Source organism: Lathyrus oleraceus, chromosome 3 (assembly GCF_024323335.1).
Source record: "Lathyrus oleraceus cultivar Zhongwan6 chromosome 3, CAAS_Psat_ZW6_1.0, whole genome shotgun sequence".
NCBI lineage: Eukaryota > Viridiplantae > Streptophyta > Magnoliopsida > Fabales > Fabaceae > Lathyrus > Lathyrus oleraceus.
The window spans coordinates 8,591,758-8,663,846 of record NC_066581.1 but is presented as its reverse complement, the minus strand read 5'-3'; the positions used below and the strand labels follow the sequence as shown (position 1 = coordinate 8,663,846).

The following is a 72,089-nucleotide window of genomic DNA, read 5'->3' as shown; positions in this document are numbered from 1 at the left end:
ATAAGGAGATAGTATTTTATAGAAGTGTTTTTCGATGATTAATCAAATTTGAAGCAAATTTTCTCCTACGTATTTATATATATTTTTGCTACATCTCTCTCCCTTTATTTCAAGTGTTTTATTTTAGTTAATTGCAGTTTTTTTTTTAAATAACCAATTTTTTTTAAAAAAACTACGAAAATAATCATTTTTTAAAAAAAAATACCAAAATAATCAACTTTGATGAGGATGCGCCGGGGGAGTTGACACACCCCCAAAAAAAGTAAGAAAAGGCGCCAGATGCATTGGGCTTCATGAAGAGGCACCAATGTGTGTGGCGCATGCATGGCCCTCCAAGAGGAAGCGCCAGAGGCAATGGCGCCTGTGTGTGTTTGCGTGTAAGGCGCCAATTTTTGTGGCGCCTGTGTGTATGTGTGTGTGTCATGTGGGTGCCAATTCAACTAGCGCCTACGTGTTTTGTCCAATTCATCTTCGGTCTCTATAAATACCATCCCGTTGCATACAATTATTTTCACTCAAATTCATCTCCTAGTCTAGTTCAACCATCAATTTTAATTTTCTTTCTTTCAACAATGTCTGCATACATTCAGAAACAAAATGCTGATGTAATATTTTCTGCCGTTGCGGCTCCGATACAGGTTCGACTTTGGAACACAGATACGTTTGAACGTCTTAATCGGACGTTGTACAGTTGGTTAGAGGAAGAAATTGGAGAGGGTGAATGGATTAGAAGAATACAATGGCTTGTGTCCACGTTCAACCAAAACGGAGAAGTGCGCGAATGGGTGGATATTAAGACTGACCAAGACGCTCGTAGGATGATGCAGTACATGTTCAAAATTGTTTTGATGGTTGTAATCGCATAGTTTTTGTATTCTGGTTGTTTTAATTGTTTGTGTTATTTTTTATGAACAACTGTCTTTTCGTCACAGACGTCTACTATGAAGTAAAATTAATTTTCCATATATTGCAACAGAGGTATTTTGAAATAAATTTAAGTTTCCATATATAGCAATAGAGGTACATCTGAATTTATCTGGTTGTGCTCGTTCCAACACTAGGATAGTTATTACGATTGTGACCTGGTTGACGGCATGAACTACATAGTCTAACCATTTTGTTCGTCGTATCCATTTCGGTTTGAATCTGAGTGCTATTAGGGCGACCCTTTTTTTTCCTTCGCATAACTTAGTTGTGCCAGACGATGTCCCCTTTATATTATGGCCAATAATCCTCTTTTGCCACTACTGAAAAACTAATTTTATAAACATTTGAAAGGCTGGTGACTTTGTAAACTTCAGATAGCAAGTATGATGGATCCCTTCGAACCTTTGAGCATGCCGCAATGACATGGGAGCAGGGGGTACGAAAGGCTTGGAACCTTCCGCAGTCGCACCAACCTCTATCTAATTCGACTCTGTACTGTCCCATTGGCATGCCCTCATTGTGATCCATGGACTCGGCAACACTAAACCAACCTTTAGTTCGGTCATATACCGTAACCATGTGTGTGTTTGCTTTGGCAGCTTCATGTCTGATGAATTCCATTGAAGCATCACTGAACAACTATCCAGATTGCAACACGGAACTCCATTTTGAGCGTCTGGTTTCAAACAACGCCCCTAGCCTGAAATATGTAGCTTGCACCAAAGCAGTTATTGGTAGGTTACAAATTCCTTTGAAGACAGAGTTCATTGATTCCACAAGATTTGTTGTCATGTGGCCCCAACGTTGTCCGCTGTTGTATGCCCTAGTCCACTTCTCCAACGGAATACTATCGATCCACCGAACCGCATCTTCATTCGACAATCTTATTTCCTCGTGATAGTGTTTGAAAGAAGGTTTTGTTAATGCATAACCTGCATTGACAACCTTCTTACGCAATGTCTTATCTTTGATTTCCCACATGAAATTCTGAGCAATATGTCTAATACAAAACACATGCGTCGAATGAGGATTTTGCCAGCCATTGTCAATGTTATTATATGCACTGATGATTGAGGGGTGTCTATCAGAGATCAAACACAAGTTAGGCTGAGGTGCAACGTGCAATCGGAGATTTCTTAGGAAAAAACTCCATCCCTCAGCAGTCTCCCCTTCAACTAGGGCAAAGGCGATCGGAAAAATATTGTTGTTCCTATCTTGTGCCACTGCCATCAGTAACGTTCCTTTGTATTTTCCATACAACCATGTACCATCAATTTGTATAATTGGTTTACAGAAAGAAAAACCTATGATACACGGTTGATACACCCAAAATAGACGGTGAAATATTCTATTTCCAACAGCACACGTACCATTTGGTGTATATGCGGGCAATGTTTCCATCTTGAAAATTGTCCCGGGAGCATAGTGTTTTAGAGCCAACAGGTATTTTGGAAGTTGTTTGTAAGATTCCTCCCAATTTCCAAACACTTTTTCAACAGCTTTTGTTCTAGCTATCCATGCCTTCCTATATGATGGTGTGTACTCGTACTCTGCCCTAATATGCGAGATGATTGTACTCACCTTTAACGACGGATTATCGCCAATGACAGACAATATTTCATCGCATATTAGCTGAGAGCTTAATTTACGATGATCCTGCATTGGGTTTATCAGCATGCATGTGTGATCTGGACCCATTGATCCAATCTCCCAAGACTCGCTCCTCTTCCGATACGAAGCTGACAACTTAAAAAGGCAGTGCTCATTCGGACAATAAACTTTATACCTCGATGCGTCAGTTTTATCAACTCTGAAATCTGCTGATAGTTGCATGTGGAATTTTTTAATGGCTTTTACACATTCCTCTTTTGTGCGAAATGTGTTTCCTTGTTTCAGAGATCCTTGCATTTGCACGTAAAGATTGTACCATACATCCGCCGAAGGTTCATCTGAACCCAAATTTAACCTTGTCATGTGTTGAGGTGGGAAATATACATGACTTGATGGTATTGGCTCATCTTCCTCTTCAGCGTTCACCATCGAATCAACCATGATCTCAGGTTCCTCTTCTTCATCGTCTGGAACATTCACCTCAGCTTGTTCGTCATCAGTCTCACAAAACACTTGTGACTGATCAATGTACTGAGACTCTTGTTGTTGATGTGGTAATATATACAACTCTATATCATTGTAACCGGATTGTTCGTGACTGCCAAACATATGTTGAACATTATCATCATCTCGAATCTTCTTCTGATAAAATTTTACCTGATTTTCTGCAAAACAAACTGGATTTTTATAGATGATCTGATCCACATTATTGCACTGCAATTTCTTTTCTATTCTTTGTTTCAGATGTGAAAAATTTGATCGCCGATTTATTGTAAACCGAGTCACCTCTGTGTCTCGAAAACAAAAACCGAACAACTGATGATCAAATATTTCACCTTCGACATGTGCACTGATCATATAATATTGTGTGGAAGACATTGTGTTGAATGGAATTGAAACTGAATGCATTGCTAAGTTGTTCAACTGCACAGCATAAATAATTGGTCAATGCATTGATAACTTGGTAACTGTCTGTACAGACTTGACCATGCATGCAGTTGAAGGAATCCAGCACGCAGAGAAAAGATTGAAAAGAATACACAAGCGCCAGGGAATCAAAGAATCTCTGAGGTCTGAGCCCTAAGATTCCAACCTAGGCGCCCATTCCCTAGGCGCCATAAAGTAACTGAGGCGCCAAAGGCTTGGGCGCCCCTTCACAAAACAAGACAAAGGCGCCACTAGGAAGGGCGCCCCTTCCAATTGCCCTATACTAAGGCGCCAAGAGGAAGGACGCCTCTTCCTTGCATGTGAGAAATCACATGTAGGCGCCAAACTCAAGGGCTCCTCTTCCCTTGCATGTGATTTCTTCACATGCGCCAAGAAGATTCCTCACATGCTCTTCCATGCTGAATTTTGTCATTCTTGTCTCCTCTTGCCTTTCCATGCAACCAATCACACTCTTTTTAAGTTTCCAAACCTACTCACTCATTCATCTATAAATAGTCTCTCATATCAACAATATCAAATCATCTTCATCAATACTCAAGTATTTTCTTCTACCATATTTCTTTCATCTACCAAACTCAATCTTTGCAAATTCGAATCATGTCTTTGTTAACTATGGGCGATGAACACAGAGGCACAATCGAGAATATCTCGGCATTTGTATGTTATCTCTCTCTTTTAGTTACTATTTCTGGATTACTTCTAATACATATCTTCTTTGTGTTATACCTTTGTAATCTCTCTCTTTTTAGTTTCTATTTCTGGATTCCATCTAATACATATCTTCTTTGTGTTATACCTTCGTAATCTCTCTCTTTTTAGTTTCTATTTTAGGATTACTTCTTATAGATGTGTGTTTGTTGAGTATGTATTTCTTCTTCTAATTGTATTTTCTTATTTTTTTGTTATTAGGATCCGAAGCGGTTTAGATGTCGTGTACATGAATATGTACCCCACGATCCTTTAATAGAACCATATATTAGAGGATGTGGATTTGGAAATCTACTAAACATTATCTCGTACTCGGTGGACTACAAGTTCATTCTGGCTTTATTGGAGAGGTGGAGACCCGAGACCCACACATTTCACCTTCCGATTGGTGAGTGTACCATCACACTTGAGGACGTGTACATGTTGTTGGGTCTTCGTATAGATGGAAAGGCAGTGAATGGGCAAGTTAACCAAGACAACAATATATGCAATGAACTACTGGGTGCCTCTTTGTTAGACGACGAAACTGAGGGAGACACATCCGGTCAAGCAAGGGGGTAAGGTATAAATTTAAAATATCTTAAACAATATTATGCCAGTATAGTATTGTCCGACGATTCAACCGAGTATGAGAAAATAATAAAAGCTCGGTGTTATATTATGATTTTATTTGGTAACTTTTTGTTTCCAGAAAGTACAGGTAATTCTGTGAATATAATGTATTTACCTTTATTACGCAACATCAATAAGGTAAACACTTATAGTTGGGGTTCAGCTGTGTTGGCCCATCTATATAGTGCAATGTGTAGAACTGCAAAAAAACAAAATACTTGTACTTTTTTTTCATGTGCTTATTTGCTTCAAGCTTGGGGGTGGTCTAGGATGCCGTCGCTCGCCCCGATAAATGAGCGCCCATTCATGTTCCCCTTTGCAACCAAGTAAGTCTAGCACTTTACCATTCACCATTTAGTTAATTATATTTATTATTTAAATTAACAGTAAATAATATTTTTCACTTCTTTTTATTATCTTTGGTGGTCAGTAAGGGGAATGAACTACAATAGGTGTCCGAAACACGCTATTGTAGTCTATCGAAATCTATTGGACCACATTGGACATGATGATGTAATACTCCTACCAAACTATATTTTAATTTAAAAATACTTCTCAAATTATTTTCCATCTAACGATTTGGTATTTTTTCCAGTTTGTTTGGAGGCCATATCTGGGTCTGAATCATGATGTGAACCATGACGATGCTGCAGTTTGGACAGCGAAGACACCGATTATCCGATTCACTACAGTTGAAATGCACCAAAGTGACCGGGTCAAACTGTAATTCGGAATGCTACAACATATTCCAGAATCTCCCACGTGTTTGGGGAATTGGCATCAAAAAAGGGTCGATGCACAGTGGGATTATTCTGACTGGAGAGACTTTGCAAAAGACATGTGTCGTCAATGGAGGAATCGAAGACAATACGTCTTGAACGAACCAGTCATCCAAGGGGCAAGACCGACTCAACAATATATGGCATGGTTTAGGTTTGTAACAACTCAACAATTTGTATCTGAGCCGTGGTATTTGATGGATCCGCGCCAACTTGCTTCGTCATCGTATGCCCCACATCAATTCACCATCCAACACCAATGTGAACCCACCCAAACTCAACAACCAACCACACAACATCAACCGACCACATACACAAAACAACCACACACCCAACATCACAACCCGTTCATGCCAACCACCCAACAACGAACCATCCAACGTCGCAATCCATTCATACCACCCACCCAAACACAATACCAAGAACCAAACCCCGCAACCACAACCGTCTATAGCCCAGATGATTCATATGGGTCACGTCATCGTAGCCCCCACCAATTAACACCCAACCACTGTTTAACTATAGTACGCCCCAAGAACCATTGCTTCGTTTTCAAAACGACTCAATGGCCCAATTTGGGAAACTATACCATCCCTAATTCACCCAATCCCAACGCCCTAACTACGATGACATGAGCATCGAACTCCATTACCGAAGCGCCGTTGGCCAGAGCCCCTCCGGATATTGGGAGCAAATGATGACACATCTGTCAAATATCGCCAGAACTTCTACCGGACCTTCCAACCAGCCATCGCTCGATCAGGTTAGCACCCAAAGACCACAAACACCTCAAGAAAATCGTGGGAGACCCCGGAGACAACCTAACGCACCGGGATGTGGAACTGGAGGACGTTATAATCGGGCGGGTCATTAGGTTTTTGATCTTTCCAATGTAACCAATTATTACATATTTAATGAATTTATTTTATTTTCATTTTTATTTCTTATGTATTAAATAATAAATATTAAATATTAAAAACAAAAAATATTTTAAAAAAATAAATAACTAAAATAAAATAAAATAAAATAAAATAAAAATACTATGAGGGGGTGTATGCGCCAGATGTGGTGGCACATACACCCACCACACAAAGGCCACATAGGCGCCAGATGCATGGGCGCCTCCTCTTGGAGGGCCATACAGGCGCCACAAGCATTGGCGCCTCTTCATGAGGCCCAATGCATGTGCGCTAATGCATCTGGCGCCTCCTCTTAAAGGTGTGTGGATACGCCAATCCCCCCGGCGCATCCTCTCACCAAAGTTGGTTATTTTGGTATTTTTTTTGAAAAAATGGTTATTTTCGTATTTTTTTTGAAAAAGTTGGTTTAAGCCCTAGAGGCCAATACTTTTGGTACTTGTATCGAATTATTTGTTAATAATAAAATGTTTTTTCTTTATTATATTTGTCTAATAAAGTCCCTAGAATAGATAATCCATTTAATGTATCAAATGTGACTTAATCATGAGATCACATTAAACATAAGGACACTATTCTTAAAGCATCCATAGTCGAGCTTTATGGTGAAGTGGGATAATATTAAAGCATTAAGACTATTATGTATATAGACTGATGATCACATCTCATGGATCATGGATAAGGAGTTATCAAGTCTTAAACATAGGTATGAATATTAAGAGTAATATTTATACTGGATTGACCCGCTATGAGAATACTATATAGAATGTTATGCAAAGTGTCATAAGTTATTCTCATGGTGATAATGGTGTATACCACCCTTCGACCTGAAACCACTATGGACCCTAGATGTAGAGTCGAGTGCCTTATTGCTGATCAAACATTGTCCGTAACTGGATGACCTTAAAGACAGTTGATGGGTACTCCACGAAGCATGCTAAGGGACATGAGTGACCTAGATGGAATTTGCCCATCCTGCGTAACAGGATAAATGTCTATGGGCCCAATATTGAACTGGACAAGGATGACACGGTCTATGCCTTGTGTTCAATATAGACATAAGGGCAAAAGGGTAATTGTACACATAAGTATTATCACAAAAGGATTTGTCAGATCACATGACATTTTCGTGTCTTGGGTAGCAGTGATGTGTTTCTAGATACGCTCACTTTTTATTATGTTAAATACGTGATTTAATATAATTGCCAATGCCGCGAAAACCTACAGGGTCACACACAAAAGGACGGATTGATGAGAGATAAAGTAACTAAGGAATACCGTAATGTACGGTGCCCTTAAGTGAATTGTAGAACATCGTAAGGTACGGTGTACTTAAGTAGAATATGAAATATGGTAAGGTACCACGCGCTTAAGTGATTTTGGCATATTATAAGATATGGGCCACATACACTTGAGTGGGATTTTTAGCTTGCAGCCCACACAAGTGGTTCTATAAATAGAACCCTTGTGTAGAAGCATTTGTGCAGTTGAAATTTCGTTTCTCTCTCTCTCTCTCTCTCTCTCTCTCTCACTCAAAGCCTTCATTCGTAGCAGCTAGCACTGAGATTGAAGGAATCCGTTCGCGTGGACTGAGTAGAGGCGTTGTCATCGTTCAACGTTCGTGATCGCTCCGTAGATTTGCATCAAAGGTTACAATCTCCACAAGAGGTAACGATTCTATCACTGATCATGCCCATTTGTAAGGATCATTAAAGGAGAAATTTTAAATTCCGCTGCGTTTTGGATCGCTCTTCTTCTTCAGTGGTATCAGAGCCACTTACGAAACCATGCATCTGATAGCTGTTTATTTTCTGTATTTTCTGTATTAATACGATTAAAAGACAGAATGAATCAAAGAATAAACGAGTAATTAAATTTGGCATCATGTGTGTACGATTTGGATAATTGATGTTGACTATGCTTCGGAACCCGACATTAGTATGGTGAAACAGCGATACATCGACCGTCCATAGGTTATGCAATTGAGATCGATCAAGTTATATATATGATATAAGTAATCCTGATGCAAAATACGGTATATATGATATACTGTTTCTGTTTCGTTCATTCAAACACTTAATGGTTATTTTCCTTTGAGCGATCAATGGTCGTTTGCTTCTTGATCCGACATTAGTATGGTGAAGCAATGACGTGTTGATCAATCATACTGAATCAACAATCGGGATGTGTTTGACGGTCTGAAATTGGTGCATTAGGGTTAATGAGGGCACAAGGGTTGTGTTGTCAAAGAGTTATGCAATTAGGGTTGTAACTGCGCAAGCGTTGTGCCTTAAAGTATCAAGTGTTGATGCGAAAAACGACGTCGATTTCAAATGAATTGTTCATTAAAATTTTCGGCGCTGCCCCTACAACCCCCGTTCCCGCTGACCGGGCCGCGGACCCCCGGCTAACTCTGCGTAGTGTGATTGGTCGCCGAAATTTAATTTGGTTTAATTAATTAAAAGAATTAAAATTAATAATAATAATTTGTTTATTATTATTGTCTTATGGTGATCGATTATGGCCTTAGTTTTCCTTTATTTTGTTTTGGGTTTTTAAAATACGACATGCGTGTCGTGCCTCTCTTTTAATCTCTTAATATAAATTCTTTTCTCATCTCACTCCCTCGTATGTAAAATGAGTTTCTTTTATGTAATGTAATGTTATGAAGAAAGAGAAGAATTCAATATCAAAGGAGGACAACCTTGAAGATCTTGCTTGGAGAAGCTTAGATCGTTATTAGGTTAGCTTAGGTTCTCTCATTGGCTTGGAGAACAATTGCGCTAGGGGCCATAACTGTTTCATTATGTGTGTTGATGCATGTGAATGTATATTGATGCATGTGAGAGACGATTTATATGATAAATAAGCCGGTGAGATCAGAATAATTGCAAATTCCCTCAAATTAAATATTAAGTTTATGCTTTCTAAGTTTTAGCACTCATCAAGACTAGTATCGAATAATGTAGGTTTCGCCTACGCGAGGTGCATGTTCTATATTAGTAAGGTGCGATGGGATAATTGTAATATCCAATTGCTAAAACAATGGGTCAAACTTAACTAAACAAATTATAATAAGATTATATATGTTCAAAAGCAAGAGTTGGAAATGATCCATGTGATGGATTGGAATAAGGAGTTATTCACCCAACTAAAATATTCGAGAGTTGTATTAGATACAATTGGAAGGAGTTCCTACCTAAATAACCTAGTTTTGTGTAATCCGCCTACGCGGATTTAAAACAAAGTGAAATATGGATCTCGACCCACTAGAAAATCTTCCAACGGGATTTTCCGAATCAAATGGTGAGGGTCATTTGTTTTGAGTAAAATAGTGGGAGCATATTTAATTAAATGCCTAATTAAATATGTTATTGATACTTATATTTTCATTATTTTCATGTAGATTACCATGACAACCAACACCTCTAACAACATTTTGCGATCAATCCTTGACAAGGAAAAATTGTCTGGGACAAATTTTTTGGATTGACACCGAAATCTGAGGATTATCCTCAAACATGATAGAAAGCTGTATGTCTTGGAGAAACCTGTTCCTGAAGAGGAACCTCCTAGTTCTGCACCTAAGGCAGAAAGAGATGCTTATAAGAAGCATGTCGATGATGCCAATGAAACTGCTTGTCTCATACTAGCTACCATGAACTCAGAGTTGCAAAAGCAACATGAGAACATGGCAACGTTCGATATGGTCGAACACCTGAAGATGCTCTATCAAGAGCAAGCAAGGCATGAAAGGTTTGAAGTTTCAAAAGCCCCTTTTCAAGGCAAGTTAGCTGAGGGAGCCCCTGTAGGTCCCCATGTGCTCAAGATGATTGGGTATGTGGAGAACCTTGAGAGGTTGGGTTTTCCCCTCGGAAAGGAACCTGCGACTGATTTGATCTTGCAATCGTTGTCAGATAGATTCAGTCAATTTGTCCTAAATTTCAATATGAATGATATGGACAAATCTCTTCCTGAACTGCTAGCCATGTTAAGAACTGCTGAGCAGAATCTGAAGTCAAAAGGGAAGTCTATTCTGATGATCGGAAATGGAAAGAGACAGAACAAAAGACCCACCAAGCAAGGTGATAAAGGGAAAGGCAGGGGAGTTGCCAAACCCAAACCCACTGTTACTGCTTTGAAGCCTAGTGGAGGCATAGCAAAGGAAGGCACCTGCTTCCATTACGGTAAGACCGGACATTGGAAGAGAAACTGCCCAAAGTACCTGGAAGATAAGAAGAATGGAGTATAGACTTCAACTTCAGGTATTTTTGTTATTGAAATTAATTTATCTACTTCTGCATCATGGGTATTAGATACTAGATGCGGTTCTCACATTTGTACCAATGTGCAGGGGCTAAAAAGGAGTAGAAATTTGGCAAAAGGTGAAGTTGACCTACGAGTTGGCAATGGAGCAAAGGTTGTTGCTTTAGCCATAGGAACTTATGTGCTGACTTTACCTAGTGGTTTAATAATTCAGTTAGAGAACTGTTATTGTGTACCTGCAATTATCAGGAATATTATTTCTGTTTCTTGTTTGGACAAGTTTGATTTTTCATTTATAATAAAGAACAATTGTTGCTCAATTTATTTGAATGATATATTCTATGCTACTGCACAAATGAACAATGGGCTATATGTCCTTGATCTTGAAATGCCTATTTGTAACATTAATACTAAAAGGATGAAACCTAATAAGTTAAATCTAACTTACCTTTGGCATTGTCGATTAGGCCACATAAATGAGAAACGCATTTCCAAACTCCATAAAGATGGACTCTTGGACTCTTTTGATTATGAATCATATGAGACATGCAGATCTTGTTTAATTGGAAAGATGACAAAGTCTCCATTCACAGGAAAAGGTGAAAGAGCTAATGATCTTTTGGCCCTCATACATAGTGATGTATGTGGACCACTGAGCATACCAGCCAGAGGAGGTTTTCAGTACTTCATCACATTTACTGATGATTTCAGTAGATATGGTTATGTGTATTTAATGAAACACAAATCAGAGTCCTTTGAAAAGTTTAAGGAATTCAAGAATGAAGTACAAAACCAACTAGGTAAGAATATTAAAACTCTTCGATCAGATCGAGGTGGTGAGTATTTAAGCCTAGAGTTTGATGATCATCTGAAAGAGTGTGAGATCCTATCCCAACTTACTCCTCCTAGAACACCCCAATGGAATGGTGTATCTGAGAGAAGAAATCGAACTTTGTTAGACATGGTCCGATCCATGATGAGTCACGCCGATCTTCCAAACTCCTTTTGGGGATATGCACTATTGACAACAGCTTACACACTTAACCGTGTTCCATCCAAAAAGGTTGAGAAGACACCATATGAGATATGGAGTGGTAAGAAACCACATATGTCTTACATGAAGATTTGGGGTTGTGAAGTTTATGTGAAACGACAAATTTCAACTAAGCTTGAGCCCAAATCTAACAAATGCTTATTTGTGGGGTATCCTAAAGAAACAAGAGGGTATTACTTCTACAATCCTTCTGAGGGCAAAGTGTTTGTCGCTCGAACTAGAGTTTTCCTAGAAAAGGATTTTATTTCCAAAGGAATAAGTGGGAGGAAAGTAGAGCTTGAAGAAATTCAAGAATAAAAAAGCATTGATACACCTATGGAGGAATTAGAGCAGGAAACACAAGTAGTTGTGGAAGAGCAACCTGCTCAAGTAGAATAAGACCAGCGTAGGTCAAGCAAGATACGTCACCAACCTGAGAGATATGGATATCTCATAACTGATCAACGTGATGTATTACTCATGGATCAAGATGAGCCTGTGACCTACCAAGAAGCCATAACTGGTCCCGAGTCTAGGAAGTGGCTAGAAGCCATGAAATCTGAAATGGATTCCATGTACACAAACCAAGTCTGGACCTTGGTAGAGCCTCATGTAGGAGTTAACCATATAGGATGCAAGTGGGTCTTCAAAAAGAAGACTAACATGGGTGATAAGGTACATACCTATAAGGCAAGACTGGTTGCAAAAGGATATAAACAAATTCATGGGGTTGACTATGATGAAACCTTTTCACCAGTTGCAATGCTTAAATCTGTTCGGATTTTACTTGCTATCGCTGCATATCATGATTATGAAATATGGCAGATGGATGTCAAAACTGTTTTCCTTAATGGGAATCTTCTTGAGGATGTGTACATGACACAACCTGAAGGATTTGACATACCAGAAGAAGCCCAAAAGATATGTAAGTTACAAAGATCAATCTATGGATTGAAGCAAGCTTCCAGAAGCTGGAATCTTTGTTTTGATGAAACAATAAAATAATATGGATTCATCAAGAACGAAGATGAGTCTTGTGTCTACAAGAAGGTTAGTGGGAGCATGATCGTTTTCCTGGTATTATATGTAGATGACATATTACTCATTGGAAACGATGTCCCTACCCTGCAACAAGTAAAGTCTTGGTTGGGGAAATGCTTTTCTATGAAGGACCTAGGTGAAGCAGCCTATATATTAGGAATCAGAATCTATAGAGATAGATCACAAAAACTGCTTGGCCTAAGTCAAAGTACGTACATAGACAAAGTGCTGAGACGCTTTAATATGCATGATTCCAAGAAAGGATTCATACCTATGCAACATGGCCTGTGTCTATCAAAAACACAATCCCCTTCAACTAAGGAAGAAAGGGATCACATGAATAAGATTCCATATGCATCTGCAATAGGATCTATCATGTATGCCATGTTATGTACTCGACCAGATGTCTCGTATGCTTTAAGTGCAACGAGTAGGTACCAATTTGATCCTGGTGATGCTCATTGGGTAGCTGTCAAGAATATCCTTAAGTATTTGAGAAGGACTAAGGACTCATTCTTGATATATAAAGGTCAGGAAGATCTGACTGTAATTGGATACACCGATGCTAGTTTCCAGACGGATAAGGATGACTTTCAATCGCAATCTGGTTATGTGTTTTGCTTAAACGGTGGAGCTGTGAGCTGGAAAAGTTCAAAGCAAGACACATTTGTTGATTCTACAACTGAGGCCGAGTACATTGCTGCCTCAAGTGCAGCAAAGGAAACTGTTTGGATCAAAAAGTTCATTAGTGAACTTGGCATAGTTCCTAGCATTGTGGATCCCATTGGTCTCTATTGTGTTAACAATGGTGCCATCGCACAAGCTAAGGAGCCTAGATCTCACCAACGATTCAAACACATACTTAGGCGTTATCACCTCATTCGAGAGATAATAGATAGAGGAGATGTGAAAATATGCAGAGTACCTACACTTGACAATATTGCTGACCCACTGACAAAACCTCTTGCGCAGCAGAAGCATGATGACCATACTAGATCTATGGGCATTAGGGGTATGCCTGATTGGCTCTAGTGCTAGTGGGAGATTGTTGGTGTAAGCCCTAGAGGCCAATACTTTTGGTACTTGTATCGAATTATTTATTAATAATGAAAGGCTTTTTCTTTATTATGTTTGTCTAATAAAGTCCCTAGAATAGATAGTCTGTTTAATGTATCAAGTGTGACTTAATCATGAGATCACATTAAACATAAGGACACTATTCTTAAAGTATCCATAGTCGAGCTTTATGGTGAAGTGGGATAACATTAAAGCATTAAGACTATTATGTATATAGACTGATGATCACATCTCATGGATCATGGATAAGGAGTTATCAAGTCTTAAACATAGGTATGAATATTAAGAGTAATATTTATACTGGATTGACCCGCTATGAGAATACTATATAGAATGTTATGCAAAGTGTCATAAGTTATTCTCATGGTGATAATGGTGTATACCACCCTTCGACCTAAAACCACTATGGACCCTAGATGTAGAGTCGAGTGCCTTATTGCTGATCAAACATTGTCTGTAACTGGATGACCATAAAGACGGTTGATGGGTACTCCACGAATCATGCTAAGGGACATGAGTGACCTAGATGGAATTTGCCCATCCTGCGTAACAGGATAAATGTCTATGGGCCCAATATTGAACTGGACAAGGATGACACGGTATATGCCTTGTGTTCAATATAGACATAAGGGAAAAGGGTAATTATACACATAAGTATTATCACAAAACTATTTGTCAGATCACATGACATTTTCGTGTCTTGGGTAGCAGTGATGTGTTGCTAGATACCGCTCACTGTTTATTATGTTAAATACGTGATTTAATATAATTACCAATGCCGCGAAAACCTACAGGGTCACACACAAAAGGACGGATTGATGAGAGATAGAGTAACTAAGGAATACCGTAATGTACGGTGCCCTTAAGTGAATTATAGAACATCGTAAGGTACGGTGTACTTAAGTAGAATACGAAATATGGTAAGGTACCACGTGCTTAAGTGATTTTGGCATATTATAAGATATGGGCCACATACACTTGAGTGGGATTTTTAGCTTGCAACCCACACAAGTGGTTCTATAAATAGAACCCTTGTGTAGAAGCATTTGTGCAGTTGAAATTTCGTTTCTCTCTCTCTCTCTCTCTCTCTCTCTCTCACTCAAAGCCTTCATTCGTAGCAGCTAGCACTAAGATTGAAGGAATCCATTCGTGTGGACTGAGTAGAGGCGTTATCATCGTTCAACGTTCGTGATCGCTCCGTAGATCTTCATCAAAGGTTACAATCGCTACAAGAGGTAACGATTCTATCACTGATCATGCCCATTCATAAGGATCATTAAAGGAGAAATTTTAAATTCCGCTGCGTTTTGGATCACTCTTCTCCTTCAAAATTGTGATCCAAACCACCATTTTCTTTGCTCCAATTATCAGATTAAAGAAATTGATTCATACTTCAACTTTGTCCTAGGTGATGAAATCTCAAAAATGCACGAATAAGGAGATATGGGGCCATGAAGTGGATGATTCATTTGGTTGTCAAGTGGTAAAACACTTAGTGAAATTTTCAGCATGCTGACCTAGTCAAGTGACCAACTTTATACCAATATTTCACCAAGATCCCAACTGATTCAATCAAAGTGATCAACATGAAAGTTGTATATCATGATTCCATCTTTCCAAAATGTCCAAGATCAATAATTTCTCATGCTTGAGCTAAGAGAATCGAATTAGGGAAGACAACCTCATGGAATGGTTCATAGATCAAATTCCAAGTCAAAGTACATTACAAATTCAAACAAATCCACAAGTACATATACTTCTTGCTTACAAATCCCCCTTAATCAGAATATTTCACCCACTTTTGAGCTATTATCCAAGTAACTAAACCAATACACAATGAACTATTCCATTTGTTGCATAAAGTAACTTTAATCCAACAAGAAGTACCATTGAGCTCTCAAATTGACTTGGATCTGATACATACCAACTCCAAGCCTCAAGCCAACCCATATGCTTCAGTAAGAACAACATAAAACACTCCATGAACTCCTTTTTTTTCCATGCTTCCCACTTAGAGAATTGTGCAAGAACCAACCAAGCAAGCAATGAGGTACAAGCCATGATTATTTTATGATATCCGAGGCTTCTTGAACCCTCAAGGATCCCTATAAATAGAGGAAAAAGCCTCATCTATCCACACACCAAGATTTCCAAGAAAAACTTCATTCTTGATAGATTTTCAACCTTAACCTCCATTCTCTCATTTGGCTCGTGCATTCTGCAAACCAAATGTTCCAATCATCTTCTGGGAACTCATAAGCATTAGGAGAAGCATCAAACAGTAGCTGGAAGTAGTGTTGAAGAGGCATTGGACCTTGCTCCAATAGGTATATTATTGTACTTTGAAACTCATCATACATACGTCATTTCATTTTGATTTCTGAAGTAAACATGTAGCATTTATTGTGTTAAGAAGGATCATTAACTTACATGTCATTTATATTGTTGTTTGTGTGAAATTATGTTGCATGAAACCTAAAGTTTCAGTTCTAGTTTTGGCCTTCGTGCATCTTCATCTTTGAGTATTAGCTAAAACGTATCATACCATTGTGTTCCTTACATTTGTCTAAGCGATTTTGATCTTTATTTCATGAAAAATGGTTGAGAAATGAGAGATATATGTTTGTTTGAAAATCTGGAAAAAAGAATGAAAGGAAAAAATGAAAATAAGAGCTAAAGGTTGAAGAAGATGCTGACATGGCATGGAAAAGTCAAAGGAAACATGTTATATAATATATACAATTGTTTGCATTTTAATTAACGGATGTATTGCCACCCTAGTGGTAGAAGCACGTGCCTTAAGTCACTTGTAAGCAAAAGGTTTGGGGTTTGAATCCCCCTTACCCCAGCCTTTGGTTTTTATTTTTTCAAACAGTGCATGTAACCCTAAGAGCGTGGGTTCAAACCTGGCCAGTGTAATGTTTACTTCTCTCATTTTGTTTAAAATGTCCTTTTTTTTTCAAACTTCAAAAACCCACAACTTCATGATCCCTTAACCTTTTTGACCCATTCTTTTTGCCATGTGTTGATAAGAATGTCTATTTTATGATGATACCGAAAAATCCAAAAAAATATTATTTATTTTACCATTTTTGTTTGATGGAAAACATGTGCTTTTTAAGGATCATAATCAATTCCTTTGGTTCATCTCTTGGTTGTTCTTGTTGTTGAATGCTTGTATGATCATAGCGCACTCTTTCAAGTGTTGATTGTTGTCCTTAACATGTTTAAACTTGATTATTTTCATATCATGTATAAATTGATTCACCTTGAAAACATGTTTGAATGAATGGCTATGAGATGATTAGGGTTTCCACTTGCTTGTTTCTTATTCATGCCATGATTAGGGTTTAGATCTAAACTTGTCCCTAAAATGTTCTTGCCTCTTGTTTAACTTGTATGCATAGTGATCCACTTAAGATTTTACTTTGTCCATGCCATGTTCATATGATCCATGTTTTGAATATCTTTATTTTGTCACAACTTGACTTGACAACCATATACCTTGATTATGATACTTGCCTTATGCGGTTTGTTACCCTTGTGTTGAATAATGTACACTTGTTTAAATCATGTCTTGTAATTCTATCCCAATTTGTGATGTTATATCCATATCTTGTAATTGTTTATCACTTCATTCAAGTGTTTCCTTCATAAACTTCCATGATGATTGAATATGTATCTCATACGTGTTCATGTGTTATCTCTTGTGGTGTCATGTAAACCTTTGTCATGTCTTGTTTATGATCATCATACTTAAAAAACATGTAAGTAGCTTGTTCATGGCTTACCAATTTATGTATCTTTATGTACCTAAATCTAAGGGAAAGGATCTTATGTTGACTTCTTAGTCATATACTGTTTGTTTGTTTGTTGGCTTTATTTGTCCATTCATGCATTAATCCTACCCCTTTTTCAAACACAAACCTTGACTTAATTTTTATCAATGGATATTTCAATTACAAATGCTTTAGTACACATGAAGCATCTCAAACTCAAACTTTGACTTACCTTTAGTCAAGTGGCATTTTCCAAAACATTTTTACCCTTTTTATTCCCCACTCAAAAAAATGCAAACAACTTTTTAAAAACATAGATAAATTCAAAAGGTTCATGTAGAGTACTACAAATTTTTAGGGTGTTAATACATTCCATTTGCATAATCAACCCTCGTACATTCGATCTCTACTTGCTTTGCTCCTAGTTTTACTATTTGCTATGCTTGTTTATTTTGGGTTTATTTGGAATATTTTCCCCTTCCTTTGGAAAAATAAAAGTTTGATGGTGTATCAATATTTTGTGAGTCAAGTTAATCCAATAGCTTGGTCTTCGATTCTCACCGCGACAGAAATGGCGACTTCACTAGGGACCACTGCTTCCCAAGAGGGTTGTACCTATTTTGTTTTCACCTATGCTTTATTATTTGTTTATTTATATTTGCTTGGGTGATCTTTGTGTTAAGATAAGTCCTAACCCGAACTTGAGTGCATATTAAGATAGAAGGGTGGTATGGTCAAGTTGGCTTGGGTGGAGTAATTCCGAACAAGATAACTTGAGAATCCCCCAATCAGTGGAGGCCCCTTTAGGGATGGTATTTGTTGAATGAGCAATCGTGAAGACATTTGCTATCTTTGACCTAGGAGCCCGAAAAACTAATGACTTTAGTATCCCTTTATCCTACTAAGCCTTGTTAGGACGTAGTGTGGTAACTATGAAGGTGTAAACCTAAATTAGTTGATACACGATACTACACTCAGATGAGTTTCTCTTGAAAATATTATTGGTTGACAAGTAATTGTCTAAACCGGTAATATCCAAAAGATAGGATTATGATTCTGGGAACTTTCTTAGAACCTTGGTTCCTATCTTGATGATAAACCTTTAGCACTTGCATTGTTGGGATGGTTAGACCCATGGCCTCATGCTCGTGAAGTCAAACCTATGAACCCCATGTATTTGATATCTTGCTTATGTTTGTTGATCTTGATGTGTTTGTGCATTCATTAACATTATCTTAATTAAAGTCTTCAAGGAACTTAAAAGCATTTGTTGCAAATATCATAGGAATATTTCACTATGGATTTTGGAAGAAGAAGAACTCAAAAGTACACTTTCAAAAGTCCAAAATTGGAGTATTTAAGAGAGCTAGGATATTTGGTGGTTAATCCTAAAGACTTCAAAGGCAGATATGGGAGACTTCTACCTCTTTTGAAGACCAACACGATGGAGGGGATTCTTACTACATTGGTTCAATTCTATGATCCATTGTACTAGTTCTTTACCTTTCCATATTATCAACTTGTGCCTACCTTGGAGGAGTTTTCTAACTTGATTGGCCTGCCCATCCCTGATCAAGTTCCCTTTTCCGCTTTAGAAGAAATTCTAAAGCATTAAGACATTGCAGAAGCTACTCATTTAAAGATGTTTGAGATCAAAGCTAATCTGACTACAAAAGGAGGAATGCTTGCCTTGCCTGCTAAATTCTTGATAGAGGAAGCTCGTTATTTTGCTAGCATGAGTAGTATGGATGCTTTTGAGGCTATTCTTTCCTTGCTCATCTATGGATTGCTCCTATTCCCTAATGTTGACGACTTTGTTGACATTAATGCTATCAAAATATTCTTAATTGGAAATCCAGTACCTACCTTACTTGCCGATGTTTACCATTCAGTCCATCTCAAGAATTTTCATAAGGGAGGAAAAATCATATGTTGTACAACTTTGCTCTACAAATGGTTTATTTCGCACTTGCCTCGATCTACTACATTTTGGGACCTTAAGGATGGTTTTCTATGGTCACAAAAGATTATGTCTCTCACTCATTCTAACATTGATTGGTTTGATCGTGCTTATGAGGGGGCGACAATTATTGATAGTTATGGTGAGTTTCCTAATGTACCTCTTATTGGTACGAAGGGGGGAATTAACTACAACCTGATTTTGGCTCGTCGTCAGTTTGGATACCCAATGAAGGACAAGCATAACACTATCTTCTTAGAGAGTTTCTTTTTTAAGGAAGGAGAAAGCAATAGAGCATTCAAAGAAAAGATTGTGCATGCCTGGCACCACATCCATAAGAAAAGAAGAGAAGTTCTAGGAAAGCTAGATTACGTCTCTTTGGAGCCTTATCTCCAATGGGTACAAGTTAGGGCCATCAGTTTGAAAATGCCTTATCCTCGACAAGAGACTTTGTCTTTAACTTTTAAAGAACCTTCTCTAATTTTCATGACTGGCGCAGAGAAACTAAAGATTTCTTTGATTAGGGTGCAATGAGAAAGGGATGCTTGAAAGAATAAGTATCAAATCGGCTACGCAGATAATGAAGAGCTTCAAAGACACTTGAAGCAGAAGAATGATGGAGAGCTTGCTAATAAGAAAATAAAGGTGCAAGAGGATTTATTTTCCTCTAACATTATGCCAGTTCCTGGTTCAAATAATCCTCCTACTTCAGGCGATTGGAAGATGATTGTCGACAAGCTAGTGGTTGAAAAGACTCAAATGAAGGACCAAATCAAGGAGCTTAACAGGAAGCTACAAAGAGGCATTGGATCTTCTTCTCAGCAAATTCCTTAGGATTCTAGCTATTTTCCTTGTATCTTTTGAAAGTGTACTACAAAAAAATTATAATCTTTCCGATATTAATGAAAGGAGTTTTTAGCTATCAAAAGAGTAATGCTTCTCTCCATGATGTTTGCAATAATTGTATTTATTAAAGTTCCTTAAAAGACATTTACGTTTCACATCATGCATCATTCTAAACATTACATTTTTTGCATTCCCAAGACGTATCCCTGTCTTTCACTCCAATAGACAAACTGTTTCACTGGTACAACACTCGAGCTAGTCGTTAGAAAAGGATGGAACAACTTGAACAGGAAAACCAGGATCTCATGGAAGAGGTTACTTCACTCAAAAGCAGTTTGGAGAGACTCACAATGATGACGGAAACGCTGGTGGCTGCTCAGAATCATCCACCCCCAGAGACTATTCAAAGAACTGTAATTTCAGAGGTCGTATCTACACCCATTTCTGTGGCACCTGTGAACGCTCCTCAATATCAGATGCTCCCCAATTTCCCTTAGGGCATGCCACCAAATTATATACCGAAAGGTTACCGTCCACAAGTTTCTAAAGCCCTGTGGTGCCTGCTGTCATGTCAGTGCCACCTCCTGTGATACACACTACTCCATACCACGAAGAGCCCATCTTTCACACCACTCCTAGTGAGAGTATGGGAGTATATGAGAAAATGGATGATTTCTAAGATCAATTTGCTGAGATGCAAAGAGAGATTAAATCCCTTAGGGGAAAAGATCTATTTGGGAAGAATGCCCACGATCTTTGCCTTGTGCCAAATGTCAAAATACCTGCCAAATTCAAAGTACCTAACTTTGAAAATTACAAGGGGGATTCTTGTTCGCGGAGCCACTTAACTATGTATGCCCATAAAATGTCCACTCAAACTAACAACCACCGGTTGGTAATTCATTATTTTCAAGACAGTTTGTCTGGTGCCGCTCTCAAGTGGTACAAGAACTTGGATAGTGCCAATATCTGCACATTCAATGATCTAGGTGAAGCTTTCATCAGGCAGTACAAGTACAATGTCGACATGGTGCCAAACAGAGATTAATTCCGAGCTATGTCTCAAAGAGACAAGGAAACTTTCAAGGAATATGCATAAAGATGGCGCGAGGTTACCGCCCCGATTTGTACTTCTCTCGAAGAAAGCGAAATGACTAAGTTCTACTTGAAGACTCTAAATTCTTTCTACTATGAACGAATGATAGTGAGCGCACCAAGTTCTACGGATCTATACGATTCCTGTTAGGCATAATGACGCATCAGACTATCTTGTTCCGAACCATAGGGTGGTATCTCCCATCGTCTTTGATTTTGATAAGGTGCGAGGAGCGGCAATAGTCGATATTAAGGAACTCGGTCGGCAAGGAAGGTAAGTTAGCAAGCCTATCTCCCAGATTCAGGCCCAATGCTATGGAAGTGATGATTCATCCAAAACAGAATGATGTGTTGCCTCTCATGCAGTTAGCATGGATGTTGGCTAATAAGAACGGGGTAGCATTGAATGCCACCGGAGTGAACACACAGTGAAGGAAGAAAAGCTCCTTAGAGTTTACTTTATGGTTGTTGACTCTTCCGAAGACCGTGTGTCCTATGACTCGGTGGAAATATCTGATAGCCGGGTTGTGAATGTATGTTGTGTTGAGTGCATCACAGCTTGTGACGTTAACATTGGTAAGACTGTGCCATACTCCAAACGTTATTTCAGACCATCTGTCAGGGATGCGATAGTGAACTCCATCTCCATGTCGGAAACCAAGTATTTGGGCTATTTGTGTTTGGTTCAAAGAATACTCAGTGCCGAACATTCTGAATGTGGCGAGTCTGGTGAGAAACTGAGTTGCACCGGGAGGTGTTATGTAGGAGAATGAACTCAAGAATTCCAGGTTCAAAGCTTCATATGTTGGATTGTGGGTTGGTGCAGAGCTGCGTTAAACAAGATATGTTCAGCATCCATCCCACACCATCTAAAAGCCCCAACTCCTTCAGAAAATCATTATCAACGTACCTCATGGGTTAAACTGAGCGTTGATAGAACCCGAGGTAGTTGTCTCTTTGCCGTTCACCGGCCTCTCCCTCTTTGAATATGATAGTTGAAAGATCGGGAGCAGGTCTCTCTTGACGGGCCATGGTGTATGCAAATTGAGGTTTGGCGTAGAAGAAGTGGGTTTCGTGAGTTATAAGAAACTCACTTGTTTCTGTTTAAATAGGAAGTGATGGAAGGGGTAATGGAGTGAATAATTGGGGGTTAATGGAGAAATAAATGGGTGTGAGTGGGACGGTTATGGTGTTGGTGAACGGTTAAGGAAACAGAAAGAGTGGATGAGGAAGAAGAAAAGGATAGTGCGCCTCTGTTTTAATTAAAACAGAACGCGCATTCTGGAGGCGTGACGAGCGTCACGTACCTGTTACGGTCGTAAGGCGCGTAACGGTCGTGACGTTTGTAACAACCCAATTTTAGTAATTATTTCTTATATTGTTATTAGTATATTTTATTTTACTTAATTGGAGTGTTAATTAATTAATTGGTTGTTAGGTAGTATAATAATCGATTATATGAATTAATTTGGTGTGTTAATTAATTATTTAGTTGATATGAGATATAATAAATAATTGAATTAATTAACTTGGTGTGCATATTGAGTTGGTTGATTTATTTGAATTAAATAGAGATATTTAAATATTAGGTCTTATTGGGCCTAATAATTAAATTAGAGGTATCACTCTTTAAGCCCAAATAGAATACTAGTATATAAGAGGTGAGGAGAGTGAGAATTATGATTCATTTGACCATTTGACAACAATAAAGAAAGAGAAGAGGAAAAGTAAAGAGAAGAGCTAGGGTTTGCAGAAAATTGAAGAGGTAAGGGGGGAATCCTTATTTTTATGGGTTAGTATGATTGGGTCAATGGGTAGAAGCATGTTTAGGTTAAAATCCCTAATTTTGTATGGTTGTGGAAATTGTTAGGTTTTGATGAGTATTCTTGATTTGTGGTGATTTGATTGTGTTAAAACTGCAAATTAACATTATATACTTAGAGTATTGTATGAGTTATAACTTTCTGAACATTTGGCTTTTTACAGAATCGAAATCGGAGGTCCGAAAGTCCTCCAACGATGAAAACCGCAGAAAATTCTGCATTCTGTCCGTCGCAATCGCGAGCCTTTTTTTATGTTTTTCGGTCGGAATTGTTTTGGTCATAACTTTTGATCTGTAAGTCCAAATCGAGTGCCGTTTGAAGCGTTGGATATTTGAAACAGAAGGCTATAACTTTGTTTCAGGAATAAAATAATTTTGGAGATTATTTCATGGACGTTTTTGGGGTTGAAGAAGATGAAAATTATGCTGGAAAATTTAGAAAATAACAACTTTTTAGTAACGCTTTCGTGCACGGTTTTATTCATAACTTTCAACTCATGAATCATTTTGGGTTGGGGTTTAAAGCATTAGAAAGGTGACTCTAATAGATATTATGTGAATGGTGTATTTGTTATGAATGTTAAGATGGTAGAGATGATCTTAATTGCATATTATGTGAATGGTGTATTTGTTATGAATGTTAAGATGGTAGAGATGATCTTAATTGCATATTATATGAATGGTGTATTTGTTATGAATGTGTATATGTACCATTGGTGGATACTTAATAGAGTTGAATTATGGTGATATGTGGAATGTTAAGATGGTAGAGATGATCTTAATTGCATATGTTGTTGGTATTTGTACATTCATTCATGGCATGGTCGGCTTCATGGTGGAAGCGGTGAAACTGTGGGTTCACATAGACGTTGATCCTTAATTGGAAATAGACGTAGCATACGTTGATCCTTAATTGGAAATAGGCGTAGTAGATGTAGCATACGTTGATCCTTAAGTAGAAATAGGCGTAGTAGATGTAGCATACATTGATCCTTAATTGGAAATAGGCGTAGTAGATGTAGCATACGTTGATCCTTAATTGGAAATAGGCGTAGTAGACGTTGATCCTTAATTGGAAATAGATGTAGTGGCTTTGATCTTGTCCGGATCGGAAGCGTGGCTTGGATTCTAGATATTGAATCGGAAAGCGGTGAAACGTTGGGTTCACATTGAGGTACCATATGCATAGAGTCACATGTCTTGCATTGAGTCACATTAGAGTTATGTGATCATCGAGTGTATGCATTGTTGTGATTGTGATGTGTGTATGAGATATGGTAATTGAGTTTGGTGATGTTTGGATACATAACCGGGAAAAATATGTGATTATGCGATAATTGTAGTTATGTGTATATTTGGGAATATAGTATTGGATTTGAATATTATACTCCTCGAGTTTTGATGGATGTTTGAAACATGTGAAATAAATATTGGTTAGTATTATTTATATGGTTATATGAAGTGTGATGAATTCTGTTAATTGTTGATTTAATCATTGTGCTTTATTATACTTCTTCATAATGATTTGAATTCTCACCCTTCTGTTGGAATGATGCTTTACATGGCATCGTGCAGATACTCCGGAGTAGTATTGTTGAAGTAAGTGGACGGTAGGTCACTCGAGATTAGCCGGAGAGTTTCCGTATTTTAGTTTGAAGACTAGGTAATTATTCAATGCTCTGGTCATGTAACACGGGGTAGATTGGTAGTATTGAACTCGTATCCTATTTGGATAAGTATTATATTATTACTTATGAACATGCTTATTTACAATTGCTGTTTGAGAGGCCATCGTGCCAAATATTCTGGATATGGTTTTATTTTATCTTGAAGAGATTATTGAGAGATGATCATGGTGTGGGACATGGATTATCTTATGAAATACATGAGTATTCATTATTTTCCGCTGCGAACGCATATTCTTGAATATTCATGATAAGTGAAGTATGCTATTTTAAATGACTAGGTGTATTGTATATTGATGATGAATGAGGTTTGGTTTTTGAAAGCTTTTAGTTTTTGAAAACGTCGATGTGACGCCCTTTTGTTTATATGCGTGCTTATTTACTCTGATTATATGTTAAGTATTTTGGGGTAGAAAAAGGGGTGTTACATTAGTGGTATCAGAGCAGGTCGGTCCGTCCGGCCAGGTTGTTTAATTAGGTTTGTTCCCTAGTATGCGACATGTGTGTGAGAACACTGTCGATGCTTGTTTTATTTTCTATTGGCAGGTTGGGAATGAAATAAGTGGGGGAGGAGCGTCTGCTTCTCTTGGATGTTCCAATTGTATCGAGCTTGGACATTATGTTGTTGCATGCAAGAGTGCAGTGTTGGCTAGTTAACCTGTTTTGAGAATGTTGTGCTTTTCCTGAACCCGAAGAGAGGTCGGATTCGAGGATGATGTTGGTTAGAAGTTAATCGGGTGTATATCAACTGTTTCGAGAAGACAGTTATTTTTCCTGAGGTTGGTGCTAAGGAAGATTGGTTTGTGTTTGCTAAGCAAGTGGATGAATCGGTGCAAGATGGTGCCGAGTTGTTTATGTTGTTGGCAACTTTGGATATTCGTGAGAAGAGGACGATTGAAGAATTGCCAATAGCCTGTGAGTTTGCGGAGGTATTCCCGGAAGATATAAGTGATTTACCGCCGGAACGTGAGGTTGAGTTTTTGATCGATTTAGTTCCTGGAACTAGTCCTGTATCGATGGCTCCCTATCGAATGTCTGCTTCTGAGTTGAAAGAGTTGAAGAGTCAACTTGAAGACTTGCTTGATGATAACACTAAAATTTACCGTATTTTCGACTCCGATTTCACATGCATTCTAGTCGTTTTATTATCATTTTGTTGTGTTATTGGTATGTTTTCCTTTGTTTTCAGGTTTTTACTTTAATCGGAGCCCCGATCGAGAAAAGGAGTGAAAAAGAGCCAAAAACCCTAAAATTCAGCATTTTGTGCTTATGGCCTACATAATGGCGGGCGCCACAGACCAAGCCATGACGTGTCCAAGCTCAACTTCCCTCAACTCCCACGTTCTCCACTACATCCACTAAGGCGCCTCACTTTGGCCTTGTGGCGGGCGCCATGGCCTTGTGGCGGGCGCCACAAGAGGAAAACAGTTTCCCTCCATTTTCAAGTTGAAGGGCATCCAAGTCATTTCCATCTTTTTACTTGCTTATAAATAGAAACTCGAATTCACTTTTACAATCATCCAAACTTAGAGCAGAGGCAAACTCAGAGCAACTTTGTTTCACTTAGGCATATATTCAGTTTTATAAAGTGGTAATCGCTTCGCATTGAAGTGTTACCACAATTGTGTAATCAAGTCTGTGATAGAGTCTGTAATCGAGTTTGGAGCACTTTGGAAGGAAGTTAATCCTGCCGCCATTTTCATTTCCGCATTGCAATTTATTCAACCCTCCGATTGGAGCAGGTTTTTATTACTTGTCTTTATCTTATTTATTTCCAGCACTCGCTTTACTTTATTTATTTCTCGCACTCGCTTTAAATTATTTATTTCCTCGCACTCGCTTTACTTTATTTATTTCTAGCACTCGCTTTAAATTATTTATTTCCTCGCACTCGCTTTAAATTATTTATTTTCCGCACTCGCTTTACTTTTATTTATTTCCTCACACTCGCTTTACTTTTATTTATTTCTCGCACTCGCACTACTTTTATTTATTTTAATGCACTTTTACTTTACCATGTCTAGCTAAATTTATAAGGTTAGAATGTAAGGATCGTAATTGAACCAGTAATCCGTACAATTGTTCGTAGAAACACTTAAGGGCTATTTTAACTTTCAACTTAAGTTTTCCCGTACTTTAATTCCGTTGGGTAAGATCGAAAGCCGTCCAACGTCTATTTAAACTTAATTGTTTTTAACTATTTCAAAAACAGCGAAAGCGCTTTGTTTAGTTCATTAAGAGATTTTAACATTAGGAAGAAAAGAGATTTTAAAACTATTTTCGGACGCGTTTATAAGTTTAGAGTCTGGTTCGTGAGAACCTCTTTTGGTTAAGAAATCCAGGTTATAATACTTTTCAACTTAGTCAAGATACTATATTTCTTAAAAATAGGTTTACTACTCTAACGCAATGCGCGCCTTTTTATAAGTGACAATAAGAGGGTTTGATTAGGGAGTACAACTCGGTTCTGAATACGCGAAAGCGACAGTTCCTGTTAAATTAGTTCTTTTCAAAGTAGGAAACACTGCCCATAAGTAGCTCTACTAGCAAGTACTTGGATTATTAATGGATTACGTGAATTACATTTGACCCTGTCTTTATTAATTATATTTTATTTCAATACTTTACTTTTCATTGCACACTCTAAAAAACACTTATTTTGATTGCCTTGATAAACACCATAACAATAGATAACGATAGATTGACACTTGGTCTCTGTGGATTCGACAATCTTTTATATTACTCTGACGCGTTCGTATACTTGCGAAAAGCACGCATCAAGTTTTTGGCGCCGTTGCCGGGGACCAATTTCGTCAAATTTCATTTTCCTGTTGTTATATCGTTTAGACTTAGGCTATTTCCCGCCGGTCAATGTGAAGAACTCGCAGCACCGTAAGTTTAAGCTTAGTACACCCTCTGGCGGAACCTGAACGTTACGCTCGCGCACGTTTATTCTTTCATAGAGTTAAGAGAGCTATGGCCGAAGATCAAAACCAAAGACCTCTTAACGATTTCGCTCAACCATCTAATGAAGAACCTAGTTCTAGTATAGTAAACCCAACCATCCCAGCTAATAATTTTGAACTTAAACCATCTCTGTTACAACTAGTGCAACAGAGGCAATTCGCGGGTCTCGCTACTGAGAACCCAAACCAACATTTAAAAATATTTCTTCAATTAGCAGACACTTTTAAAACCAATGGAGCTTCTCCTGAGGCAATACATTTAAGATTATTTCCTTTTTCCCTCAGAGATAAAGCCCTCTCATGGTTAGATTCCCTTCCACCCAATTCCATTACGACTTGGGATAACCTTAGAAGAGTTTTTCTTGCTAGATATTTTCCCCCGAGTAAAACAGCCGTTCTTCGAAACCATATAACTAGATTTACCCAAAACCAAGGAGAATCGCTGTTCGAAGCTTGGGAGAGATATAAAGAGTTGTTACGAGCATGCCCATATCATGGCTTAGAAAATTGGTTAATCATCCAAACCTTCTATAATGGACTTCATTACAACACAAAGATGACCATCGACGCTGCCGCAGGCGGTGCTCTGATGAACAAACCTTATCCTGAAGCTAGTGCCCTCATCGAAGATATGGCTCAAAACCATCAATCATGGGGAGTTGAACGAGCGACAGTTGAGAAGAAGGAAGCCCAAGGAGGAGTGCATGAACTAAGCTCTATAGACATGATGCAAGCTAAAATGGACGCATTAGCCCTTAAGGTCGAGCATATGTGCATAAACCCGAATACTGTAGCCGCAGTTTCGTCGGATTGTGAGATATGTAGAACCAAAGGACACCAATCTGCAGAATGCAGTCTAATAAACGAAACCCACTCTGAGCAAGTGAACTACACCCAAGGGAACCCATACTCGAATACCTATAACCCTGGATGGAGGAATCACCCAAACTTCTCCTATAAAAACAATAACCCTATTCAAAATAATGCACCTCCGAGACCTAGTTATCAAGCCCCTATATCAAATCAACCTATGCAACCTGTACCACCAAAGCCGAGCCTTGAGAAAATTATGGAAAATTTTATCACCGCTCAAACCCAACAAAACAAGGAGTTCATGAACCAAAACATTCATGTTAACGAATTGATTACTCAGTTAGGAACCAAGGTTGACCAAATAGTTACTCATACCAAGATGCTTGAAACCAAAATCTCTCAGGTAGCTTTAAACCAAGCCCCTCAGACTACGCCTGGAGGACAATTCCCTGGACAACCTCAACAAAATCCGAGAGGACAAGCCAATGCCATTACCCTACGAAGTGGGAACGCTTATGATGAGCTACCAAACCCTAGATTGAGTGAACCCGAAACTTCTAAGGAATGTACCAAACCCCCGGAAGAAGTAAAGGAACCATAGGAATCTGAAAACCAGGAAGGTTGAGAGAAAGGAGAAGAACCTAAAGATAAAACTTACGTACCACCCCCGCCATATAAACCACCTATACCATATCCGCAAAGACTCAAACAAACCCAGATCAATAAACAGTATCAAAAATTTATTAAAGTTATAGAAAAACTTCATGTAGAAATCCCTTTCACAGAATCCATCACCCAAATACCTTCTTATGAAAAGTTCCTCAAAGACATCCTTACCAACAAACGTAGACTTGACGATCCGAAGCCTTTGGAATGTAATGCTATTTCCGAGGACAAATTAGCAAAGAAAGATAAAGATCCTGGAAATTTCTCCATTCCTTGCCTTTTGGGTAATCATGTCATCGAAAAGGCTTTTCTAGACTTATGAGCTAGTGTAATCCTAATGCCTTTAGCGGTTTGTGAGAGGTTAAACTTAGGAGAATTACAACCCACTAAGATGTCACTTCAGTTAGCCGATAGATCTGTTAAATATCCGATAGGCATTTTAGAAGATGTTCCTGTTAGGATAGGTCATTTATTTATCCCTACTGATTTTGTTGTCATGGACATCAAAGAGGACAATGATATACCAATCCTTCTAGGTAGACCATTCTTATCGACTGCAGGAGCCATAATAGATGTCAAGAAAGGAAAGTTGACGTTTGAGGTAGGTGACAAGAAAATTGAATTTATACTTTCGAAATTTCTTATGGCACCTGTGATGGGAGACTCGTGTTATGCCTTAGATACCATTGATGAATGTGTTAGAGAATTAGAAAAAAAAGAAATTATAAAAACAATTAAGTTACCATCAACTCTCATAAGGGAAGATGATGACTTTAAGAAACCCTACATCGATGATAACCTTTACGAATGTTTATCCCTTACCCCAGATCCTATGCCATGCCCTAAGAAACCAACCTTAGAACTTAAGGAACTGCCTAAGAACCTGAGATATGAGTTCCTCGATGAAGAGATGAACCGTCCAGTTATAGTCAGTGCTACCTTGAGCCAAGAGGAAACGAAACAACTTTTAGACGTTTTACGAAGATATCCCTCAGCCTTAGGATATAATATCTCTGATCTGAAAGGTATAAGTCCATTCGTATGCATGCATCAGATTTCGCTCGAAGAAGATTCAAAACCCTCTAGGGAACATCAGAGAAGAATAAACCCTATAATGAGTGATGTTGTTAAAAAGGAAGTTCTTAAGTTACTTGAGGCAGGTATCATCTACCAGATCTCGGATAGTAAGTGGGTGAGCCCTGTGCATGTAGTACCTAAAAAGGGAGGCATCACAGTCGTGCAAAACGATAAAGGCGAACATGTAGCAAAACGTTTAGAAGGAGGATGGCGGATGTGTATAGATTATAGAAAATTAAATAAAGCAACTAGGAAGGATCATTTCCCTTTACCATTTATTGACCAGATGTTGGAGCGTCTAGCCAGACACTCTTACTTCTGCTATCTGGATGGATACTCTGGATTCTTCCAAATACCTATCCACCCCGAAGATCAAGAAAAAACTACCTTACATGCCCTTATGGAACTTTTGCCTACAGACGAATGCCATTCGGCCTCTGTAATGCCCCAGCTACTTTCCAACGCTGCATGATGTCAATCTTCGCAGATTACCTAGATGGTATCATGGAAGTGTTTATGGATGATTTCTCGGTTTGCGGATTTGATTTCCACAATTGTCTTGCTAACCTTGAGAAAATCCTGGAGAGATGCGTGGAGGTGAACCTCGTGCTAAACTGGGAAAAATGTCATTTCATGGTAACCGAAGGAATAGTTTTAGGACATATAGTTTCCGAAAAAGGTATAGAGGTAGATAAAGCTAAAATAGAAGTTATAGAAAACCTAAAACCCCCAAAAACCATCAGAGAAGTCCGAAGCTTTCTTGGACACGCTGGATTCTACCGGCGTTTTATTAAGGACTTCTCCAAAATAACTAAACCTTTAACTGGACTTTTAATGAAAGATGCTGAATTCATTTTCGATGAAAAATGTAATGACGCATTTAATCTTTTAAAGCAAACGTTAGTATCTGCACCCATTATGAAACCACCTGATTGGTCAGAACCTTTTGAGATAATGTGCGATGCTAGTGATTATGCAGTTGGAGCCGTTCTAGGACAAAGGAAAGATAAAAAATTACATGCCATTTATTATGCCAGTAGAACCCTAGATGTTGCCCAACTTAATTATGCAACAACTGAAAAAGAATTACTCGCTGTAGTTTTCGCTATAGACAAATTTAGATCTTATCTAGTAGGAGTAAAAATTATTGTTTACACTGATCATGCTGCCATTCGTTACCTATTAAGTAAAAAAGATGCCAAGCCCAGGTTACTCCGATGGATTCTATTACTACAAGAGTTTGATTTAGACGTAAGAGACAAAAAAGGCACTGAAAATGTAGTAGCTGATCACCTTTCTAGGCTAGAACATCTAAAACCAGAACTAATACCCATAAATGATGATTTTGCCTATGATAGACTGATAGCTAGAGTAGAAACCATTGAAGATAATAACCTAGATCATTATGAGCATTCCCAAAATTCCTTAGCAATAAGTAACGTACCCTGGTATACAGATTTTGTTAATTACCTAGCTGCTGATATAGTACCCCCTGATCTTGACTACCACCGCAAGAAGAAATTCTTCCACGATGTGAGAAACTTCTATTGGGACGAACCGCTCCTTTTCAAAAGGGGTAAAGATGGCATTTTTCGCCGTTGCGTTCCAGAAGAAGAGGTAAATAGTATTATCGAGCATTGTCATTCTGCACCCTATGGTGGACATGCGAGCACCTCTAAGACATACGCCAAGATTCTTCAAGCTGGCCTATTCTGGCCTACCATGTGGCGTGATGTCTATGCTTGCATTGTCAAATGTGATAGATGCCAACGCACTGGAAACATTTCAAGACGAGATGAAATGCCCTTAAGAAACATTCAGGAAGTAGAACTCTTTGACGTATGGGGTATAGATTTCATGGGACCTTTTCCACCATCCTTAAGAAACAGGTATATCTTAGTAGCTGTAGACTATATGTCTAAGTGGATTGAAGCTATAGCTGCACCCATAAACGACACTAGGGTAGTAATCAAACTATTTAAAAACTATATATTCCCTAGATTTGGAACACCACGTTTAGTCATAAGCGATGGAGGATCACACTTTATATCGAGAATATTTGACAAACTTTTAAGAAAATATGGAGTTAGGCATAGAGTAGCAACACCATACTATCCACAAACTAGTGGCCAAGTAGAAGTATCTAATAAGGAGATAAAACAAATCCTAGAGAAAACTGTTTCTATTTCTAGGAGAGACTGGTCTCAGAAGCTTTAAGAAGCGTTATGGGCCTATAAAACCGCTTTCAAAACTCCTATAGGAACTACTCCTTATCAACTAGTTTATGGAAAATCATGTCACTTACCATTCGAATTAGAGCATAAGGCCTATTGGGTCATTAAAACTTTGAATTTAGATTACTTAGCTGCTGGAGAAAAGCGTATCCTAGACATTCATAAATTAGAAGAACTTAGGCAATCTGCCTACGAGAATGCAAAAATATATAAAGAGAGGACAAAAGCCTATCACGACAAAAGAATAGTAAAGAAAAGCCTCAATATAGGCGATCCTGTTCTTCTTTTTAACTCTAGGTTACGACTCTTCCCTAGAAAGCTACGTTCAAGATGGACTGGTCCTTTCGAAGTATCCAAGATTCTGAGATCCGGAGCCGTAGAAATCAAGAAAGATACCTGTAGTCCATTCATTGTAAATAGACAAAGACTAAAGCTCTACGAAGGAGGGGACATTCCAGCATACTACTCGAGCCACACCCTGATTGATCCGCCGATTCTTACTACTACAGGTGTATAAATTCTAATCGTCAAGCTAATGACGTTAAACAAGCGCTGCGTGGGAGGCAACCCATGGTTTTTCTTTCATTTTACTTTTCCGCATTTATTTAATTTTATCATATTTTGCATTAAGACTAAGATTTGAGTGGTTTGTAATTTCAGGATCACTTTCTTAACCTTTACAGGATGCAGGATTTTGATGACATGCATGGGGCCTATAGAGATAATGCTTAGAGGGAGCGCTACATCGCTTTGTATCAGCGCCCTATGGCACCCACACGTTATCCTGATCAGCATTGTATGGAGGCACTGGGTATCGAGCCGAGTATCCGATTCCTTAGCCATCAGCTTCATTGGGACGAGTTTGCTGATGAATTGAGTAACACATATAGGAACCTGACTTTGGAGTTCCTGAGTTCATTTGACTATGACCCATATTCTGGACCAGATGGGTATGCTGCTTTCAGGCTTTTCGGAGTTGAGTACTCCTTCAGCCAGAAAGAGTTCGGCGACTTATTGGGTTTCCAGACTACTCCTGATGCTATCCCGGAGACACCTATGGGATATTTCCTGGGTAAGGAGGTTGAGAAGTTTTGGAGTGATATATTAGATGGTGAAAGCCAGGATCCATCTATTCAGCTATCTCATGTCATACATAACCCCGCCTTCAGATACTTTCAGATGATATTAGCACATTCCTTCCTGGGAAAGTCGGATGCAGAGACACTACTGAGTGAAGAGGAAATCTTCCTATTATTTTGTGCATCCCAGTCTCGCCCAGTAGCATGTGGAAACTTTTTATTATACAGTCTCAGCGGTATCTCCAGATCTACCGAAGGAGTCATCCATGTTGGCGGAATCATCACTCAGATTATTGTCGCTTTAGGTCTGTCTCGCAAGCTGTTACATCTTCGGACCTACTGTGGGTACACGACCATGGACATCGACTTCTATTTGACCAGAGGATTGATGAGGAAAGCCTCTTTCCACCCATGTCAGTTCCGATTGCTAGTCGACCGTGAGGCTATCCATTACTTCACACTGCCAGACCCTATGATGACCAGTGTGCATGATCCAGTGAATTGGAGTTATGCTCTAGAAGGCCAGGGAGAGACCGTTGAGGAGCTGAGATCGCCACCCATTGCTGAATACACACCTACACCACCATCTCCCAGAATCACTGTTTTCTCTAATAATCTTTCATTGCAGACACCCGACATCCGCACTTAGATTGCTGAGTGTCGTAGAGAGATCGCAGCGCTTAGACAGGAGGTGGCTGACCTTACTTTACAGATGGGAGTGTCTGATCTCACCCATGCTACTGAAGCCGATTGTCTATATCAGGAGATCGCAGAACTCAAGCAAGAAGTAGCCATGCTCCGTGGTTCCTCTCAGGAAGATGACATCCCCACTACATGATCTCACCATTTAATCTTATTTTACTCATTTTATATTTCTCGTATTTACATAATTCATCTTATATTATCGCATTTGGAATATTATATAAACTACACCTATACATTAGTATTTCTATTTTTATTTATATTTATTTTATTTGCATTTTAATTTTTCAGTTATTTATTTATTTATATTTAATTTCTGTTTTTGTTTTTGTTTCAGTTTCACTTTTTATTTTTGTTTTTACTTTTATAAAATTATGCAAGTCAAAGATACTAGGAGAATCACAAGACAAATGCTATCCAGACCCCTCAAAGCCAAAAGACAAGAGAAGCCCAAACCAAAGGACCAAAATCTGGCCCAGCCAGATTTTGCCTTGTGGCGCCCGCCATAGGACCTGTGGCGCCCGCCACAGCGTCTATAAATGGTCGGGGCAGAACCCCTTTCTTCACCATTTTTGCAACTTACAACCTTCCAAACCCATTTTTTCACCTGGGAAAAACATCCTTGAACCCACAAAAAGCTCATACTTTTCTAACCACCACACCACACAAATCATTATTCCAATTTCCATTTTCGATTTCATCCGTCGGATTTTGTAAAAATCCAACCTTTTCACAAACCACTTCATCTTCTTCATCACTTCTCAAGAGCTTTCAAATGAAGTTTAACGGATTCATTCTTTGAGGAGGGAAACCGGGGGATAGACAAAGAAAAATTATTGAACGGTTGCAAAATCGGGAAATCCTCCCGACAAGGTATGTTAACGAAAACTGTCTCTACACTTTAGGTATCTATCATAGCATATTTCATTTATTAGATAATTTAGGTTTGCATAATTTCTTTTCCAATAAAGAACCTACCTATGAGCGGTTGACAATTGAATTTTTGAGTTCCTTAATTTATATTGTCAACCCTAACACTGCTAGCACAGTTGGTACTGTCAAATTTAGAATGTTTGCTGTTGAATACCAATTCAGTACCGACGAACTAGCCAGCTTGTTAGGGATCCCTCATGGGGAAGGTGCTATTTGTGAGGCCCATTTGGATTCCGAATGGTCTGTTGAGGTATTTTCCTTCTGGGAGCGTTTATCAAACACTTCCATAAACTCTTTTGAAGGAGTTCTTGCCTCAACTATCCATAACCCGACCATCAGAGTTTTTAGATATCTGTTGGCATGCACTATTTTTGGCCGGGAGAATCCAAATAAGGTTAATGCTAGAGAGCTTCTATTTTTACAAGGAAGCCTCACAAATAGACGTATTAATTTGGTCCCGTTCATGCTTGCTCATATGATTTTAACTGTGAATAAAGCGGGACCGATTTCTTTTGGTGGATTGATTACATCTATTGCTCGGGCGCTTAACCTGAACGATGAGATGGCTACCCTAGAACCCTTACCTCCTCGCACAATTAACCGAAAATTTCTGAGAGACATGAAATTGTGCCGCTCGAGGAGAGAAGGAGGCTATATGCTTATGGTTCATGGCGTAGCCATCCCGTCTGTTGTTTTACCGTGCACTAGACGTACAAATGTACGAGATGAAAGGAATTGGACCTACGCTTTAGATGCCCCACCTGTTTTAGGTCCTCTTCCTCCTAACATTCCTGATGAGGCGGGACATGACACTGATGATGAATATGATCGGAGAGAGATCTCCCGTACCCCATGTGTCCCCCCATCATCCTTCACCACCACACACCGCACCATCTTCTTCTTCTGCAGGTACCACTCCTGGCTTCTATATTACAGAGGAGATGTGGCGTGACCACATGGCTAGAGAGCAAAGGCGTGACGACCTCCTCTCTACCATCCAACAACAAATGACGGATAACATGCGCTTCATGCAAGAGTCACAGCGGAGGACAGACAGGTCCTACGACACTGTTCTACAGTCCCTGCAAACGATCACAGATACACAGGCCCGTCAACAAAACTACCACCAGAGACACATGGCACTAATTGAAGCCACTCAAGGTTCCATTATAGGTAACCTTCGAGAGGTGAGGACCACTCAGGATGCCCTGCAGGCGAGGATGGCTCAGAGAGACCGTCGTCGTACCCGATCGTGTCGTCCACCTCAGGATGGCGAGGGCACTAGTGGTCAGCATTAGGTTGCCAGGTAACTCTTCCCTTATCTTATTTCGAAACATTGGGGACAATGTTCGATTTAAGTGTGGGAGGAGACTCTATCGTCTTTTCTTTATTTTGCTTTTCTCGTTTTTCCTTTATCGCTTTTTCTTTACTGTCTTTAGATAGTTTATTTATTGTTATTTCCTTTTAGTTGTCTATTTTGCTTTTTAGTATAATGCATGAGTCTGACGAGTCACCAAATATAGTAGATCTCTAGTACAATCCTACCTCCCCATACCTTTAGCCCCACCAAAAAAAAAAATTTTTTTACAAAAGAAAATAGTGTTATCTTGAAAGTTTTCAGGTTTTAAGGACATATTTTGAGTAAGGATGTGGTGACTTGGGAGAACTTTACGAAACATCAGTATCTGTTTTAGCACCATAAGCTTCGTAAATATAAGAATCATTCCCGAAACCCCATATACCATGGCCTTAATCATCATTTCCGTCTAAGTCCTCAGTAGTTTATCTCAGCAGTCAGCTCCGGCCTACTCATCCTCTACGTAGAGGACCGATGCAAATAAGTGAATGATCCAGAAAAACAAAAAAAAAGCAACAAAAAAAAAGGCAACTCCGGTATAGGTGACCCTCACAAAGTCATTTAAACCAAAGAATTGTAAAAAAAAATTGCTACAAAAAGAAAAAGAAAAAGAAAAAGTTACCCACTGCTAGTTGGTTCAGAGGTATCTGGCACTGAACTCGGTAGGGCGGATTACGATCCAATCCCCCACAACTACAGTTGGGTCCAATAAAAGGGTTTACACATGTTTATGTTCCAGAAACCCCAAGCTCTGATCATAATCACTAACGGGCCACTCTACTATGAAGCATGTACGGATAACGGGCTTAATGTGATTGCGCCTGAATGAAAAGGACACAAAAAGAGATGAAGAGGCAAGCCTAGGTATTGTGGGATAATATGGGTCGGTTAATATAGGAATGAAGTTTATGTCCTTATCTGCGGATTAGTGTCATCATGATACCCTTAGTTCACTCAGTTAGTACCTATCACTGCATCCCGACTTGAACTTAGAATTTTTTACCTGAAGCACTCGTTTACACAAATTTTCTTTTATGAGTTTTTCAATGTTTTGCTTGAGGACAAGCAAAGGTTTAAGTGTGGGAGAGTTTGATAACACTAAAATTTATCGTATTTTCGACTCCGATTTCACATGCATTCTAGTCGTTTTATTATCATTTTGTTATATTATTGGCATGTTTTCCTTTGTTTTCAGGTTTTTACTTTAATCGGAGCCCCGATCGAGAAAAGGAGTGAAAAAGAGCCAAAAACCCTAAAATTCAGCATTTTGTGCTTATGGCCTACCCAATGGCGGGTGCCACAGACCAAGCCATGACGTGTCCAAGCTCAACTTCCCTCAACTCCCACGTTCTCCACTATATCCACTAAGGCGCCTCACTTTGGCCTTGTGGCGGGCGCCATGGCCTTGTGGCGGGCGCCACAAGAGGAAAACAGTTTCCCTCCATTTTCAAGTTGAAGGGCATCCAAGTCATTTCCATCTTTTTACTTGCTTATAAATAGAAACTCGAATTCACTTTTACAATCATCCAAACTTAGAGCAGAGGCAAACTCAGAGCAACTTTGTTTCACTTAGGCATATATTCAGTTTTATAAAGTGGTAATCGCTTCGCATTGGAGTGTTACCACAATTGTGTAATCAAGTCTGTGATAGAGTCTGTAATCGAGTTTGGAGCACTTTGGAAGGAAGTTAATCCTGCCGCCATTTTCATTTCCGCATTGCAATTTATTCAACCCTCCGATTGGAGCAGGTTTTTGTTACTTGTCTTTATCTTATTTATTTCCCGCACTCGCTTTACTTTATTTATTTCTCGCACTCGCTTTAAATTATTTATTTCCTCGCACTCGCTTTACTTTATTTATTTCTCGCACTCGCTTTAAATTATTTATTTCCTCGCACTCGCTTTAAATTATTTATTTTTCCCACTCGCTTTACTTTTATTTATTTCCTCGTACTCGCTTTACTTTTATTTATTTCTCGCACTCGCACTACTTTTATTTATTTTAATGCACTTTTACTTTACCATGTCTAGCTAAATTTATAAGGTTAGAATGTAAGGATCGTAATTGAACCAGTAATCCGTACAATTGTTCGTAGAAACACTTAAGGGTTATTTTAACTTTCAACTTAAGTTTTCCCGCACTTCAATTCCGTTGGGTAAGATCGAAAGCCGTCCAATGTCTATTTAAACTTAATTGTTTTTAACTATTTCAAAAACAGTGAAAGCGCTTTGTTTAGTTCATTAGGAGATTTTAACATTAGGAAGAAAAGAGATTTTAAAACTATTTTCGGACGTGTTTATAAGTTTAGAGTCTGGTTCGTGAGAACCTCTTTTGGTTAAGAAATCCAGGTTATAATACTTTCCAACTTAGTCAAGATACTATATTTCTTAAAAATAGGTTTACTACTCTAACGCAATGCGCGCTTTTTTATAAGTGACAATAAGAGGGTTTGATTAGGGAGTACAACTCGGTTCTGAATACGCGAAAGCGATAGTTCCTGTTAAATTAGTTCTTTTCAAAGTAGGAAACACTGCCCATAAGTAGCTCTACTAGCAAGTACTTAGATTATTAATGGATTATGTGAATTACATTCGACCCTGTCTTTATTAATTATATTTTATTTCAATACTTTACTTTTCATTGCACACTCCTAAAAACACTTATTTTGATTGCCTTTGATAAACACCATAACAATAGATAACGATAGATTGACACTTGGTCTCTGTGGATTCGACAATCTTTTATATTACTCTGACGCATTCGTATACTTGCGAAGCACGCATCACTTGAGAAGAGGTTTATTCGTCCTAGTGTGTCGTCGTGGGGTGCACCTATTCTGTTGGTCAAGAAGAAAAAAGGTTCTATGAGATTATGTGTTGACTATAGACAACTGAATAAAGTGACGATTAAGAACAAGTATCCACTTCCGAGGATTGACGATCTGATGGATCGGCTGGTTGGAGCTTGTGTGTTTAGCAAGATTGATTTGAGGTCTGGGTATCATCCGATTCGTGTAAAGGCTGAGGATATTCAAAAGACTGCTTTTCGGACAAGGTACGGTCACTACGAGTACTCCGTGATGCCTTTTGGTGTGACTAATGCACCTGGTGTATTTATGGAGTATATGAATAGAACTTTTCATGATTAACTGGATAAGTTTGTTGTTGTGTTCATCGATGATATATTGATTTATTCTAAGAGTGAAGAGGATCATGCCGAGCATTTGAAGGTTGTGTTATCGGTGTTGAAAGAGAGGAAGTTGTTTGCTAAACTCTCTAAATGTGAGTTTTAGTTGAGTGAGGTAAGTTTTCTTGGACATGTGATTTCGAGTGGTGGTATTTCTGTGGATCCTATGAAGATTGAAGTTGTATCTCAGTGGGAAGCTCCTAAGTCTGTTGCTGAGATTAGAAGTTTCCTTGGTTTGGCTGGTTATTATAGGAAGTTCATTGAAGGATTTTCTAAGTTGTCGTTACCATTGACGCAGTTGACTAGGAAAGGTCAAGCTTTCATTTGGACTTCATAGTGTGAAGCGAATTTTCAAGAGCTTAAGAGAAGATTGACTATGGCTCCTATTTTGATTTTACCGGATCCGTTAGAAACTTTCGTTGTGTATTGTGATGCTTCTTTGTTGGGTTTGGGAGGAGTTCTGATGCAAAAAGGGCATGTGGTAGCTTATGCTTCAAGGCAACTTAAAGTTCATGAGAGGAATTATCCGACGCATGATTTAGAGTTGGCCGCTGTTGTGTTTGTGTTGAAGCTTTGGAGACATTATTTGTTTGGATCGAGGTTTGATGTGTTTAGTGATCACAGGAGTTTGAAGTACTTGTTCGATCAGAAAGAATTGAATATGAGGCAAAGGAGATGGTTGGAATTCTTGAAAGATTATGACTTTGGTTTGAATTATCATCCTGGAAAGGAGAATGTTGTAGCCGATGGATTGAGTAGGAAGTCATTGCACATGTCTATGTTGATGATTCGAGAGTTTGAATTGTTGGAGCAATTTAGAGATTTGAGTTTGGCTTGTGAAGCGACGTCTTCGTGTGTTAAGCTTGGTATGTTGAAGCTTACATGTGGCATTCTTGACGAGATTAGAGAAGGTCAGAAATCAGATGTGAAATTAGTCGATGTTAGGACATTGATTAATCAAGGAAAAGGTGGTGACTTTCGGATTAATGAGAATGGTATCATGAGGTGTCGTTGTAACACCCTTCTAAAATACCCCCAAATATTTAATTAAAATAATAAATATCTCAATCAGAGTAAATATGCAATTAAGGGTGTCACACAATATTTCACACCATTCAACAATATAACTGTCATGCTCTTTTGTTAATTCAAAACATAAGCATTTTTGCATAAAACGCAGCGGATATAAATCTCATCAATCATGTAAAACATGTAACATGTTGCATGTAAAATTATTCAATAAGGTAAAACATCCCATCCCGATGTTACATCTATCAGAGCACGACCCACTAAGGAGACTACACTAGACTCCAAGCACTAGCTTCTACTCAATCACTGCTCGTTACCTGAAAAATAGTTGTAAGGGTGAGTTTCTCAATCGATATAATAAGCATTATAAATTAACATGTAATGCCAAGTAATTTCACACATTCATCACCCTAATCAGATCAAACATTCAGCAGCGGCAACATCAACTAAAATCATACTCAACTCAACCACAAAACACACGTATAATATTGGAATACATCCATTCATATTATACGCCATACAATACAAATGCAATGAGACTCCATGCATGCGGTACCGACTATTCATGAACATATAGTTCAACTTCACCGACCAAATCCAGGTACGGCTACCAAGCTCACTAGTCCCACTCATTTGAGACCTAGTGACTCACATCACTAATTCCTCACCATGGGAATTAGCTACCACCCCAAGGGCCATGCTATGCACGCTAAATCACCTAGCATGCAAACATCAACAACAATTCACAATAACTCATCACTAATTCCTCACCATGGGAATTAGCTACCACCATAAAGGCCACAACATGCATGCTAATCACCTAGCAATGCTACATCATCAACAACAATTCAAGAATAGATATATGCTCACACTCTAAGCCATAAAACAGTCTATTCACAAATGCACACATAACTGATACATTCACAGCATCATGCATACCATCACACATCATCAGTATTTTATCACATAAGCATATCATATCATGCCAAATAACAACCACAGTATTAGCACACTCTACTAATACCTATACTACTCACAACAACGGGGAATGTTCCCTAATATATCATACATCAGCTAAATCACATTACTCGGCTGAACAGCTAAAAACTGCACAACAACAGCTCAGGAAAATCACAAGTCTGCCCATACGCGTACTGCCTAGTCCCATACGCGTATGGCCCATTCCTCAGCCAAATCCCATACGCGTAACACCATCTCATACGCGTATGCTACGCGTACCACTTCCCCATACGCGTACCAACAGAGACCAAACTACGTTCAAAACATCATCTTCCTCATCCATACGCGTATTGCCTAGTGCCATACGCGTACCATGCCATCTCATACGCGTATTGCCTAGTGCCATACGCGTATGACCAGAAACCAGACTTCCAGATCTGCTATGGCTTTCTCTGCTACGAGATCTATCCAATTCAACCTTCCACAGTCCAATTTTTCACAATAATCGTTCATATCATCTAACACGAATCATAACCTATTCGATCTCACAATTTCTAACACTATTGCATCTAATTCCTACGAATTTCCTTCAATTTTAATCCAGATTCGTTCATCCCAAAAGTTCACAATTTTCAGCATAATTATTCCAATCAGAGGTAAATCAATGGTTTATCACTACCCATGACATATTATCCCATAATACCCATTAATCGACTATAAACCCCCCTTACCTGAGTTAATCCGGCAAATCTCTGAGCTTCAAGCTTTTCCTTCCTTCAACCCTTGTTCTCTGGCTTTCTTTGCCCTTTTCCACTTTTCTGCCTCTTTTCCCTTTTCACGTGAAAATAACTCTTTTTACCAAATGGAACCTTTTTACTGATTTCTACTTTTATTCCAATAATAACAAAATAATCCAATAATAATAATCCCAATAATATTCCAATAATTATTATTCCAATAATAATAATAATTCCAATTATTTAATTAAATTAATAAATATATTATTAACTCAATTTAAATAATTATCTTATTTTATCGGGGTGTTACAACTCTCCCCCACTAAAAGAGTTTTCGTCCTCGAAAACATACCTCAAGTGAATAACTCAGGATAAGACTCCTTCATCTGACTCTCAAGTTCCCAAGTCACATTGCCACCTGCTGGTCCGCCCCAAGCTACCTTTACTAAAGCAATCTCTTTACCCCGCAACTGCTTCAACTCTCGATCCTCGATCCTCATAGGTGATGTTTCAACAGTCAGGTTATCTCTCACCTGTACATCATCTACTTGGACCACTTGCGACGGATCAGGAATGTACCTCCTCAACTGAGACACATGAAAAACCTCATGTAAATTTGCAAGTGACGGCGGTAAAGCGATACGATAGGCTACTTCCCCTATCCTCTCCAAAATCTGATAAGGACCAATAAATCGAGGTGTCAACTTCTTCGACTTCAAAGCTCGACCAACCCCAGTTATCGGAGTAACACGAAGAAACACATGATCTCCCTCTTGGAACTCAAGTGACTTCCTCCTCTTGTCGTGATAACTCTTCTGACGACTCTGAGCAATTCTCATCTTCTCCTGAATCATCTTAATCTTTTCCGTAGTCTGTTGAACAATCTCCGGTCCAACCACAGCACTCTCACCGGACTCATACCAACATAAAGGCGTCCGACATCTCCTACCATACAAAGCTTCAAATGGTGCCATACCAATGCTCGAATGAAAACTATTGTTGTAGGTAAACTCAATCAAAGGTAAATAACAATCCCAAGCACCTCCCTTTTCCAAAACACAAGCCCTCAAAAGATCCTCCAGTGACTGAATCGTCCTCTCAGTCTGACCATCAGTCTGCGGATGATATGCAGAACTCAATCTCAACTTAGTTCCCAAAGCCCTCTGCAAACCTTCCCAGAACTTCGATGTAAATCTAGGATCTCTGTCCGAAACAATACTCGACGAAATACCATGCAAACTTACAATCTTCTCAATATACAACTCAGCTAATCTCTCTAACGGATAATCCATTCTGATCGGAATGAAATGAGCCGATTTCGTCAATCTATCAACAATCACCCAAATGGCTTCAAAATTCTTATTTGTCCTCGGTAACCCAGAAACAAAATCCATACTGATACTATCCCACTTCCACTCTGGAATAACCAACGGTTGCATTAGCCCAGACGGCTTCTGATGCTCAATCTTCGACTTCTGACAAGTCAAACAAGAATAAACAAAACTCGCAATTTCTCTTTTCATTCTCGGCCACCAAAATAACTTTTTCAAATCATGATACATCTTCGTAGCTCCAGGATGAATACTTAAGCCACTACGATGTCCTTCCTCAAGAATACTCTTCTTCAGTTCGGTAACATCCGGAATACATACCCGATTAGCAAATTTCAAAACACCATTCTCATCCACTCTGAATTCACCACCTTGACCTTGATTCACTAGAGTCAACTTATCAACCAAAAACACATCGGATTTCTGACCTTCTCTAATCTCATCCAGAATACCACTCGTTAACTTCAACATTCCCAATTTAACACTATTGTGAGTACTCTCACACACCAAACTCAAGTCTCTAAACTGCTCAATTAAATCCAATTCCTTAACCATTAACATAGACATATGCAATGATTTCCGACTCAATGCATCAGCCACTACGTTTGCTTTACCCGGATGGTAATTCAAACCAAAGTCATAATCCTTCAGAAACTCTAACCATCTCCTCTGTCTCATATTCAGCTCTTTCTGATCAAACAAATACTTTAAACTCTTATGGTCGCTGAAAACCTCAAATCTTGACCCGTACAAGTAATGTCTCCATAACTTCAGAACAAATACCACGGCTGCCAACTCTAAATCGTGCGTCGGATAGTTCCTCTCATGAACCCTCAGTTGTCTCGAAGCATAAGCTATAACCTGCTTATTCTGCATCAACACACCACCCAAACCCAACAATGAAGCATCACAGAAAACCTCAAATGGTTCCGACGGACTCGGTAATATCAGAATAGGAGCAGTAGTTAACCTTCTCTTTAACTCTTGGAAACCTTCTTCACATTTTGAGTCCCAAACAAACGCTTGCCCCTTTCTGGTCAACATCGTCAACGGTAACGCCAACTTAGAAAATTCCTCAATGAACTTCCTATAATAACCAGCCAATCCAAGGAAACTTCGAATCTCAGCAACAGACTTCGGAGCTTCCCACTTAGACACCGCTTCTATCTTAGAAGGATCAACAGCAACACCACCTCTTGAAATCACATGACCAAGAAAACTAACCTCTTCTAACCAAAATTCACACTTAGACAGTTTAGCAAATAACTTCTTTTCTCGTAGAACTCTTAAAACCATTCTCAAATGCTCAGCATGCTCTTCTTCAGATTTTGAATACACCAAAATATCGTCAATAAACACCACAACAAACTGATCTAAATACGGATGGAAAATCCTATTCATATACTCCATAAACACTCCAGGCGCATTAGTCACACCAAAAGGCATTACAGAATACTCATAATGTCCATACCTTGTTCTGAAAGCAGTCTTCTGAATATCCTCAGTTTTCACACGTATCTGATGATACCCAGATCTCAAATCTATTTTGCTGAACACACTCGCACCAACCAACTGATCCATCAGATCATCAATTCTCGGCAAAGGATACCGATTCTTGATCGTCACTTTATTCAGTTGCCTGTAGTCCACACACAACCTCATAGTACCTTCTTTCTTCTTAACCAATAACACTGGTGCACCCCACGGTGACACACTCGGACGAATAAATTTCTTATCCAACAGATCTTCCAACTGACTCTTCAATTCAGTTAACTCAACAGCAGACATACGGTACGGAGCCATCGATATCGGCCTAGTATCAGGTACCAATTCAATCGAGAACTCAACTTCACGCTCTGGCGGTAATTCATTCACTTCTTCCGGAAACACATCAGGAAATTCACACACCACGGCTAGATCGCAAATCACCAGTTTATCTTTAGCCTCCAAAGTCGCTAACAGCATAAACAACTCTGCCCCATCTGCTACTTCCTCATTCACCTGCCTTGCTGATAGAAACAAATCCTTTCCTTCCTCAATCTCAGGAAATATCACAGTCTTATCAAAACAGTTGATAGAAACTCGGTTAAACACCAACCAGTTCATACCCAGAATAACGTCAATTTGCACTAGTGGAAGACACACAAGGTCCATCCCAAAGCTTCTACCAAAAATACTCAAAGGACAATTCAAACAAACTGAAGTAGTAGTCACTGAACCCTTCGCAGGAGTATCAATCACCATACTTCCATGCATCTCAGATATCTCTAACTTAAGTTTCACAGCACAATCCAAAGATATAAAGCAATGAGTCGCACCTGTGTCAATAATAGCTACAAGAGGAAAGCCATTAATATAACACGTACCTCGGATCAAACGATCGTCTGCAGAAGTCTCAGAACCCGATAAAGCAAAGACCTTGCCTCCCGACTGGTTCTCTCTCTTCGGCTTAGGACACTGTGGACTGATATGACCCACCTCTCCACAGTTGAAACAAGTCACAGTCTTCAACCGGCACTCTGCAGCCAAGTGACCACCTTTGCCACACTTAAAACACTTCTTCTCATTACTGGTACACTCATGGAAACGATGTCCAGCCTGACCACATCTGTAACACTTAGCAGGGGCACTGGAGTCTCCCCCACTAGGCCTCTTCATCCCACTCTGTCTCTGGAAACCTTTGCCAACTGCATACGGTTTCCCACGATCATTCTGATTCTTGCCTTTCCTATCAACCCTTTGCTGATAGCTCTCTGCTCTAGCCTTGGAATCCTGTTCAAAAATCCTGCAACAGTCAACCAAATCAGAAAACACTCTAATCCGCTGATATCCAATAGCCTGCTTGATCTCGGGACGTAACCCGTTCTCAAACTTCACACATTTCGAAAATTCCCCAGTAGCCTCGTTATAGGGAGTGTAATACTTCGACAGCACTGTGAACTTAGCAGCATACTCAGTAACAGACCTGTTACCCTGTTTCAATTCCAAGAATTCTATCTCTTTCTTTCCTCTGACATCCTCTGGAAAGTACTTCCTCAGAAATCTCTCTCTGAATACAGCCCAAGTGATCTCAGCATTCCCAGCAGATTCCAACTCAGTACGGGTAGCAACCCACCAGTCATCTGCTTCTTCTGACAGCATATGCGTACCGAACCTGACCTTCTGGTTATCGGCACACTCAGTCACTCGGAAGATCCTCTCGATCTCCTTCAACCACTTCTGAGCGCCATCTGGATCGTATGCTCCCTTGAACATTGGAGGATTGTTCTTCTGGAACTCACTCAGTTGACGAGCAGCTCCCATTCCCACAACATTCGGATTTCCTCCAAGTACTCCAGCTAGCATACCCAGAGCCTCAGCAATTGCAGCATCATCTCTACCTCTTCCAGCCATCTCTATTCTGAAAACCCAACAAGCTAAAACAATAAGTACTGATAGGGTTACACAACACCTATCCCGTACAGGGGAACATAATAATTACGACTCGACTCGACCAACTATGCTCTGATACCACTAATGTAACACCCTTCTAAAATACCCCCAAATATTTAATTAAAATAATAAATATCTCAATCAGAGTAAATATGCAATTAAGGGTGTCACACAATATTTCACACCATTCAACAATATAACTGTCATGCTCTTTTGTTAATTCAAAACATAAGCATTTTTGCATAAAACGCAGCGGATATAAATCTCATCAATCATGTAAAACATGTAACATGTTGCATGTAAAATTATTCAATAAGGTAAAACATCCCATCCCGATGTTACATCTATCAGAGCACGACCCACTAAGGAGACTACACTAGACTCCAAGCACTAGCTTCTACTCAATCACTGCTCGTTACCTGAAAAATAGTTGTAAGGGTGAGTTTCTCAATCGATATAATAAGCATTATAAATTAACATGTAATGCCAAGTAATTTCACACATTCATCACCCTAATCAGATCAAACATTCAGCAGCGGCAACATCAACTAAAATCATACTCAACTCAACCACAAAACACACGTATAATATTGGAATACATCCATTCATATTATACGCCATACAATACAAATGCAATGAGACTCCATGCATGCGGTACCGACTATTCATGAACATATAGTTCAACTTCACCGACCAAATCCAGGTACGGCTACCAAGCTCACTAGTCCCACTCATTTGAGACCTAGTGACTCACATCACTAATTCCTCACCATGGGAATTAGCTACCACCCCAAGGGCCATGCTATGCACGCTAAATCACCTAGCATGCAAACATCAACAACAATTCACAATAACTCATCACTAATTCCTCACCATGGGAATTAGCTACCACCATAAAGGCCACAACATGCATGCTAATCACCTAGCAATGCTACATCATCAACAACAATTCAAGAATAGATATATGCTCACACTCTAAGCCATAAAACAGTCTATTCACAAATGCACACATAACTGATACATTCACAGCATCATGCATACCATCACACATCATCAGTATTTTATCACATAAGCATATCATATCATGCCAAATAACAACCACAGTATTAGCACACTCTACTAATACCTATACTACTCACAACAACGGGGAATGTTCCCTAATATATCATACATCAGCTAAATCACATTACTCGGCTGAACAGCTAAAAACTGCACAACAACAGCTCAGGAAAATCACAAGTCTGCCCATACGCGTACTGCCTAGTCCCATACGCGTATGGCCCATTCCTCAGCCAAATCCCATACGCGTAACACCATCTCATACGCGTATGCTACGCGTACCACTTCCCCATACGCGTACCAACAGAGACCAAACTACGTTCAAAACATCATCTTCCTCATCCATACGCGTATTGCCTAGTGCCATACGCGTACCATGCCATCTCATACGCGTATTGCCTAGTGCCATACGCGTATGACCAGAAACCAGACTTCCAGATCTGCTATGGCTTTCTCTGCTACGAGATCTATCCAATTCAACCTTCCACAGTCCAATTTTTCACAATAATCGTTCATATCATCTAACACGAATCATAACCTATTCGATCTCACAATTTCTAACACTATTGCATCTAATTCCTACGAATTTCCTTCAATTTTAATCCAGATTCGTTCATCCCAAAAGTTCACAATTTTCAGCATAATTATTCCAATCAGAGGTAAATCAATGGTTTATCACTACCCATGACATATTATCCCATAATACCCATTAATCGACGATAAACCCCCCTTACCTGAGTTAATCCGGCAAATCTCTGAGCTTCAAGCTTTTCCTTCCTTCAACCCTTGTTCTCTGGCTTTCTTTGCCCTTTTCCACTTTTCTGCCTCTTTTCCCTTTTCACGTGAAAATAACTCTTTTTACCAAATGGAACCTTTTTACTGATTTCTACTTTTATTCCAATAATAACAAAATAATCCAATAATAATAATCCCAATAATATTCCAATAATTATTATTCCAATAATAATAATAATTCCAATTATTTAATTAAATTAATAAATATATTATTAACTCAATTTAAATAATTATCTTATTTTATCGGGGTGTTACATCGTGATCGAGTCTGTGTTCCGGACGTTGCGGATTTGAGAAAGAGGATTCTCGAGGAAGGGCATAGAAGTGGTCTGAGTATTCATCCTGGTGCTACTAAAATGTATCAAGACTTGAGAAAGATGTTTTGGTGACAAGGTATGAAGAAGGATGTAGCGGAATTTGTGTATGCATGTTTGACTTGTCAAAAGTCAAAGATTGAACATCAAAAGTCGTCTGGTTTGATGCAACCGTTATCTATTCCCGAGTGGAAGTGGGATATTGTCTCTATGGATTTTGTTTCGGGTTTGCCGAGAACATCGAGTAATTGTGAGGCGATTTGGGTCGTTGTGGACAGGTTGACGAAATGTGCTCATTTTATTCCGATGAGGATGGATTATTCGATAGAGAGACTTGCTAAGTTGTACATCGAAAGGATTGTGTGTTTGCATGGTATTCCGTCGAGCATTGTTTCGGATAGAGATCCGAGGTTCACTTCGAGATTTTGGGAAGGTTTGCAAATTGCTTTGGGTACGAAGTTGCGTTTGAGTTCGGCGTATCATCCGCAAACTGATGGTCAAACGGAGAGGACTATTCAGTCACTTGAAGATCTTTTAAGGTCTTGTGTTTTGGAACAAGGAGGAAATTGGGATAGTTTCTTGCCTTTGATCGAGTTTACGTATAACAACAGTTTCCATTTGAGTATTGGAATGACACCTTTTGAGGCTCTTTATGGTAGAAGGTGTAGAACTCCTTTGTGTTGGTACGAATCGGGAGAGAGTGTTGTGGTTGGACCCGAGTTGATTCAAGAGACTACGGATAAGATTAAGATGATCCAAGAGAAGATGAAGGCTTCTCAGAGTCGTCAAAAGAGTTATCATGATAAGAGGAGGAAAGCTCTTGAGTTTGAGAAAGATGAGCATGTGTTTCTTTGAGTTACGCCAATAACGGGTGTTGGTAGAGCTTTGAAGTCGCGTAAGTTGACGCCGCGTTTCATTGGTCCTTATCAGATTTCCGAGAAGGTAGGTGAAGTGGCATTTCGGATTGCATTACCACCGTCACTTTCTAATCTTCATGATGTGTTCCATGTGTCTCAATTGAGGAGGTACATTACGGATCCATCGCATGTTGTTCCATTAGATGATGTTCAAGTGCGGGATAATTTGACGGTTGATACATCACCTATGCGAATTGGAGATCGAGAAGTGAAGAAGCTTTGTGGTAAGGAGATTTCTTTGGTGAAGGTGATATGGGGCGGAGTCGCCAATGGCAATATTACTTGGGAACTCGAGGATAAGATGAAGGAATCGTATCCGGAGTTGTTCGTTTGAGGTATTTTCGAGGCCGAAAATCTTTTAAGTGGGGGAGAGTTGTAACAATCCAATTTTAGTAATTATTTATTATATTATTATTAGTATATTTTATTTTACTTAATTGGAGTGTTAATTAATTAATTGGTCGTTAGGTAGTACAATAATCGATTATATTAATTAATTTGGTGTGTTAATTAATTATTTAGTTGATATGAGATATAATAAATAATTGAATTAATTAACTTGGTGTGCATATTGAGTTGGTTGATTTATTTGAATTAAATAGAGATATTTAAATATTAGGTCTTATTGGGCCTAATAATTAAATTAGAGGTATCACTCTTTAAGCCCAAATAGAATACTAGTATATAAGAGGTGAGGAGAGTGAGAATTAGGATTCATTTGATCATTTGACAACAATAGAGAAAGAGAAGAGGAAAAGTAAAGAGAAGAGCTAGGGTTTGCAGAAAATTGAAGAGGTAAGGGGGGAATCCTTATTATTATGGGTTAGTATGATTGGGTCAATGGGTAGAAGCATGTTTAGGTTAAAATCCCTAATTTTGTATGGTTGTGGAAATTGTTAGGTTTTGATGAGTATTCTTGATTTGTGGTGATTTGATTGTGTTAAAACTGCAAATTAACGTTATATACTTAGAGTATTGTATGAGTTATAATTTTCTGAACGTTTTCCTTTTTACGGAATCGAAATCGGAGGTCCGAAAGTCCTCCAACGATGAAAACCGCAGAAAATTCTGCATTCTGTCCGTCGCAATCGCGAGCCTTTTTTTTATGTTTTTCGGTCGGAATCGTTTTGGTCATAACTTTTGATCCGTAAGTCCAAATTGAGTGTCGTTTGAAGTGTTGGATATTTGAAACAGAAGGCTATAACTTTGTTTCAGGAATAAAATAATTTTGGAGATTATTTCATGGACATTTTTGGGGTTGAAGAAGATGAAAATTATGCTGGAAAATTTAGAAAACAACAACTTTTTAGTAACGCATTCGTGCGCGGTTTTATTCATAACTTTCAACTCGTGAATCATTTTAGGTTGGGGTTTAAAGCATTAGAAAGGTGACTCTAATAGATATTATATGAATGGTGTATTTGTTATGAATGTTAAGATGGTAGAGATGATCTTAATTGCATATTATGTGAATGGTGTATTTGTTATGAATGTTAAGATGGTAGAGATGATCTTAATTGCATATTATATGAATGGTGTATTTGTTATGAATGTGTATATGTACCATTGGTGGATAATTCATAGAGTTGAATTATGGTGATATGTGGAATTTTAAGATGGTAGAGATGATCTTAATTGCATATGTTGTTGGTATTTGTACATTCTTTCATGGCATGGTCGGCTTCATGGTGGAAGCGGTGAAAATGTGGGTTCACATAGACGTTGATCCTTAATTGGAAATAGACGTAGCATACGTTGATCCTTAATTGGAAATAGGCATAGTAGATGTAGCATACGGTGATCCTTAATTGGAAATAGGCGTAGTAGATGGCGTTGATCCTTAATTGGAAATAGGCGTAGTGGACGTTGATCCTTAATTGGAAATAGACGTAGTGGCTTTGATCTTGTCCGGATCAGAAGCGTGGCTTGGATTCTAGATATTGAATCGGAAAGCGGTGAAACGTTGGGTTCACATTGAGGTACCACATGCATAGAGTCACATGTCTTGCATTGAGTCACGTTAGAGTTATGTGATCATCGAGTGTATGCATTATTGTGATTGTGATGTGTGTATGAGATATGGTAATTGAGTTTGGTGATGTTTGGATACATAACTGGGCAAAATATGTGATTATGCGATAATTGTAGTTAGGTGTATATTTGGGAATATAGTATTGGATTTGAATATTATACTCGAGTTTTGATGTATGTTTGAAACATGTGAAATAAATATTGGTTAGTATTATTTACATGGTTATACGAAGTGTGATGAATTCTGTTAATTGTTGACTTAATCATTGTGCTTTATTATACTTCTTCATAATGATTTGAATTCTCACCCTTCTGTTGGAATGATGCTTTACATGACATCGTGCAGATACTCCGGAGTAGTATTGCTGAAGTAAGTGGACGGTAGCTCACTCGAGATTAGCCGGAGAGTTTTCGTATTTTAGTTTGAAGACTAGGTAATGATTCAATGCTCTGGTCATGTAACACGGGGTAGATTGGTAGTATTGAACTCGTATCCTATTTGGATAAGTATTATATTATTACTTATGAACATGCTTATTTACAATTGCTGTTTGAGAGGCCATCGTGCCAAATATTCTGGATATGGTTTTATTTTATCTTGAAGAGATTATTGAGAGATGATCATGGTATGGGACATGGATCATCTTATGGAATACATGAGTATTCATTATTTTCCGCTGCGAACGCATATTCTTGAATATTCATGATAAGTGAAGTATGTTATTTTAAATGACCAGGTGTATTGTATATTGATGATGAATGAGGTTTGGTTTTTGAAAGCTTTTAGTTTTTGAAAACGTCGATGTGACGCCCTTTTGTTTATATGCGTGCTTACTTACTCTGATTATATATTAAGTATTTTGGGGTAGAAAAATGGGTGTTACAACGTTCATGTGAAGAGCGTCACATGCAACGGTCATATTTTTGCCTAGGGAAAATGGAAAAATTGAAAGCATGCTTTGTGATTAATTTCTAACTGTTTGCATGTTATGATTAAATCATATTGTCAATACCATAGCAAAAATAGACATTTTAATAACTAGAAGAAAGTAAAGACAATAACAGTATAGAAACAGAGTAACAAAACAATAGCAACAGCAGTACAAATAAAATAGCAGTAGTATGGAAACAAAATAAGTAACAAAATCAAACTGACAGAGGTAAATTAAATTGATCATAGAAGCAAGAAATAACAATTGTCATTTAGATTAAATGTAAAGACTAAAGTTAAAAGTAACAGTAAGCATTAAAAGAATAATAGCAGTAAAGTGCTCCCTCCCCACACTAAAACATAGCAGTGTCCTCATTGCTTTAACGTGAGTAGGAAAATTTAGCGATCAATGTAATTAGCCACGGTGATGTCCCAAAGAAGCTACAGCCTGGTTCAAGTGATCAAACTGTTTGACGGTGACATCCATTAAGCCTAAGACATCAAGGCGCATGCTTTTTAGTTCATCTTTCACATTAGTAATTTCAGTACGGAAACCATCCAAACGGGTAAGAATTATGGTCAGATTTTCAGCATAAGATGGAATTTCTGGTTCATTCAGATTATAGTAGTTTGGAGGGGTTTCAGGGTCAGATTCATCAATAGAGATAGGGACATCAAAATACTCATAAATAGGTGGTATCTCAGGAGGTCATGGTGGAGCAATGTGATGTTCATCTAAATCATATAGCCAGTTATTACGGTTATGAACACTCGTTCTCTCATGGTTTGGTAAGGTAAATAGCTGGACAACATCATTATTAATTAGGTAGTCAAAAGTGTCCGGTCCAAGGTTTCCTAAAATTCTTCGGTCGAAGCAAAAGTCAATATCCATGGGTCGGGTGGGTCCAAAAGGTGTACGCTTGTTAAGTGGGTGTCTAAGTCCAATAGCATCAACTATCGTGGTTACTAGGCCGCCTATTAGGATTGGGGCACGATGGTTCTGTGCAAGGTTAACAAATTTTTCCATCATGAATGATACAACATTGACATGTCGACCTTGGTCGACACAGAGTAAGATGAAAAGCTCATCCCTTGACACTAAGATGTTGTTCTCTTCTTTTCCAAATAGGGTGTGGGCTAGTATTTTCTGGAAGAAGCGGATAACAGGGTTGTGTATCGCTTGAGAGAGCATCTGGTGTGGGTCAGGGTGGTGATCTCCAGTTAAACTACCCCAAAAGTAATCCAAGTCAATGTCATTGATTAATTCCTCCTGGCGGGTAGTGAATACAAATGGGCCACTAGGAAATCCTAGAAGGTCAGCAAGGTCTCTACGGTTATAAGTGAAATCAATACCAAACAGCCTAAAGGAAATCAACCCTTTGTTAAGCCCGTAACCATGCTCGGGTATGTAAACTAGGGAGCTAAGGAATTCTAGGATAAGCTCACGGTATGTGACAAACCTTCTCTTAATAGCAGCATTCTCCCAACCTAGCTGGTTAAACATAAACAAGATACTATCGTGGATACCTGGCCTATCCATGGTAGGTCCATCATAATATATGGATAAAACCATATCCTTCTGAGCTAAATAATCATAACGCCTTCTCTGAACTTTGTCTCTGAAAACTATATATACTTGTTGCATGATGAAAATTAGTTACTAACTAGTTTTAAGTTTTCCTGTTAATCAGTAGCCAATATTACTAAGTTAGTAACGAAAAATAACAAGTACGCTACTGCATAGAATCTAGGAAAGGGAGCAAAATAAAAGTAATAATCAAAAAAGGAGGACATTTAAAATGCAAAACATAAAAATAACAAAATCAATAACAAATTAAAAAGAGGCGGGTTGTCTCCCACCAAGCACTTTGTTTAATGTCATAAGTTCGACAGTAACGTTGCGATATATCAGTTTTGGGGTTGAGTGGGTAGCTCTATAAGTCTTAGGCTATTTGAATAGTTTCTATTGTCAATATTATGATAATGCTTTAATCGTTGCCCGTTTACAATGAACGGTTCACTATTTCTACCCTTGATTTCTATCACACCGCTTTTAAAAACTTTAGTAATTTCGAAAGGACCTGACCACCTAGATTTAAGTTTTCCCGGAAAAATCTCAAGTCTTGAATTAAATAGTAACACCATGTCTCCTACATTAAACTCTTTCCTAGAGATACATTTGTCGTGCCATATTTTAGTTCGTTCTTTGTATATCTTGGCATTCTCATAGGCGTCTAGTCTAAGTTCTTCCAATTCGTGAATGTTTAAAATTTGCTTCTCGCCTACGGAAGTATAATTTAGATTTAGGGTCTTAATTGCCCAATAAGCTTTGTGTTCTAACTCTACAGGGAGATGACATGATTTACCATAGACTAATTTAAAGGGTGTGGTACCTATTGGGGTCTTGTAGGTTGTCCTATATGCCCACAGAGCTTCATTTAGTTTAGATGACCAGTCTTTTCTAGATATTCCAACAGTCTTTTCTAGAATTTGTTTGATCTCTCTATTCAAAAATTCAACTTGCCCACTGGTTTGTGGGTGATAAGGTGTTGCTACACGGTGTCGGACTCCATACTTCAGAAGAAGTTTTCCAAATATATTTGATATGAAATGGGAGCCACCGTCACTAACTACTAGTTTTGGCACATCGAATGTAGGAAAGATTACGTTCTTGAACAGCTTAATCATTACTCGTGTGTCATTTGTCGGAGAAGCTACAGCCTCGATCCATTTTGAAACGTAATCGACAACTACGAGTATGTACTTATTACCAAAAGAAGACGGGAATGGTCCCGTGAAGTCAATCCCCCACACATCAGAGACTTCCACTTCTAAGATGCCTATTTGTGGCATTTTGTCGAGTCTTGAAACGTTACCAGTGCGTTGGCACTGGTCGCAATTTATAACCGCATTATGAACATCTTTCCATAGAGTAGGCCAAAAGAGGCCAGATTGTAAGATCTTAGCACAAGTTTTTGAAGTGCTTGCGTGCCCACCATAGGGAGCGGAATGGCAATGAGAGATTATATCGTCTATTTCATCCTCAGGAACACATCGATGGAAAATACTGTCGGTACCTCTCTTGAAAAGTAGGGGTTCATCCCAGTAGTACTGTTTTAGATCATGAAAGAATTTCTTCTTTTGTTGGTATGATAGGTCCGTTGGAAGTGCTCCAGCAGCTAGGTAGTTGACAAAGTCAGCATACCATGGCAGAGTTATATTCGTATGAATTTCTTCCACGGATTCTTCTATTTCGGTATCATTTAAGGTTAGCTCAGACATGTCGCTTTCCATTTGGGCTATAAGTCATTCGTAAGGGAAATCATCATTGATTGGAACTTGTTCAAGCTTGTTCCCTTCGATTCGTGATAAGTGGTCTGCTACTACGTTCTCAGTACCTTTCTTATCTTTTATTTCTAAGTCAAATTCTTGTAAGAGTAGGATTCATCTTAAGAGTCTTGGTTTGGCATCCTTCTTACTTAGCAAGTATCTAATAGCAGCGTGATCAGTATAGATGATGATTTTCGCTCCTACTAAGTAAGAATGGAATTTGTCTAAAGCGAACACAATAGCTAGAAGTTCCTTTTTAGTAGTGGCGTAGTTCATTTGGGCAGGATCTAAGGTTCTACTTGCGTAGTAGATCGCATGAAGTTTTTTATCCTTCCTTTGTCCTAGCACTGCGCCTACGGTATAGTCACTCGCATCACACATGATTTCGAATGGTAATCTCCAATCGGGTGGTTGCATGATAGGTGCGGTGATTAAATATGTTTTTAATTGTTCAAACGCTGTTAAACATTTCTCATCAAAGATAAAGTCAGCGTCTTTCATTAATAAACCAGTTAGTGGTTTGGTAATTTTCGAGAAATCTTTGATAAAGCGTCGTTAGAAACCGGCGTGTCCTAAGAAGCTTCGTATTTCTCGTACGGTTTTCAGAGGTTGAAGATTTTCTATAATTTCGATCTTAGCTTTGTCTACTTCAATTCCTTTATCAGATACTATGTGTCCTAGCACGATTCCTTATTGGACCATGAAATGGCATGTCTCCCAATTCAATACGAGATTCACCTTTACGCATCTTTCAAGTACCATTTCAAGGTTTGATAGACATCCTTCAAAGTTATGCCCACAAACAGAAAAACCGTCCATAAAGACTTCCATAATGTCGTCTATAAAGTCAGCGAAGATCGACATCATGCATCTTTGGAATGTTGCGGGAGCGTTGCATAGTCCAAATGGCATTCGTCGATAAGCAAATGTACCAGAAGGGCATGTGAAGGTTGTTTTCTCTTGGTCGTCAGGATGGATAGGAATTTGAAAGAATCCTGAATAACCGTCTAGATAGCAGAAGTGGGAATGCTTAGCCAATCGTTCAACCATTTGATCAATGAAAGGTAGAGGAAAATGATCCTTTCGAGTGGCTTTTTTTGGTTTCCTATAGTCGATGAACATTCTACTTTCGATCACAACTCTTTGTGCTATAGATTCGCCCTTCTCGTTCTTAACAACTGTAACACCCTTTTTCTTGGGTACTACATGAACGGGGCTAACCCATTGACTATCGGAGATTGGATATATGATTCTTGCATCTAATAACTTCTTTACTTCATCCTTGACTACAATACTTAAGATTGGGTTGATCCTTCTCTGGTGTTCTCTAGAGGTTTTACAATCTTCCTCTAGCATAATGCGATGCATATAGATGGAAGTGCTTATTCGTTTTAGATCAGTGGTGTTGTAACCTAACACAGTTGGATATTTTCTTAAGACATCTAGTAACTTTTCAGTTTCAATCTGTCCTAAGTCTGCGTTGACTATTACTGGTCTTTTGAGTTCAGTGTCTAGGAATTCGTATCTTAGGTTCTTGGGTAGTGTTTTTAATTCTAAGTCTGGTTTCTTCGGGCATGGCATGTGATTGGGTGTAAGTGCTAAGCATTCGCTTAGACTGTCGTTTTGGATGGTTCATGCCAATTATCATCTTCAAAGATTGGAGGGATTTGGATTTTCATTATATCAGAATATATGGTTTCTTGCATCTCCATCTCTCTTACACACTCGTCTATTACATCAAGTAGATAACAAGTATCGTCTATAGCTGGCGCTTGTAAGAATTGTGTCAAGATGAATTCAACTTTTTCGTCTCCAACTTCGAATGTTAGCTTACCTCTTTTCACATCTATTATGGCTCCGGCGGTAGCTAAGAATGGCCTTCCTAATATAATAGGTGTGGTGGCATCTTCTTTGATGTCCCTGATTATGAAGTCGGTAGGAATGTAGAATTGTCCTACACGTACTGGGATATTCTCTAGTATACCAACAGGATATTTGATTGAGCGGTCAGCTAGTTGAACAAACATCTTGGTTGGTCTTAGTTCTACCATGTTGAGCCTTTTACAGATGGATAAGGGCATTACACTAATGCTGGCTCCTAAGTCGCATAGAGCTTTGTCTATGACGAACTTTCTAATGACACAGGGTATGGAGAAACTACCTGGGTCTTTCAGTTTGGGAGGCATGTTGTTTTGGATTATTGTGCTACACTCAGCAGTAAGTGTAACTGTTTCATTATCCTCGATCTTTTTCTTATTGGATAGGATCTCTTTAAGAAACTTGGCATATGAGGGAATTTGTGTGATAGCTTCTAGAAAGGGTATTGTGATGTTCAGTTGCTTCAGAAGTTCAACAAATTTCTTAAATTGCCTTGCAGTTTTAGAATTTGCGAATCTTTGAGGATACAGAATGGGTGGTTTATAAGGTGGTGGAGGCACATAAGGTTTTTCTTTCTCTTAGGCCTCTTGGGTATTATCTTCCTTCTCCTTCGGTTCACTTACCTTCTCAGTTGTTGTTTTGTCAGGTTTTTGGTACATGGCAGGATTTTGAAGTCTTGGATCTACAGGTCTGCCTAGTTCAATATAACGGCATTTGGATGTCCTTTTGGATTAGGCTGTGGTTGTCCAGGAAATGTGCCAGCAGGAGCAGTAGTAGATGCTTATTGTTGAGCCACTTGTGAAATCTGTATTTCAAGCATTTTATGGGTGGCTAAAGCGTCTACTTTGCTTGCTAATTGTTTAAGTTGCTCACTAGTGTGTATGTTTTGGTTCAAGAAGTCTTTGTTTGTTTGAGCTTGGGTAGCTATGAAAATTTCCATCATTAGTTCAAGGTTGGACTTCCTAGGAACGTTAGGAGCATTAGTAGCTGGCTTTTGATATCCAGGTGGAACAGCAGGTGCTTGGCCAGGTGCATACAGGGCATTGTTGTTCTTGTACGAAAAGTTAGGATGGTTTTTCCAACCTGGATTGTAGGTATTCGAATAAAGGTTCCCTTGTGCATAATTTACTTGATCAGTGGCGACTTCTGCTAATATCTGACATTTTGGTGCAGTGTGTCCAGGAATTCCCCATAACTCGCAGTTTGGAGTTATGGCAGCCATGATGGCTGCGGGTGGTATGATCAAGTTGTCTAACTTTTGAACAAGGGCATCTACCTTTGCATGGACATGGTCAAGGTTACTGATTTCGTACATTCCACCTTTTGTTTGGGACTTTTATACTGGGGTTCTTTCACCTCCCCATTGGCAATGGTTTTGGGCCATGTTTTCAATGAGTTGATAGGCTTTGTTGTATGGCTTGTCCATAAGTGCATCGCTCGCAGCAGCGTCTACTGTCCGTCTTATGTTATACAGGAGCCCATTGTAAAATGTGTGAATGATCATCCAGTCTTCGAGACCGTGATGTGGACACATCCTCATCATGTCTTTGTATCTCTCTTACGCGTCGTAGAGAGATTCTGCATCTTTTTGTCGAAATCCGTTGATTTGAGCTCTCAGCATAACAGTTTTGCTCGGCGGAAAATATCGGGCTAAGAAAACGTTCTTCAGTTCTTCCCATGTAGTGACTGAGTTGGATGGCAAGGATTGCAACCAAGCCCAAGCTCAACCTCTTAGAGAGAAAGGAAAAAGGCGTAGTCTTATCGCATCTTGAGATACACCATTCGCCTTCACAGTGTCTACGTACTGCACAAACTTGGTCAAATGTTCATTAGGGTCGTCTGTAGGATTTCCGGCAAATTGATGTTGTTGGACAGCTGATAACAATGAGGGTTTCAAATCGAAATCGTTTCGATTGATAGCAGGGGCAGCAATGTTGTTGTGAGGTTCTTGTTGGGACGGGGTAGCATAGAACTTAAGAGGACAATTCTGTGGTCCTACTGCAGCCATGGTTGGTTTTTCAACTGGTTCAGTAGTAGGAAAGAAGATATCAGGAATATTGTACATTCGTTGGTACTCTAGTATTCGGCGTCTTAAATATAAGAAACGCTCTAATTCTGCGATTGGTGGTACTAAGTTTTCGCCTTATGAGCGAGTACTTGGCATACAACTGAGAAATAAGGGAAAGGAAATTAGTTTTTTTAACCTCAGCCTATACTGCGCAACGAAAGAATCACACTATTTGGCTAAATCAGTCCCCGACAACGGTGCCAAAAACTTGATACGGCTCGTGACTGTATATAAAATATAGTCTATCGGATACTTGACTGCAAGTGCACAGTCTAGTCGTTTAGTTTTAAAAGATATCGAACCCACAGGGACCGATTGTCAAACTAATGCTATCGATATTACTATGTTTAGCTAAGGCGATGACTTTTGGATGTTCGGTTCAACAAAAATTTAATCTAAAGAAAATTAAGTTTTTAAGAAAATATTAATGAAGGGATATCAGTATACAACACATTAATTGTCAGGGATTCGATAAGTCACCGGTGTATATTTTAATTACCAAATACCTTTCAGTAGAAAATACTCATTTAAAGGGCTTTATCTCACACTCTCGTGATTGTTGATTCGGACTATACTTTTAAGTCAGAATGTACGCTCTCGCTGTCCCATTTGAAGTTAAAAATACTTTTTGAAAATAAATAAGTTCTAATTGCTTTTAAAGTGCTCTCGCTGTTTTTAAAACCAATGCCTAGTTTTTACTATCCAGTTCGACCCTCGCGCTCTCGCGATTGTCGGTTCTAACCTTAGTTAATTTCCCACTCTCGTGGCAAAACCATATTAAATAGCTTCTCACTCTCGTGACAAAGTTAATTAAATTCAAATTAAAAACCACAGCCAAAAAGATTATTTGAGAAAAGAAGTTTACACCGATTATTATTAAATCCCGTCTAATTAAATTATTTACATACCGATACCGGTAGTTTAGCCGGACATGTTAAATAATGCAAATACAGACGAACAAAAACAATTTAACAATAAAGCAAACATGATCATTTAATAATAAAGCGATAATAATAATTGAATAAAAACCTGGAACTTTGATTAATTGAATAAGCTGAATCTTGAAGTACTTGAGCAGTCCTCCACAGGTCGGTAGGATTCTGCTTCTTTGAAACAAATGCTTAAACTAAACTAACTAGGTTGTAGTAGTTCCCCAATGTAGGAAACTACTACTTTTGGCTAAGTGAAAAACGGAAAGGAAAGGGAAAATTAATCAAAGCTCTAAACGGAAAAGTAAACAAATTGCAGTCAAAGAAAATAATGCTTGCTAAAGAAAAATAACGTGAAAACAAAATTGTAGGAGCGAAAAGAGGCAGAGAGATAGGATGAGAGAGAGTCGGGAAGTTTCCAACTTCCATTCTTTTATAGTACCCCTTGGTCTTCGTGCTTGAGGAAAATAAGGAGGACTTAGTTGAGGGAGGGATTCACGGGAAGGTGGCTTAAGGAGCGAAAACTGGGGCGACGTGGACCACTTCTGTTTGAAACCCATTATGCTGACTTTGCATACGTGACGGTCGTGATGGACTTGTGATGTTCGTCATAATCAAGGAGAGCGTGACGATCGTGATGGTGTGTGACGGTCGTCACATTCACAAAATTCATATTTTCTGGTTTTTCTGTTGTTTCTCTTCTGTTTCTTCTTCTTTTCCTTCCTTTTCTATACTTTGCTCATTTAAGCATGGGAATTGAAATACCTGCAAAAATAACTCAAACACTTGCTGAACAATCGAAATATAAATGAAAACGGTACGATTTTTTAATGTAAATCAAGGCAAATATACGATACATTTTCGTGTTATCAAATGCTGAGACACACTACAATATCTGACAAGTTTGTTTCTACGTGAAAAGCTATCAATTTTGTCCATAATTTTTCTTTAAGTGTTTGTATTTCATTTGTATAAAATTTGATTGTGTAGAAGTAACTTGTAAACACAAAACCTTTATTCAAACTTATTATTTATGATTCCTTAAGGAGACTAGAGTATATCCTTGAGAAGACAAAGAAGGTTATTCTTTTTGACTTTTGTAATCAGTTGATTATATTGGATTAATTCCTTGGGTATAAGGAAAAATCACCTTGACGGGTGGATTGGATTAGCTTTGAGTTTCAAGCGAACCAGGATAAAAATCCTTGTGTTTTTTTCATTTTGATCATTTGTTGTGCGGTGTTTTTAAGTTAGTAAAAAGCTTTTGTTTTTGAAAACCCAATTCAATACCCTATTTCCCTTTCTTGTGTTTTTTCACACCTTCAATTGGTATCAGAGCCTGAGTGGCATCAGAGGTCTTGGTTAAGGGTTATTTAACTTGTTTGAATGATGAAGTCAAATACAAAGATAAAGATGATATTGTTGAATGGTTCTAATTACTATTTATGGAAGGGCAAGATGAAAGACTTACTATTTTTGAAGAAATTGCATTTATCAGTTTTTAGTTCCATAAAGTCGGATTTTATATCTAATAAAAAATGAAAGTTTAAACATCAATAAATATGTGGTTTAATTAGACAATATATAAAAGATAATATTTATTATCATATTGCTAATGAGACTTATACAAAAAAAAAATTGTGAAAGAAGATAGATGCGTTACGAAATAAGATAGGTCCTCGTCTCGGTCTCTGTTTGTATTTTGCGACTTTGTTTTGTTTATCCTAAGCAAAACCTCCTCCTCTTTAATCCTATTTTACTTTGGTCTCTTTAGTATTTTAGAAATATAATTATGTTTAGACTAATATATAAAATATATATTTTATAAGAATTTTTATATCTAATTTTAGTAAATGGATTACTATTGGTCAGTTTGGATATATTTTCAAATTTTAGTTTTTGATTTAAAAAAAGTTTGTTTGAGAAGTTTATTTTTAGAAACTATTAGATTTTTATGTTTAAAATATTAGAACAACTTTGCATATTTTTTTGAACTTTAAATTTATTTCACTCTTTCAAAAATAAAAGTAAATATATAGACAAAATAAAAGTAAATAAAAAATAAAGATATAATAAATAAAAAATGAGATAATTTTTATAGATAGTTGATAGGAGTAAAAATAAAAGGAAATACTAGTTGATAAAATATGTATATAAAAAGAAATATAAATATTTGATTAAAGATTTAAATAAATTTTATAAAAAATAGTTTATATTTATGTATTAATGTAAGAATTTAATGCAAAAAGAAATAGTTTTAAATTAAGTAATAATTGAAAATTTATCAATATTTTACTTTTTAAAAACATGACATGTTGACCCGTAATGTTGGATAAAATATATATATATATATATATATATATATATATATATATATATATATATATATATATATATATATATATATATATAATAGTTTATGTTTATGTATTAATGTAAGAATTTAATGCAAAAAGAAATAGTTTTAAATTAAATAATAATTGAAAATTTATCCATATTTTACTTTTTTATCCATATATATATATATATATATATATATATATATATATATATATATATATATATATATATATATATATATATATATATATATATATATATATATATATATATATATGTGTGTGTGTGTGTTTTTGAAAACTCAAAATTTGCACTTTTTATTTTCTCCTTTTGATTTCTTTAGCTATTTTTCAATTAAATTAAATATAACATAATATTATAATTAAACACTAATTTTGTTCGAGAGTTTGGAGAGAGAAAAAAATAAGATTTTGAAAAATAATTTATTTTAAAAATATAAAAAAATTGTAATATAAAATAATAAAAGAGTATTTATTATTAATATATTTTTATTTTTTAAAATATTATAATAAAGTAAATTACATTAAAATAATTTGTCCAAACTTTCCAAAATTCTCAGTCAATACAATTTTTTAATATCTAAACTAAGAAAATTTTAATTTTTAAATAAAATAAGTTCTCCAAAACCATGTTAATCTAAATCTTTTTATTCTTTTCACAAACCTTTTATGTTTTCAAAATCATCTTCTCTATTCCCCTCCAATCTCTCAAACAAAACCTAAAAACAAGGACATATTTGTCATTGAAGCTATTGATAGAGTTGTGTAAAGTGTAAAAAACCACAATGTTGCCTCTGCATTCCAGATGCATAACAAGAGTGTGGTAAATAGCAATGAGCAATATGAAAATCAATAGAAGGATAGTTAAACTCAAAAGAATAAAACTTACCAATTTTCAGCAACCAAATCCTATTTAACATGCATCAGGGATATTTTGAATTCTTACAAGAATAACTAGAATTATTCAATGATTTCCAATGTGATAAATTTGAACTATGATGAGTTTATGGGAGCCTTCCGAGATTGACTTAAAGTCAAAAATTTCATTGAATACTTCGCCTGAAACTTGTTAAGTTAATGAAGGAAATAATGGTGAGGTTGAGTGTTATGTCAACGGTGAGGAAAACAATGCTGAGAAGAGAGCTAGAGACATAAAGAAACACAACATTGGAGAATCTTATTTCTACATACAATGCAAAAAAAAAATTGTCAATCGATCGGGGATAACAAAGCCTTCAAACCTCCCAGAAGGTCCACAAAGAACTATACACCCATAACCACTAAGCAAGAGCAATTATGGCGAGTAGTGCACAACACCAAGTCCATCCCAAAACCCTAACCCTAAGTTGTAGGTGATGAGGAACTAACCCCATAAGTAGTAAGAATATCACAAGGTCAAGGGTCGTCATACAAATGATTATCATCAACTTAAAAAAAAGAGATATCACACATCATCCAAGAAGGGCTCCTAAGGATATACATACATGCCACAACATACAACTTTGTAGCGAGATTACGCCATTTTGGGTGTGAAATACATAGAAGTCCTCAACCAATAAGAGAAAAGGAGCTAGAAGAAGGAACATTGGATAAGCAACTTACCATATTTTTAACACTATCACAAGAGGATTCTCCTGATGGGGTGAGTTGATACTCACATAAGGTATGCTCGCCAAGTTATGCATGTTATAGATTTTCCCTCGAAGCCCCAATCAAACCCCACACTCGAGGTCACCTTTTAACATCACGACATAGCTGGAATCCTACCCCGTGTAGATGATCCCATGGTTATTAGTTTGCAATTGTTCAACTGGGATATCAAACGAGTACTCATAGATCCTGATAGATTCGTTGTCGTCCTCTCCTAAGATGCCTTTGAAAGTTTGCAACTAGATTCAAAAAAATTACAATCGTTTAAGGGTTCCATGGTGGGTTTCTTGAGAAAACATCTACAAGTCTAAGGCAATATCTCCATCAATACCACTTTTGGATTAGGCTAGAACGTCAAGTCAATAAAAGTCATATACCTCGTGGTATATGGTCCATCAACATGCAAAACAATAGTTGGTCATCCGTCTTTCAACATCCTGGAGGAGCCCCCCCATCCCCTCTATCTACAGATGAAATACCCTTTATATAACTGGTGGATAGGTATTGTGATGGGAGACCAGGAAGTGGACATGAAGTGTTACCAAGAAAGCCTATGAATAAATATGGCGTACTCATTGGCCTGCCAACAACGCCTCATATTCACAATATAAAATACATAGACATAGACCATAGAGAGGAGTATTTGGAAGATAGGTTGGTTCCTACAGAAGACCTGGAAGAAGTTTAGATCGTCCCTCAGATTTTACACACCACAAATTTGGGTACCTTTCTAAAAAAATACGAAGAAAACGAGCTACTCAAGTTGCTTCAAATGAACATGGATTTGTTCGCATGGAGCCCCTCAAATATTTTAGAAAATCCAACCAATTGCTCGTTTGGGGTTAAAGTAGGAAAATCATTAAGATTCATGTTAACTAGAAAGGGAGTAGAGGTCAACCCAGATAAATGAAAATCCATAACCAACATGAGAAATTTGATCACATTTAAAAAGATTCAACAACTGATAAAGAGAATTGAAATGCTCTTTTATTTCCTTTCATGCGCACACAATAAAGCTTTCCACTTTTTCACCACATTGAAAAAGAGAGAAGTTAGAATAGACAGATAATTCAAAGAATCATTTTTTATGTTGAAAGCCTTCCTGGAAACACCCTTGATATTGACCTCCTGTGATACGGTGAACTGACTTTGTGTTTTTGCTTTGAAAAGCAATGTTGCGGACAGCAAGAGTCGCCACCGACTTTTCTTTTATCCAATAAGGAAAGGCGGAAAAGAACATGAAAGACCTTGATTAGATTTTGAGTTTGGGAGGTACATTATACAAAGGGAAGGTGTTAGCACCCTTTGTATCCATGGTTATCCATGGGCTCTTAATTGCTTAACTCACTTATGTTTTCCTTGTTTGAGAAAGTGTTTGAGAAATGTGGTGTGTTTAGAAAATATTTTGAAAGGAGAGTTTAACTTTGTAATGATTCTTGTACGAATGTATACAAAGTGTTTATCTCGTTTGATTTTGAAAGATGTTTAGAAAAATATAACTCGGCGATGATTCTGGTGCGAATGTATACCAAGTGGTGATTTTCTAAAAGATGTTTTGAAAAGTGTGAGGTGTGAAAAGTATTTTAAGCTGTGAGCAAGCATTTAAGAGTTATACCTAACCAAGGTCTTTATAGGTATTTCCTATCCTTAGGAGGGTAAAATTGTCCTTACTATTGAGAAGTAAGTAGTCTTATCCTTTGGATGTAAAGGGACATCGTGGGATCGTCGATTGGTCATTGAAGGCAACATTTGTAAGGATACCTTAGCATTCGAAGGGACGATCATCATTTAATCATAGGCTACAACGAAGGGTCATCGAGGGACAAAGTCATATATTCGAAGGCAACGTTCGAGGGACAAGGTCATATATTCGAAGGCAATGTTCGAGGGACTATGATTTATCTTGTAGGGACATTGACCTTTTGATCGAAGGGACTATGAATTATCTGTTTAGGGATGATGATGATTTAATCGAAAGGGTCTTTGCTAAGGGTATCCCCACATTCGCGGGACATGACCGTAATATCGTAAGGCAACAAAGAGAGGGTTACCCTAGAGGTGCAAGTGTGGAAATGATTGGATTCAGAAATATTATCTTGAATTAATTTATCTAAGTTCGATTATTTATCTTTCCATGTAATCCTATTAGCATACATCTAGACAGTTATATTCACAGTACGGAAAAATTAAAGTGCGAAGAATAAGACTACGCTATTACATGGCTTCGGGATGGGGTACATAATTTAAAAGGGGATATAAAATATCTAAATCTTAATTAACGAATACAAAATTAAAAGGGCATACAAAAATAATAAAACCTAATTAAACTAAAAAGAAAGAAATAAAAAAAATCATAATTAAATCTATTACATAGAAAGTTCATGACAAATGAAATAAATAAACTAGATTTAAGAATGAATTAACAATATTTTTAGTCTATAATAATAGAAACTTTTTTTTTATGAATTTATGGAAAAACTTAGACTAAATTGATAGAACTTTGAAAAGAAAAGAGAAAAAGAAAAATATAATTAGATTTTTATTATTCAAAATAGCCCATTTTAATTAATTAAGTGATATATGAAAATTTAATTAATAAACTAGATTACTAATATAATATATTAATTAGAAAATTAATTAATGGGTTTTATTTTAATAATAGAAAAATAGTGGTGAATTAATTATAGTGGAAAGGGAGTAAACATAGTAAAAACACTGAAAAGCTAAAAAATAGGTCCTGGGGGCTCAAACCCAGGACCTCTACATTACAATGAGGGGGGAGCTACCAACGAGCCATATTAGTCCATTCGTTATTTATTCGCCTTCATTAAAATATATATTAATTCTACATGGATTTTTTCGACACAACACTACCATGCATGTTACAGCTTTCTCTCTTACGGCAAGCTACTTTATTTTTTCTCATGTTGTTTCTTTCATGTGAATACAACAAACCTGTAACTTCATCTTATATCAAACCACACACATAAAATAAGATCATATGTAATCATCATCCAATAATAAAAATAGCCATGCACAAATCAAGAAGCTTATATTATTTTACTCATGTATTAGTTCTCTTTACTGCAAGTGATAATGATAAAACAAACCTTACACATACATGTTAAAGACAACCAAGGATTTATATTATCACCATTATATCATCATCATTATTATGTAATAATAGCATGTGAAATAAACATAATCATGCTAGAAATAACACTCATATAATAATAATTAAATGGCAGATATAATTCTTTAATCATGCAAACAGAATTTCTCCAACATGCTATGACATATCAAGAACAGATGCATACTTGAATAAAGCAATATCAACATCCACCAAACCATGAATACATCATCTCAATATATATATATTAAACCAATATTATTCATGCATGAATTAAGAAGTATTGCAAGGTAATCATGCTGGATGCAAATTCCATAATGAATACTTACTGGGGATTTGATTCTTCTAGCTTGCTCACTGTATGTGTGTTGTTCTTATTCAGGCTATGAGTGCTTTATGGTTGCTTTTCTTTTCCCTGCCCGTGAATCTTCTTGCTTCTGTCTTGCTATGTGTATCTTCTTCTGCTGTATCTCTCCTCTTTTTCGTCTTCCCCCTCTCGCTGCAGCCATACGAAGTATTTATAATGGTGTGGATTAGGGTTTAACCTTGCTAAATATTTGGATCCCTTCCTATACTTTAGGGTAACCTTGCTAAATATTTGGATCCCTTCCTATACTTTAGGAGAGTTCAGGTTTAACCTTGCTAAATATTTATTAAATACAAATATTATTATAAATAATGAATAATTTAAATAACTTTTAACAAATAAAAATTAATTTAAATTTTAGTTACATAATTTTATTAAAATTTAAACCTATTTCTATTTTTACTTTCATCATTAAAAAAAAAATCAAAATTATTCTTACTTATATCAACCAAAATTATTTTATAATTTACGGGCTTTTAAAAAAATGTTACTCTTATAAATAAATTTTAGTAAGTAAAAAACGTGAATTACTAAATAAATACTATTTATAAATAATGAATAAATGGAACATGAGTCACTAAATTATAAAAAATAGTTATTATAATTTAATGAGCTTTAACAAATAAAATTAATTTAAAATTTTAATTATACAATTAAAATTCAAATCTATTTTTATTTATCATTAAATTAAAACTATTTTATTTATATATATATAATTTATTTATATCATACAGATAACCAAAATTATTATTATTTTTTATATTTGTATCACATAATAAATAAATTAAAATTTATAATTTATATGAGAATGTATGCTAATGAATGAATGCAAATGTGAAATGAATGCCATGCATGAATCAATTTGTCATAAAAATTAACAGGCAAATTTTGGGGTATGACAGTTGCCCTTGTTCAATATTCTTAAACCGAGAGAATTAGAATGGTATGTACGCCATTCGTGATCTGGAGGTGGAAGATTATTGAACACTTAGAATGCCCCAAAAATTTGCACTTGTTAATTAAAAGATATTCTTGATGGAGATGGGCTTAAAGATGCCATCCAGAAAGTTTGATGATGAGAGCTTCAGAGTGCGTCGTACATTAGACCATATCTGAAGACATGGGTGTCACACTGGGTCGTACGCTAGACCGTATAATGAGTCATCCATTAGATGATATTAGGGTGAGTTGAACCTGATGAGATAAAGATCAGAATGGGTCATACGCTAGACCGTATCTGAGTAGCAGAGTGAGTCGTCCATTAGGCTGTATCTAGAGAAATAAAGATCAGAATGGATCGTAAGCTAGATCGTATCTGAGTAGTAGAATGAGCCGTCCGTTAGGCTGTATCGGGCGATAAAAAGTAGTCGTACGCTAGACTACATTTCAGAATGTGTCGTACGCTAGGTAGTATCTGATGAGAAGAGCCAGACTGGGTCGTACACTAGACCGTATCTGAGTTGCAGAATGAGCCGTCCATTAGGCTGTATATGAGGATAAAAGATCAGAATGGATCATACGCTAGATCGTATCTGAGTAGCAGAATGAGCCGTCCATTAGGCTGTATCTGATGATAAAAGGGGTAGTCATATGCTAGACTACATTTCAGAATGTACTGTACGCTAGGTAGTATCTGAGGGGATGAATATCCAAATGGGTCGTACGCTAGACCGTATTGGAACAGTTGAAGGAACCATACGTTAGGCTGAATCAGAATGAGCCGTACGTTAGGCTATATCTGATAATATTTGTATATGTTGTATTTGCAATAAATGTCTGGGATGGGCTTAAAGATGCCATCATTAGGAGGATATCAGAATGCTTGTCAGAATGAATATTCATATGGATTATATCTGAAAGATGTATCTGAATCTTGAATGTAATCGATAAAGATATCCGTCTGAATGAATCTTTATTTTGACTGTATCAGGAGGATAATTAACTTGAAAAAAAAAAGAGTTAGCCTCATGCCATGTCATGATGCATGAGATGTTTTATGCTCTTGAAAATAAATGCGAACATTGCATGCATGTATATGCTGTGAAATGATGCATGAATGAATTATGCGTCTAAAAATTTTTGCCATGGGAAAATAAATCCCGATATTCTGGTTGGAGATATTTGTATTGATGACCCTTTCTTAGCTGGGGATATTTGATTTCTGTCTGATGGTAGAAATATTCAACAGAACCTGACTGGGGATAAAAGAGATGACCAGTCTGTCTAGTAGTGCCAATTTCTTCTAGGAATAACTGGTTTTGCTGGGGAATAGGATTTGCAACCGGATTTGTTAGAACGCATGGTTAAACCTTATCCTGTATCCTAAAGTCTTTTAGTAATTGCTATTTCTATTTTATGCATGTATTTTCGGTAAACATCAATCATATTCAAATGCATATATTAATTCGAATTAAATCAATGGATGTTTATGCAAACAAAACGGAGAAAGTAAAACAAAAGTATCTTTTTGGAAATAAAATTGTATTGATTTTGAAAGAGGGCCTATAAACAAGCAATTTTAATACAAGGAGACAGAAATCCTAGTAAGAGGAAATTGTCAAGAAAGCAAAGAACAAACAGCTATGAAAAAAAGTCCTATTGATTTTAATTCTACTACTGCTATTATGTCTTCAAGCATCTCATCTCTTGCTGTCGGATAGAAGTGATTGGCTTGTTCAGTCTCTTTGACTTTGGTGAAGCTGACCGAGAACGGGACATAGTC

General features: G+C 37.7%; 1 protein-coding gene and 2 non-coding genes across 3 annotated transcripts; 2 read left to right on the top strand and 1 right to left on the bottom strand.

Annotated features, from left to right (window-relative positions):
- Positions 1-19,340: 19,340 nt before the first annotated feature.
- LOC127128806 (uncharacterized) lies at positions 19,341-20,192 on the top strand. Its single transcript, XM_051058176.1, has one exon. It carries the CDS (start codon positions 19,341-19,343, stop codon positions 20,190-20,192), a length of 852 nt encoding a protein of 283 aa, XP_050914133.1.
- Positions 20,193-28,466: 8,274 nt separating this feature from the next.
- LOC127133966 (small nucleolar RNA R71) lies at positions 28,467-28,573 on the bottom strand. The gene has a single exon (XR_007807755.1). It is a non-coding gene; the product is annotated as a small nucleolar RNA R71 (small nucleolar RNA).
- Positions 28,574-60,377: 31,804 nt separating this feature from the next.
- On the top strand, positions 60,378-60,484 carry LOC127134105 (small nucleolar RNA R71). Its single transcript, XR_007807875.1, has one exon. It is a non-coding gene; the product is annotated as a small nucleolar RNA R71 (small nucleolar RNA).
- Positions 60,485-72,089: the final 11,605 nt, after the last annotated feature.

What these genes read in the sequence shown, in the direction of transcription:
- LOC127128806 (XM_051058176.1), top strand. Translation starts at nt 19,341, where the DNA reads ATGTTTGAGATCAAAGCTAATCTGACTACAAAAGGAGGAATGCTTGCC.